Source organism: Heterodontus francisci, chromosome 8 (genome assembly GCF_036365525.1).
Source record: "Heterodontus francisci isolate sHetFra1 chromosome 8, sHetFra1.hap1, whole genome shotgun sequence".
Lineage (NCBI taxonomy): Eukaryota > Metazoa > Chordata > Chondrichthyes > Heterodontiformes > Heterodontidae > Heterodontus > Heterodontus francisci.
The window spans coordinates 15040785-15112873 of NC_090378.1; the positions used below are offsets into that span (position 1 = coordinate 15040785).

The 72089-nt window shown below is 44.8% G+C and overlaps 1 non-coding gene across 1 annotated transcript; it reads left to right on the forward strand.

The window, feature by feature from the left end:
• The first annotated feature begins 26313 nt into the window (after positions 1-26313).
• On the forward strand, positions 26314-26440 carry LOC137373294 (U6atac minor spliceosomal RNA). The gene has a single exon (XR_010975624.1). It is a non-coding gene; the product is annotated as a U6atac minor spliceosomal RNA (small nuclear RNA).
• Positions 26441-72089: the final 45649 nt, after the last annotated feature.

Genomic DNA, 72089 nt, shown 5'->3' on the forward strand with positions numbered 1-72089 from the left:
ATAAATAAACTTTGATTACAAGATGAAGGGTTGAATCTTGAATGGGAGATGCTGGGGTTGGATCAGGAATGTATTCAATCCTCTTACTGGTGCAATATTTTATTTAAACACATACAAACTGTGGACTGCATTAAATCAGATTATTATTGAGATGAGTTCTGACAAAGAGTCATTGACCTGAAATGTTAATCCTGTTTCTTTCTGCATAGATACTGCCAGACCTGCTGAGCATTTCCAGCATTTTCTGTCTTTATTGCTGTTCACACAGCTAGGTTCAGTGCTTACCTTAATAATACAATTTCAAAACTGTGGGACGTTCTCTCCACTGAAAAGAATGCAACTTAGAATGGCTTACGGTCAAGAGAAAGGAAATGAAAGGCTGAACTTAATTGGACCCAACTGTAGAATTTAATTCACTGTGTTTAATTCTTCTATTGATCACTGGCTTATAACCCTTTCTGGCAGTACAGCAACAACAACAACTTGTATTTCTATAGCACCTTTTAATTTTTTTATTTATTCATTCATGGGATGTGAGCGTCACTGGCCAGGCCAGCATTTATTGCCCATCCCTAATTGCCCTTGAGAAGGTGGTGGTGATCTGCCTTCTTGAACCGCTGCAGTCCATTTGGGGTAGGTACACCCACAGTGCTGTTAGGAAGGGAGTTCCAGGATTTTGACCCAGTGACAGTGAAGGAACGGCGATTATAGTTCCAAGTCAGGATGATGTGTGACTTGGAGGGGAACTTGCAGGTGGTGGTGTTCCCATGCATTTGCTGCCCTTGTCCTTCTAGTTGGTAGGGGACGCGGGTTTGGAAGGTGCTGTCTAAGGAGCCTTGGTGCATTGCTGCAGTGCATCTTGTAGATGGTACACACTGCCACCACTGTGCGTCGGTGGTGGAGGGAGTGAATGTTTGTAGATGGGGTGCCAATCAAGCGGGCCGCTTTGTCATGGATGGTGTTGAGCTTCTTGAGTGTTGTTGAAGCTGCACCCATCCAGGCAAGTGGAGAGTATTCCATCACACTCCTGACTTGTGCCTTTATAGATGGTGGATAGGCTTTGGGGAGTCAGGAGGTGAGTTAGTCGCCTCAGGATTCCTAGCCTCTGACCTGCTCTTGTAGCCACGGTATTTATATGGCTACTCCAGTTCAGTCTCTGGTCAATGGTAGCCCCTAGGATGTTGATAGTGGGGGATTCAGCGATGGTAATGCTGTTGAATGTCAAGAGGAGACGGTTAGATTCTCTCTTGTTTCAGATGGTCATTGCCCAGCACTTGGGTGGCACGAATGTTACTTGCCACTTATCAGCCCAAATCTGGATGTTGTCCAAGTCTTGCTGCAGCTCTACACGAACTGCTTCAGTATCTGAGGAGTCACGAATGGTGCTGAACATTGTGCAATCATCAGCGAACATCCCCGCTTCTGACGTTATGATTGAAGGAAGGTCATTGATGAAGCAGCAGAAGATGATTGGGCCGGGACGCTACCCTGATGAACTCCTGCAGTGTAGTGAAATATCCCATAGTGCTTCATAGGAGCATAATCAGGCAAAATTTGACACTGCACCATATAAGAAGATATTTGGATGGGTGACCAAAACTTGAATAAAGAAGTAGGTTTTAGGTAAAATCTGAGAAGAGGAAAGAGAGATAGAGCTTTAGGGATGGAATTCCAGAGCTCAGGGCCCAGGCAGCTGAAGGCATCTGCCAATGATGGAGCAATTTCAAAATGAGAAAGAGGCCAGAACTGGAGCAGCGCAGAAATCATGGAGGATTGTGAGGCTGGAGGAGATTACAGAGACCGGGAGGGGCAATGCCATGGAGGGATTTAAAAACAAAGATGAGAATTTTAAAATCAAGGAATTGTCGGAAAGTCAGTGAGCATTGCACATCCTCCTAACAGAAAGCCCACGTCCCATTCCACACATACTGTTACGAGATTGCTTCTATTTCTTTTGTAAAAAATGTTAAGGACTTATATTTGAATTATGGACACTGATTCATCTGGAATTTTAAAGAGATTGCTGAACTTTGTGGTTTGTTTTAAAGAAGTTTCCAGAAGTTTCCTGGTTTTGGCGAGTCAATAAGTCTTACTGGAAGGCACCTGGTTGTGGATGGTCACCCAACAGGGGTTATTTTGGGATGTGGGCATCGCTGGCTAGGACAGCATTTATTGCCCATCCCTAATTGCCCTTGAAGGTGGTGGTGAGCTGCCTTCTTGAATCGCTGCAGTCCATGTGGGGTAGGTACACCCACAGTGCTATTAGGAAGGGAGTTCCAGAATTTTGGCCCAGCGTCAGTGAAGGAATGGTGATAGATTTCCAAGGCAGGATGATGTGTGGCTTGGAGGGGAACTTGCAGGTGGTGGTGTTCCCATGCATCTACTGCCCTTATCCTAGGTGGTAGAGGTCACGGTTTTGGAAGGTGCTGTCTAGGGAGCCTTGGTGCATTGCTGCAGTGCATCTTGCAGATGGGGAGGTGTGTCTGGGAGATGTTTACAAGGAACTGACAAGCCAAGATTTATAGATGTCAGGCTTCTCAAAGGTTTCAGTTTCAATTTGAGCTGTTACAAGTCATTTGGTTTTTGCCTGCCAGAAGAAGAACGGTTCCAATCCCTCTCACTTGAAAACAAACCCTGCATATAGTGTGGCAGTTTCCTATTTCCTCCTGTATTTGAAGAAACCCTGCATGATTGATTGATTGAAGAAACCTTTGCATATCGAATGTGGGGAAACTGAAACTTTGTTGCTGAATTCCAGCTGTAAGACTTATTTGGAGTCTCTGTAGCTGTATCTCTTGGAAAGCCTACACAAACTGATCTTCAACATCGCCTGGAGAGAACTGTTCTAGGAAGATCCTAATGACAGCTGCCTATACGCATTTGGGATGTTTAACCAAAACCAAAGACATCTTTCCATACCTTCTTTTCAGCCCTAGTGGGGTTATTTTTTTCCTTCTGTTTTCTTTGTAACAGTTATAAACAAAAATCCCTTTTTATTTTTACCGGTGTGTATGTGTGTGTGAGGGCTAGGATAAATAAGGGGCATTAATATTTCAATTTGTGTGTGTTTGTTTTACTTCATGACTGGTTAAGACTTGGTTTATAATAAATTGATAATTTTGTTTATTAAAGAAATCTGGTGTGTCTTATTCTGGGAAAAATAGAGTATATGATTGACTGTATCAGTAAGTGGGAAAATTTAAATATATGTTGTGACCAATAGAGACTCAGGACCAGAATAAACAATGCACTTTTCCTGCCTCAGTCATAACCATACTCCTTCAGTCATGATCCACCAGCGCATCTGTCAGCGCGAGGGGTTATCAGCTCTGGTTGATCACATTCCTGAAGGTTCTGATTCATGACATCTCGCCTCCAACCTCCCTGCCCAGACAAAACAGCCATTTTCCCCCCCATCTCTAATATCTCCAGAATCAACAATTGAAAGTTTTTTTTTTAAATGGAAAAACATGAAACTTTTTTAATGCTTGCCAGGGCCAGCAGATTAATCATGGAGGCTTGGTAACCATTGGCTGAATCATTTGGCTGTTGAGCAATTTACTGCATCAATTTCTGTTCTTGCTATACAACTGGTTTTTACTTGTGACATTGTGCATTTAAGTAAAGCGTGGAGGTTGCAACCAACAACAATAACTTGCATTCATATAGCGCCTTTATCATAATCACACAATTTGACATGGAGCCAATCCCTGAGATATTCAGACAGAAAACCAAAAGAGGTAAGTTTTAATGAGCATCTTAAAGGAGGAAAGAGAAGGGAGGTGGATAGGTTCAGGAAGGAAATTCCAGAGCTTAGGAGCTAGGCAGCTAATGGTGGAGCGATTAAAATTGGAGATGGACAAGAGGCCAGAATTGGAGGAATGTCATGATTATCTAAACTAATAGGATGTAACAATACCTGTAATTGTGACAACATAAGAACAGCAGATTAGAGCCTCTTGTCTTTATTTTACCCACATGCCTGTTTAGCACAACTGAAGAACGAGGTCTTAACTGGAGTTAGCACAATTAGAAAAGGTCAGAATAGGACAACTGTTATTGGGATTCATGGAGGAGGATGGAACAAGGAAATGTTACCTCTGTTTCTCTCTCCACAGATGCTGCCTGACCTACTAAGCATTTCAGTGTTCCAGTGTCCACTGTATTTTGTGTCTGTGTTCCTTTTTAAATCACCAACTATCACCAGTAACCTGTCTCTCGATGCAGAACTAAACAAGCACATGGGAAAGGCTTCCTCTGCTATGTCCAGACTGGCCAAGAGAGTGTGGGGAAAATGGCGCACTGATACGGAACACAAAAGTCCAAATGTATCAAGTCTGTGTCCTCAGTACCTTGCTCTACGGCAGCGAGGCCTGGACAACGTACGTCAGCCAAGAGCGACCTCTCAATTCACTCCATCTTCGCTGCCTCCGGAGAATACTTGGCATCAGGTGGCAGGACCGTATCTCCAACACAGAAGTCCTTGAGGCGGCCAACATCCCCAGCATATACACCCTACTAAGCCAGCGGCGCCTGAGATGGCTTGGCCATGTGAGCCGCATGGAAGATGGCAGGATCCCCAAGGACACATTGTACAGCGAGCTCGTCACTGGTACCAGACCCACCGGCCGCCCATGGCTCCGCTGTAAAGACATCTGCAAACGCGACATGAAGTCCTGTGACATTGATCACAAGTCGTGGGAGTCAGTTGCCAGCGATCGTCAGAGCTGGCGGGCAACCATAAAGGCGGGGCTAAAGCGTGGCGAGTCGAAGAGACTTAGCAGTTGGCAGGAAAAAGACAGAAGCACAAGGAGAGAGCCAACTGTGTAACAGCCCTGACAACCAATTTTATCTACAGTACCTGTGGAAGAGTCTGCCACTCTGGAATTGGCCTTTATAGCCACTCCAGGCGCTGCTCCACAAACCACTGACCACCTCCAGGCGCTTCCCCATTGTCTCTCGAGACAAGGAGGCCAAAGAAGGTTCCTTTTTAAATAGGCATCACTTAGAAGTAATGCCAGTCTCCACACTGGGGACTGGATTTTGTGCTGGAGGCGGGGCTCCTGGTGACGGGCCGATAAGGCATGGAGAATCCTGCCTCTGCCATTTCGTGCAACCCCCCTCCCCTCCACCCCTGAGTGATCCTCCAGTCTTTTTAAATCAAAGTTTCAGGAGCCAGGATCCCCGTCCCTTTAAAGATGGTGATCCCGTCTCCAAGAGCTGCCAGCCAATCAAAAACACCACTGTGGGGGGGGAGGGGTAGAGCTGTTACTGGTGAGGGTCCTCCATGGGCCACAGATTGCCCACAAAGGAGGAACCCTCCCCCGCCACCAGCTCAAGCTTGCAGAGAGGGCCTCTCATGTTGCAAGGTGTCCACCCAGTGCAGCAAAGGTCCCCCTCCTCCTATTAAGTTCCCAGCGGTGGCGGGAAGAGGACTTTACTTGGCCTTTAATAATAGGCCATTTAAGGGCCTCAACTGGCCTCTGGACAGGAAGACCATCATCGGCATATCCAGCCCCCGTGAAGATTGCTTGGTGACGGGGAGGCGATGAGCTATCCGCCCCACCCCCCCACCACCCGTCGTGATACTCCATGGACACACCCGCCCCTACCCCCTGCCTCTGACCCCGCCTCAGGGGGCCACATAAATTTCCGGCCTGCGTCTAGCTGAGCTGAGATGCGAGCAGGTGTTGAATGGGCTATTAGTGAAACAGCAGACAAGCCTCTAGAGGAAAATGATTAATGAAACTTCCTCTTGAAAAACTGCCCGGGCAAATTTACAGAAGATGAACTGACTCAAGAAGCGTGATGGGAGAAAAAAAACACGAAGAAGAAAAATGAACAATGATTTATAGCTCTCCACATAGAAGAGCAAGTTAAAGTTAGGGATGTCCTCACTGAGAGAAAACAAAAAAACGGCTTGCATTTATATGGCACCTATCACAACCTCAGGATGCCCCAAAACACTTTATAAACAATTAAGTACTTCTGAAGTGTAATCACAGTTGTAATGTAGGAAATGCAGCAACCTCTTAGCACACAGCAAACTCCCCCAAACAACAATGTGAAAATGGTCAGATAATCTGCTTTTAGTGAAGCTGGTTGAGGAATAAATATTGGCCAGGACCTCAGGATGAATTTCCCTGCTTTCTTTGAAATAGTTACCATGGGATCATTTCCGTCCACCTGAGAAGGCAGACAGGGCATTGAATTTTTTTTTTTTTATTCATTCACGGGATGTGTGCGTCGCTGGCCAGGCCAGCATTTATTGCCCATCCCTAATTGCCCGTGAGAAGGTGGTGGTGAGCTGCCTTCTTGAACCGCTGCAGTCCATGTGGGGTAGGTACACCCACAGTGCTGTTAGGAAGGGAGTTCCAGGATTTTGACCCACTGACAGTGAAGGAACGGCGATATAGTTCCACGTCAGGGTGGTGTGTGACTTGGAAGGGAACTTGCAGGTGGTGGTGTTCCCATGTATTTGCTGCCCTTGTCCTTCTAGTTGGTAGAGGTCACGGGTTTGGAAGGTGCTGTCGAAGGAGCCTTGGTGCATTGCTGCAGTGCATCTTGTAGATGGTACACACTGCTGCCACTGTGCGTCGGTGGTGGAGGGAGTGAATGTTTGTAGATGGGGTGCCAATCAAGCGGGCCACTTTGTCATGGATGGTGTCGAGCTTCTTGAGTGTTGTTGGAGCTGCACCCATCCAGGCAAGTGGAGAGTATTCCATCATACTCCTGACTTGTGCCTTGTAGATTGTGGACAGGCTTTGGGGAGTCAGGAGGTGAGTTAGTCGCCTCAGGATTCCTAGCCTCTGACCTGCTCTTGCAGCCACGGTATTTATATGGCTACTGCAGTTCAGTTTTCGGTCAATGGTAGCCCCTAACATGTTGATAGTGGGGGATTCAGCGATGGTAATGCCGTTGAATGTCAAGTGGAGATGGTTAGATTCTCTTTTGTTGGAGATGGTCATTGCCTGGCACTTGTGTGGCGCAAATGTTACTTGCCACTTCTCAGCCCAAGCCTGGATATTGTCCAGGTCTTGCTGCATTTCTACACGGACTGCTTCAGCATCTGAGGAGTTGTGAATGGTGCGGAACATTGTGCAATCATCAGCGAACATCCTCACTTCTGACCTTATGATAGAAGGAAGGTCATTGATGAAGCAGCTGAAGATGGTTGGGCCTAGGACACTACCCTGAGGTACTCCTGCAGTGATGTCCTGGAGCTCAGATGATTGACCTCCAACAACCACAACCGTCTTCCTTTGTGCTAGGTATGAGTCCAGCCAGCGGAGGGTTTTCCCCCTGATTCCCATTGACCTTAGTTTTGCTAGGGCTCCTTGATGCCATACTCGGTCAAATGCTGCCTTGATGTCAAGGTCAGTCACTCGCACCTCACCTCTTGAGTTCAGCTCTTTTGTCCATGTTTGAACCGAGGCTGTAATGAGGTCAGGAGCTGAGTGGCCCTGGCAGAACCCAAACTGAGCATCACTGAGCAGGTTGTTGCTAAGCAAGTGCCGTTTGATGGCACTGTTGATGACACCTTCCATCACTTTACTGATGATTGAGAGTAGGCTAATGGGGCGGTAGTTGGCCGGGTTGGATTTGTCCTGCTTTTTGTGCACAGGACATACCTGGGCAATTTTCCACATTGCGGGGTAGATGCCAGTGTTGTAGCTGTACTGGAACAGCTTGGCTAGGGGCGCGGCAAGTTCTGGAGCACAGGTCTTCAGTACTATTGCCGGAATATTGCCAGGGCCCATAGCTTTTGCAGTATCCAGTGCCTTCAGTCGTTTCTTGATATCACGTGGAGTGAATCGAATAGGCTGAAGTTTGGCATCTGTGATGCTGGGGACTTCAGGAGGAGGCTGAGATGGATCATCAACTCAGCACTTCTGGCTGAAGATGGATGCAAATGCTTCAGCCTTATCTTTCGCACTGATGTGCTGGGCTCCCTCATCATTGAGGATGGGGATATTTGTGAAGCTACCTCCTCCAGTTAGTTGTTTAATTGTCCACCACCATTCACGGCTGGATGCGGCAGGACTGCAGAGCTTAGATCTGATCCGTTGGTTATGGGATCGCTTAGCTCTGTCTATCGCATGCTGCTTACGCAGTTTGGCATGCAAGTAGTCCTGGGTTGTAGCTTCAGCAGGTTGACACCTCATTTTGAGGTATGCCTGGTGCTGCTCCTGGCATGCCCTCCTGCACTCTTCATTGAACCAGGGTTGGTCTCCTGGCTTGATGGTAATGGTAGAGTGGGGGATATGCCGAGCCATGAGGTTACAGATTGTGGTTGAGTACAATTCTGCTGCTGCTGATGGCCCACAGCGCCTCATGGATGCCCAGTTTTGCATTGCTAGATCCGTTCGAAATCTATCCCATTCAGCACGGTGATAGTGCCACACAACACGATTGACGGTATCCTCAATGTGAAGGCGGGACTTCGTCTCCACAAGGACTGTGCGGTGGTCACTCCTACCAATACTGTCATGGACAGATGCATCCGCGGCAGGCAGATTGGTGAGGACGAGGTCGCGTATGTTCTTCCCTCGTGTTGGTTCCCCCACCACCTGCCGCAGACCCAGTCTAGCAGCCATGTCCTTTAGGACTCGGCCAGCTCATCCAAGAAATTACACCTCCAACAATGGAACATTCCCTTAGTTCTGCATTGAGGGTGTCAGCCGAGATTAAGTGTTCTAGTTTCTGCACTGACACTTGAACCTGCAACCTTCTGATATACGCCATAGTTGACAAAGAGCCCAAAGGATTGGCTCTCCCTGACAATGTGAATAAAATATGGCAAGGTCGGACTTGCATCTTTCTGCATGATCTTTCTGGCATATGTCTGCATTTTTCTTCGTGGGGAGGGTGGGAGGTTTGTATTTAATATACAGGAGAGGATTTCAGTGAGATTCCCATTCCTGTTTGCTGCAGTTGAAATGGCCGGAAGCAACACAGGTCACTCAATGGGTGGGGAAATAGGGAAAGGCAGAAAGAGAGGGGGGAAAGTTTGAGAGAAAGAGAGCTGTCATATTTTTGTAATGGAGTCAGGTGAAAAAAGGTCGATCTCTCAGAAACTGCCTGGAGTAAAAGTCAAGAAAGGTCTTCTGTGGTCTGTAGACCCTATTGCGTTGATATTGTGGTTTGGATGTTGTCTCCGTGCATAATACCACGCTCTCCTGGCCTCAATCCTCCCTCCTCCTTGTCCTCATCATCCTTCTCCTCAAACCACAGGAGCGAGGGAACCTCCAGAGGAAATCCCATTATCTCACAATGCACAGGTCCTCCTCAACTTCTCAATCAGTTTCTCAAAGTGCCTTTAAACGCTCAGAAATGGCAGCTTTAAAGTAGTGAAGTGACTCAGTCAAAATAGCATTTGCAAAATCTGTCGAGACCTTTCGTATTTTTGCTCTCTTCCCACCTGTGGACCACTGTGCAGACTTAGCACTGCCATATTTACAGTGCTGGAGATCTTCCCAGGCAGATGACTGGCAGAAATATAGTTCAGAGGTTAACAGAAGCCCTGTCTGGTGGTTTAAGTGGATATTGAAGATTCAGTGGCAGCATTCCAGGAAGATGTCTTAGTGAAAATTCCTTCCTCAACCATCACTAGCAAATGTAGATTAATTGGTCATTCATTTCAGTAGCCCAGACTGATGAGATGAAAGTTTCTTGTATGACAGTCTGTTATAATAGTCCTATTTGGAAAAAGTTTGGCCAGTTTCTGATTCTCCGTGGAGTAAGCCCGAAGCACAAACCTGTCACTAGTTCAGCATAAAATGGTATTACATTTGCCAACTCCTTCAATAAGACCACCATGGTTTGAGAAATAGAAAAATGTCACACTGATAAGCCGGAGTTGCTCTTCTGAGATTGGGACTGGGGTAGAGTAGAGGGAGCTTGACCCTACATCGAATTTTGCTTTATGTGACCTGGGAGTGCTCAATGTTGACACTGGATGCCTGAAATGGAAAAGTCTTCCTTTTTCTCAGCACTGACAACTTGCACGAAAAGTCATAAACAAATGAATTGAGGCTGGTGCAATCTATACTCTTCTTGTTACTAATTCATAGATTAGAAGGCTGATTCCATAATTGGACATTCCCAATGAGGAATGGTTGTCACCATGAGTGCTTTTTGTCATTGGGATTGTCACATCAGTGGGAAATCAGATGCACAGGGACCAAAGACACCTGTAGTCATGCCATGTATCACATACAGTAGCTTGCCTACATGACATAATGCTTGACATCTCCTAAGAACGTAGTAATCTAGGAGGGTGTTGGAGACACAGGGTGTTGGCGGCACAGTGGCGCAGTGGTTAGCACCGCAGCCTCACAGCTCCAGCGACCCGGGTTCAATTCTGGGTACTACCTGTGTGGAGTTTGCAAGTTCTCCCTGTGTCTGCGTGGGTTTCCTCCGGGTGCTCCGGTTTCCTCCCACATGCCAAAGACTTGCTGGTTGATAGGTTAATTGGCCTTTATAAATTGCCCCTAGTATAGGTAGGTGGTAGGGAAATATAGGGACAGGTGGGGATGTGGTAGTAATGTGGAATTAGTGTAGGATTAGTATAAAATGGGTGGTTGATGGTCGGCACAGACTCGGTGGGCCGAAGGGCCTGTTTCAGTGCTGTATCTCTAAACTAAACTAAACATTGTAATTATGCTATGATCACATTACTTGCCCACTTAAAAATATGGGGATTGAACTAGTTCTGCCATATTAGTGACAAATGTTCCCATCCATTTGCAGGGAATGCCTCGATCGATTGTTTTAATGAAAACATTAGTCCAAGGGTTAACATATTCAGCGGATGAAGGAGCTTCATGTTTACACGTCCGTTACTACTATTGCATAATGCCATTTTGTCCTCATGCATCTTTTACTTGTTTTTTTTTATTTAATGACTTGCCTGGAGCAGAATCTACAGTTCTTACCTCGAAGGGTGAGCTGTAATACTGAAATCATGATTGAAATCTGTGTAGAGTTATGTGTACCAAAATAAGTAAAAAAGAATGTTTCAGATATCTCCCAATTTAAACAACCAAACAGGCACATCACAATTTATGAGACAAATGAGAATTCTTGGTATTTACATTATTACCAGTATAAACCTCAGTGTGAAGGGCCCAATTCTCAAGTACTGCAGGTTCTATAACATAATCGAAGTTTGAAATCTGAAATTTGAGCCCAATAATTCTTCAGGCATGGGTGTAAGCTGTGGCTCAGGGGTAGCTCTCTTACCTCAGGGTCAGAAGGTTGTGGGATCATCTGGAGACTTGAGCACTAAATCTAGGCTAACAGTTCATTGCAGTGCTGAGGGAGGGCTGCACTATCAGAGGTGCTGTCTTTTGGATGAGACATTAAACCAAGGCCCCATCTCCCCTCTCCAATAGACCTAAAAGTTCCCATTGCACTAGTTCAAAGAACAGCACGGATGTTCTCCCTGGTGTCCTGGTCAATACTTATTCCTCCACCAACATCACTAAAAACAGATTCTGGCCTCTTGTGCATCCCTGATTTTCATTGCTCCACGATTGGCAGTCGTGCCTAAGGGCCTAAATTTTGGAATTCTCTCCATAAACTTTTCCTCCTCTCTATTCTTTTAGGACATTCTTTAAAACCATCCTCTTTGACTAAGCTTTTGATCACCTGTCTTAATATCTTCTTATGAGGCTCAGTGTCAAATTTCGTTTGATTACGCAGCTGTTAAGTGCCTTGGGATATTTTACGATGTTAAAGGTAAGCTGTTGTTGAGTAAAGATGGATGGTGGAGAAGCCTGCATTTTACAACAGAATAGATGCAAAATAGATTTATCTAAGGAAGTTGAATGTGAAAAGCAGGAGGCAAAATAATACTTAGGGCTTGCTTTCAATTTCACTAAGAAAAGTGGGCAATTGTTGATATGTGCAAGAGCTCTGGGTGGTTCTGGATAGGACTAGAACCAGGATCCATGCGCTAATTTTGCCTTTGGCACAGTTTCACTAGGTTGACCTCTGCTCTCCAAGTCTGCATTACACTGTGTCCCCCACTCCCTTCAATCAACCATTGGCGGGATCCTTCAGCTGTCATGGCCCATGACTCTGGGACTCTTTTCCGTAACCCCTTGGCCTTGCTATATCTCTTCCCACCTTCACAAGCCTCCTGAAGTCTTAACTCTTGCACCTTTCCTTCACCCACCTCCCCTAACTCCTGCTCAATGTTTTGTCCCTTCATTTACATAGCACTGTGGAACATTTCACTTGCGACGTCAAAAGCAGTGAATCACTGAATGTTCTCATTCAAACCCCAGTAGGTGGTATCTTACATAAACTGGTGCTCTACATTGAAACATGTCTCTCAGGTTATTGCTGTTGTTCAGCGGAGCATTTTGTTGCACATGTTGTCCTTACACAGTAATAGCAAACTAAACAGAACGTGTGAGCCTGCAACTTGACTGGGCTGCATTCTATGGAAGGTTTTTTAGATAACACTTTCCTATGGATGACTCTTGGTCCATGCAACGTCCTGGTTTCAATTGTCTGAGGGGGTTCAGAGAGCAAGTCTCCAGAATATTGTTTCTCTTCTTTGACCTGAGTTGTTCTTTTGGGTTTTTTTTGTGCCTATCCCGGGAGATTATGTGGCTGGGGGAAGGCATAGGAAGTATCTGGTCATGATGCTTCAGACATCGTGAGCATGGGCCAAGCTTGATGGACCAGCTGGCCTTTTCCAGCCTGTCATTGTCGTATGTTCGTAATATACTGACCTTCAGCAGCCAGCTTTGAAAGCCCATGTTTCCTCTATCTTGTTGCCAGGTGAAAGTGAATCTGCGCTGCCAGATTTGGGTAGCTCAGGGAACAAGAAGAATAATTTTTACCACAATCTTAGCACCTGCCCCTGGCCTAGCAAGCTGCTAGAAATGCTGAAGTAGTGGCTGTGCCACATTAAAGGATATTTAGAATACTCCCCACCCACCACACCCTGACCCTCCGCCCCGAGGTCAATATGCAATCATGTTGCATGTGCATTATGACCACTCATGATCACTCTACAATTTGCATTGTAATTTTGTGATCATTTCAAAGAAAATCCAGCAATGTTTTACAGTGGTAAAAATTGGGTTGAGCTAACTAAGACCCAATGTGTAGTATAAAGAGGATGTCTGTATAGGAAAAAATAAAGACTTGCATTCATATAACACCTTTCACAATCAAATGATTTCCCAAAGAGCTTGCAACCAATGAAGTACTTTTGAAGTGTAGACACTGTTATAATGTAGAGAAATGTGGCGATCAATTTGCACACAGCAAGCTTCCAAGAAACAGAAATGGGATAATGTTCTTGTAGTGATGTTGGTTTTTTTATTTATTTTTTTTAAATTTACATTGTAATGTCCCGTTTCTCATTTACATGCTGTCCCTCAACAACATCATCCAAAAAAACTGTCAGTTTCTGATTGGACATTGGCGACACCCTACTCTATCTCATCACCACCTCTCTTGACCCCTCCACTGTCTCTAAATTATCAGGCTGCTTGTTCAACAACAACTACTGAATGAACAGGAAGTTTTTTCAACTAAATATTGGGAAGACCAAAGCTGTTGTCTTTGGTCCCTACCACAAACTCCATCCCTCTCCTTGGCAACAATCTGAAGCTGAACCAGCCTGTTTGCAACCTTGGTGTCATACTTGACCCCAAAATGAGCTTTCAACCACCTATCCATGCCATCACTAAGACCACCTATTTCCTTCTCCATAACATCACCTGACTTCACCCCGCCTCAGCTCATCTGTTGCTGAAACCCTCATCCAGGCCTTTGTTACCTCTCGACCTGACTATTCCAATGCACTCTCAGCTGGCCTCCCATGTTGTACCCTCTGTAAACTTGAAGTCATTCAAAACTCTGCTGCCCATGTCCTAACTCGTACCAAGACCTGTTGGCCTGTCAACCTTGTGGTCACTGGGCTACACTGCCTCCAGGTTAAGCAACACCTTGATTTTAAAATTCTCCTCCTCATCTTCAAGTCTTTACATGGCCTCACCCCTCCCTATCTCTGTAATCTCCTCCAGTCTCACAACCTTTCGAGATCACTGTGCTCCTCCCATTCTGGCCCCTTGAGCATCCCTGATTCAAATGCTCCTCCATTAGCAGCAGTTCCCTCAGCTGCCCAGGCCTGAAGCCCTGGAATTCCCTCCCTAATCTTCTCCTTGTTTCTACCTCCATTACCTCCTTTAAGATGCTACTTCAAATCTACCTCTTTAACCAAGTTTTTGGTCATCTGCCCGAATATCTCCTTAAGTGGTTTGGTATCAAATTTTGTTTGGTAACGCTCCTGTGAAGCACCTTGGGTATTTCCCTATGTTAAAAGTGCTATATAAATACAAGTTGTTGTTGTTGTTGTTGTGGGATAAATATTGGCCAGGACACCAGGGAGAACTCCATTGCTCTCCTTCAAAGTGGATTCTTATACATCCACCTGAGAGGGCAGCCATTAGTTAAAGATTTCACTTGCACAGATGGTACATGATGCAAAGTGAAAACTTTAACTAATGTCTGCCCTCTTTACCAATATGATAGTCTTCCCTCATAGCTTGTTCAGCTGCACCTTACACATTCAACCAAAACCAGATTGCTGGAGACTGGGTGTGAACTCGTGTGTTTACTCATGCTGTGATGCTATGTCTTGCTCTATTGCATTTGATCCATGGTTTCCTCGCCTTGCCCAAAGAATAGTGGTTATAGCTTGATTATCCTGCAATGATTCCATATTTTAGGGATCTGGTGCACATTATCATAGAAAGACATGGATTAATCGAAGCCAGCCAGCATGGATTTGTTAAGGGACAGTCGTATCTGACTAACTTGATTGAATTTTTCGAGGAGGTAACAAGGAGGGTCGATGAGGGTAGTGCATTTGATGTAGTCTATATGAATTTTAGCAAGGCTATTGATAAAGGTCCACTGAGCACACTGGTCACGAAAGTAAAAGCCCACGGGAATCCAAGGTAAAGTGGCAAGTTGGATTCAAAATTGGCTCAGAGGCAGGAAGCAAAAGTCGATTGGATGTTTTTGCGATTGGAAGGCTGTTTCCAATGGGGTTCTGCAGGGCTCAGTACTAAGTCCCTTGCTTTTTGTGGTATATACCAATGATTTGGACTTGAATGTAGCATATAAGAAGTTTGCAGACAATACAAAAATTGGCCATGTGGTTGTTAATAAAGAAGATAGCTGCAGACTGCAGGAAGATATCAATGGACTTGTCAGGTAGGCGGAACGGTGGCAAATGGAGTTCAATCTGGAGAAGTGTGAGGTAATGCATTTGAGGAAGGCTAACAAGGAAGGGAATGCACAATAATTGAAGGATACTGAGAAGTGTAGACACGCTAAGCCAGATTCTGGAGCCTGTTTAAAACAACTCGAGCGAAAACTTTCCCCACTATGCTGAGCAGGGAGATTCCACGGTAGTTGTTGCAGTCACTGCAGTCACCCTTGTTCTTATAGAGGGTGATGCTATTGGCATCGCGCATGTCCTGTGGTATTGCTCCCTCATCCCAGCACAGGCAAAGCAGTTCATGGAGCACTGAGTGTATAGCAGGCTTGGCACTCTTGATTATTTCAGGGGTAATACCGTCCTTCCCAGGAGCTTTTCCACTGGCTAGAGAATCAATGGCATCACTGAGTTCCGATTTTGTTGGCTGTTCGTCCAGCTCATCCATGACTAGCAGAGACTGGGCTGCATTGAGGGCGGTCTCAGTGATAACATTTTCCCTGGAGTATAGTTCTAGGTAGTGCTCCACCCAGTGGTCCATTTGCTTGCGTTGGTCAGTGATCGTGTCCCCTGATTTAGACTTGAGGGGGGCGATCTTCTTGATGGTTGGCCCAAAAGCTCTCTTAATGCCATCATACATTCCTCTAATGTTTCCTCTGAGTGTGGCTTTTGAGCAGAGAGATCCACCATGGACATGCTTTTCTCCCTTCACCAGCTACAGGAGAAATGCCGCGAACAACAGATGCCCCTCGACGTTGCTTTCATAGATCTCACCAAAGCCTTTGACCTCGTCAGCAGACGTGGTCCCTTCAGACTACTAGAAAAGATCGGATGTCCACCAAAGATACTAAGTATCATCACCTCATTCCATGACAATATGAAAAGCACAATTCAGCATAGCGGTGCCTCATCAGACCCCTTTCCTATCCTGACTGGCGTGAAACAGGGCTGTGTTCTCGCACCTACACTGTTTGGGATCTTCTTCTCCCTGCTGTTCTCACATGCGTTCAAGTCTTCAGAAGAAGGAATTTTCCTCCAAACAAGATCAGATGGCAGGTTGTTCAACCTTGCCCGTCTAAGAGCGAAGACCAAAGTACGGAAGGTCCTCATCAGGGAACTCCTCTTTGCTGACGATGCTGCATTAACATCCCACACAGAAAAGTGTCTGCAGAGACTCATCGACAGGATTGCAGCTGCCTGCAACGAATTTTGCCTAACCATCAGCCTCAAGAAAATGAACATCCTGGGACAGGACGTCAGAAATTCGCCATCCATCAATATCGGCGACCACGCTCTGGAAGTGGTTCAAGAGTTCACCTACCTAGGCTCAACTATCACCAGTAACCTGTCTCTCAATGCAGAAATCAACAAGCGCATAGGAAAGGCGTCCGCTGCTCTGTCCAGACTGGTCAAGAGAATGTGGGAAAATGGCGCACTGACACGGATCACAAAAGTCTGAGTACCTCAGACCTTACTCTACGGCAGCAAGGCCTGGACAACGTATGTCAGCCAAGAGTGACGTCTCAATTCATTCCATCTTCGCTGCCTCCGGAGAATCCTTGGCATCAGGTGGCAGGACCGTATCGCCAACACAGAAGTCCTCGAGGCGGCCAACATCCCCAGCATATACACCTTACTGAGCCAGCAGCGCTTGAGATGGCTTGGCCATGTGAGCCGCATGGAAGATGGCAGGATCCCCAAGGACACATTGTACAGCGAGCTCGTCACTGGTATCAGACCCACCGGCCGTCCATGGCTCCGCTTTAAAGTCGTCTGCAAATGCGACATGAAGTCCTGTGACATTGACCACAAGTCGTGGGAGTCAGTTGCCAGTGATCGCCAGAGCTGGCGGACAGCCATAAAGGCGGGGCTAAAGAGTGGCGGGTCGAAGAGACTTAGCTGTTGGCAGGAAAAAAGACAGAAGCCAACTGTGTAACAGCCCCAACAACCAATTTTATCTGCAGCGCCTGTGGAAGAGTCTGTCACTCTAGAATTGGCCTTTATAACCACTCCAGGTGCTGCTTCACAAACCACTGACCTCCTCTAGGCACTTACCCATTGTCTCTCGAGACAAGGAGGCCAAAGAAGAAGACTGAGAAGTGTAGCAAAACAGAGGAACCTTGGAGTGCATGTCCACAGATCCCTGAAGGTGGCTGGACAGGTAGGTAGGGTGGTCAAGAAGGCATATGGGATACTTGCCTTTATTAGTCGGAAAGTTATGTTGGAACTGTATAAAACACTGGTTAGGCCACAGCTGAAGTACTGCGTGCAGTTCTGTTCACCATACTATAGGAAATATGTGATTACGCTGGAGAGAGTACAGAGGAAATTTACAAGGATGTTTCCTGGACTGCAGAATTTTAGTTATGAGGAAAGATTGGATAGACTGGGGTTGTTTTTCTTTGGAACAGAGGAGGCTGAGGGGAGACCTAATTGAAGTGTATAAAATCTTGAAAAGTCGAGATAGAGTGGATAGGAAGGCCCTATTCTGCTTTGTTGAGGGGTCCATAAGCAGGGGGCATAGATTTAGGGTAAGAGGTAGGAGGTTTAGAGGGGGTTCCAGAGGAACTTTTTTCACCCAGAGGGTGGTGGGGATCTGGAACTCACTGCTTGGAATGGTGGCAGAAACCCTCATAACATTGAAAAAGTACTTGGATTTGCACTTGAAGTGCCATAACTGATGAAACTATGCTCCAAGAGTTGAAAAGTGGGATTAGGCTGAAATCATAGGATCAAGCAGCACATACGGAGGCCAATCAGCCCATTGCGTCTGTGCCGGTTCTTTGAAATAGCTATCCAATTAGTCACACTCCCCCTGCTCTTTCATCATAGCTTTGCAACTATTTCCTTTTCAAGAATATATCCCAATCTCTGTTTAAAATTTATGAAAGAGTCTCTTTCCACCACCCCTTCAGACAACACATTCCAGATAATAACAACTTGCTGCATTCCAAAAAATTTTCCTCTCCCTTCAGTTCTTTTGCCAATTATCTGAAATCTATGTCCTCTGGTTTCCGACCTGCCTGCCTATGGAAACAGTTTTCCCTTATTTCTTCTAAACCCTTCATAATTTTGGACACCTCTATTAAATCTCCCCTTAACCTTCTGTGCTCTAAGGAGAACAAACTCCCTCGTCTCTGAATACAACTGAGTCCCTGATCCCTGAAACCAATCTAGTAAATCTCCTCTGCACCTTCTCCAAGGTCTTGACATCCTTCCTATAGTGTTATTGAGCTGGAAAGCAGGGGTTGGAGGGGGTTTCAGCCAATTGGAGGACAGGCCTTATCAATCCCTCCATGGCTATGCAAAACCACCTGCATGTGGTCATTTTGTGCTCTCAGCAAGGGGGAATCTCAGGTGCATACCAGCAATGAATGTAATATCTGCATCTTGATAAGGCAGGAAGTAAGCCATTCACATCTATCCAGAGAGGCCAATGTCTATGAGAGTTGTTGTAGACAGAGTGTCTGTTGTGATAGTCTGGTCCACCACCTTAATGATATGTCCTGACATGCCTGTGTTTTTGTGTCCCTGTTCAGTTAAAGCTGTCTTTATTTTTAGAAAGTCCAATATGAATCCCAGCGATGATGTCTTCAGTCAGAATTCTTCTCCCTTCATTCCAATGTCCTCCGCACTCCATGTTCCTACCACCATTTGTCAAACTCTGCACACAAAATCACCAAATCCCAGTTTACATCTGCAACAAGCACACTTTGCAATTTGATCAAATGTTACAAGCTGAATAAAAACATTGCAGAAAAATACATTCCCCTTACAAGGGGAGCAACCCCACTCCTGCTGGAGCCGGATGAGCTTCCATCTCCATTTCACTGCTGGGTTTCCCGAGCTCTGGGAAACCCGGTCGGCAGCTGCTCAATTTAATGCAGGCTTGCAACTGCACGTGGAAGCCTGATTTAAATATGCTAAGAGACAGGAAACAGGCACGACATGCAACCCGCTGCCGTACTCTTATAAGGAGGGGTTGGGGACATGTTCCCAAAATTAGTTTTTAATTCCTCCACACTGCCCAAGTCTGTCTCACCCATCCTGGGGGAGTGGGGGTGGGGAGGGGGTGTTAATAGTGACCCCAGATAGTTTTGTACCATTGTGACGCTGCTATTTCCTTTCTCAGATTCCTTGAAATAAATAATCATTCACATAATACATCTATAGAATCCATTTCTGGTGACTAATCAGCCAGGTTTGTTTCCATTGACATGTTGGTAACCCATGATTCACGATGTGTCACGGTGTTGGGTGCTGTCATCACGTACCTACACGATCATCACCTTCCCCACACACTCTGAGATGACAGGGAGTAAAACTGACTTGCTGGATGAATGTGTCCCTTATCCGGTAGATCAATAATTGTCATTGTGACCACATCGGGTCATTTATCAGCAGAGTTTTATGCAGTTCACTTTCTCGACTTGTAACAGTAGGCAAGGAGCAAAACGCTGCTTCATCTCATTCCCATGCATCTAGCTGCCAAGAACTTTAATGAGGTGCCCTGTGTTACAAGGGCTCATTTCTCATATATGTTGGCACGAATAAGGTTGAGCTTTGATATCCTTTGATATAGAAGCTTGAATTTCAAAATGCCCCCTCTCAGGATGGAATCGCACTTTGCGATATTAGCACACGCTGGGTTCACATCTCCCATTAAAATAGCAGTCAAAGGAATTACATACAGACCATTTAAAAAGGCGATTAACAGTTATGGAGATGTTAATAGCTCTGCTTTTTTGTTTTTTTTCCCCAGGGAAGATACAGGAAGAAATTTTAAACTGCACTGCATGAGACTCATGCTGTAAAAGCAGGTCGCACAGCTCCATGGCTGGGTATATTTGTTTTGTGGATCGAGGGTTTTGGTAGAGAGACAGGGAGAAGCTGTTTCCACTGGTAGGAGGGTCAGTAACCAGAGGACACCGATTGAAGATAATTGGTGCATGGTAAATACATCCCCAGCTTGTGATTTCCCAGCTGTTAAAATTAATGGTAGGCAAAATCATAGGCTGGTGCTGCACAATTACACGATATGTGCTTCTGGTATGTACCACATACTGAAGTGGAAAATCCTGCCAGATGTATCCAAGTAGGCCCTTTGAATGAGACCACCCTTCAGATAAGTTGGTATACCAAGGACCTGTCTACCTGGTGCATTGGAGAAATGGGAGGGCTGGTATTCTGGAAAAATAAGGTTAAGTAGGATGGAATGGCTTTTCACCATCAGTTGGATGTTGCAACTGGTGGACAGTTAGATGAGTTAGGATGGGCAAAATGGCCAGCTACAACCATTTCCCTTGTGTTCTTGTGGTGTTGACACTATGGGCTGAATTTTATCAGCCCTCCAACGTCAGGGGTTGTGGAAGGGGGCGAGGGGGCCAGGAAAATTCTTCCGGTAGAGGCCTGCCTCAACCCCCGACGCTGAGAAGGCCCTGCTGCATTTTACCAGCAGTGGCGAGGCTTCAGTGAGGCCTCCCCCGCTGCACAGCAGCGGAGCCTTCATTTATAAAATTAATTCAAATAAATGTTAATGAACTTACCTGGACTGGGCAGCCATTCCACGCTGATATTCCGGCCAGTGGTCTGAATTCCTGCGCCTTCGGATCCTCGTTTGGGGATCCGAGGCGAGACTCTGGTGGGGAAGGGGGAGAAGTGTAATTTTCAGGTTGGGAGGTGGGGGGAGCGGAGAAAACTGATCCCATTGGCTGAGGGGATGGTGGGAAGAGGTTGAAGGGCAAAGACCATAAAGTTTAGGGGTGAAAGGTCAGGACCGGCTAAAATGTTTTTTGGGGGGAAAGGGAAATAAATTTATTGGTTGCTGATTGGTGGAGGAGGGGGGGTGGAAGAGGGGCTTTGATGTGTACTTTACATTTTTATTTAAATTAAAGATAGTGTTCCCTTTACACATTCAAATCAGCTGTCAGGGCTTGAAGCCCTTTAAAAATGGCGCTGGCACCAGCGCGGTGGCGCCGGATGCCGTTGCCGGGGACAGAGCGGCCACCCCCTCTACATCATTGGGACCGGCTGTCCTGCCCCTCTATTTAAATTAGCCCCATGCGCGATATAGCAGGGGCTTAGCGACGGCCGATCCGCGGGGGCAGACCGCCAACTTCAAGGCGTGCCACCGTGATTTGTGGCGCACTCATTAAAATTCAAGCCTATGTGGGGGTCATTTTATGAGAACATTAAAACATAAGAAATAGGAGTAGGAGTAGGCCATTCGGCCCCTTGAGCCTGCTGCGCCATTCAATAAAACCGTGGCTGAACCTCTACATCACCTCCACTTTCCCACCCGATCCCCACATCCTTTGATTCCCTTAGCATTTGAAAATCTTATTGATCTCTCTCATGAATTCACTCTGGGGTAAAGAATTCCAGAATTTCTGAGCGAAGACATTTCGCCTCATCTTAGTGCTAAATGGCCAACCCCTTATCCTGAAGTTATGACCCCTCGTCCTGGACTCTCCTGCCAGGTGATGCAGCCTCCCAGCATCTACCCTATCAAGCTCGGGAGCAGTGGCCACTGCCGGGACTTCACCCAGCCATCGTAAGAAGATGAAGGACGGCCCCAGAAAAAAGGTAAGTTTTTAGGGCTTGCTGTGGACAATCGGTCGGGCCCCGGCAAGGCAAGGGGGGGTGGGGTCAGTTGGGGGGGTGGGGGGAGGGGTGGGAGGAGTGTTGTGCGTTGGGGCGGTTGGGACTTCAGGGGCACCCTCCGTGGGGTACAGGGTTCCCGATCAGGAGGGCCCCCCACCAACCCGCAAGACGTCCACCAGATTTCACCAGGTGGGTGTTCTGAGGCTTTTGCCATCTGGCTGCCAGCCAAGGGTAAAATACCCACGGTGGCAGGCGGAGGCCCTTAAGTGTCAATTAATTGGCCACTTAAGGGCCTTGATTGGCCTAGGACGGGCAGGCCATTTCTCACTGCCGCCGCCCCATGTAAAATTGCAGAAATCCCTCTCAATATTAAGCTACCCCCCTCCCCACCACCAGCCCACTCGTTTGGGGTGGGGGTGTAAAATTCCAGCCTTGAGCTCATACGGCTGGCTGACAATTCAATGCTGTACTAAGGGGGTGCTGCATTGTCAGAGAAACAGAGTTAACATTTCAGGTCAGTGACTCTTCATCATCCCTCTATTCCTTGTTCGGTACATTATATCAAACATTTCTCACTCCTTAGTGAATCCTGCTTTCTGTCTTAATTTAACTTTACACTCATTTTCATTTTACTTTCTTGCCCTACTTTTCAGTAATGATCTGGGTTAACTTTTTCAATATATAATTTCTATATGATTAGCTTAACTCCTGTAATCTGTTCTGATGAAAGGCCACAGACCCGGAACGTTAACTCTGTTTTTCTCTCCACAGATGCTGCCAGGCCTGCTGAGGATTTCCAGTGTTTCTTGTTTTTTTTTCAGATTTCCAGCATCTGCAATATTTTGCTTTTCTTTTTGTTTTCCTGTAATCCTTTTTTACAGGTCCTCCTGAACATGAGGGCTGAATAGGAAAAGCAACATAGGCCGGAATGTTTCATTGGGCAAGAGGTCCTGCCCACCAGCCAAAAAGTCAGGAGCCCACCTTCACTGGGCCTGGGGAGCCACTCTCTGATTTAATGCTCCCCAGGCCTTTAATTGGCCTTAGATTGGGACTTCGACCTCTCTGAGGCAGGAAGTCATGCCTCATGGAGCTGCCGACCAATCAGCGGGCTGGCAGTTTTCAGTCCCAGCAGAGCTACCACTGAACAAAGAACAAAGAACAAAGAACCGTACAGCACAACATAGAACATAGAACAGTACAGCACAGTACAGGCCCTTCGACCCACGATGTTGTGCCGAACCTTTAAACTACATGCCACAGCATGTAGAGGGACGACGGCCCTGGAAACAAAGGTCAGCGTGCCCAGTGAAGCCCCAAAAAAATCAGCTGGTCGCCGGCAAGGAAAGGAGAGCGGTTGCGTGGGGGTGGGGAGAGAGCTTTATTTCAGTGGGGGCGGTTGGGGATTTGGGGGGGCCCTCCATGGGGCGCAGGGTGCCTGAACAGGATGCCTCCCACCAGCCTGCAAGTTTTACCAGCTGGCTTTCTGGAGGCCTTTACTGCCTGTCCAATTGGCCACTTAAGGGCCTTGATTGGCCTGGGGCGAGTGGGCCGTTTCTTGCCACCGCTGCCCCTCATAAAATTGCAGTGGGGGTGGGAAGGCATCAGGAACTGCACCCCCCGCCCCCCACTCAATTTTACAACCCCCCCCCCCCTCCCCCGCCACCAGCCTACTCCTTTGGTGGCGAGTGGGGGATAAAATTCCGGCCATAGGCCTGGTTAAGTGTGATTGACAAAAGATAAGACTGAGGCTCTGGAGAATTTTTCACAGCTTTTGTTACTGGTAATGATTTACACCATTAATAGGAACATCTTGTGTTTTTGCAGCACTCACCAAGTGTGTGGACATTTCAACTTGTCCTACAAGACAATGAGCAGAGAGTAGACACTGAGAAGGAGAGGGAAAGGGAAAAGAGGGGACTGAAGTAAAAGCACATCATGAAGAGTCTTGATGAAGCTTTTGATGGCTAGGAGGCAGGTGGAAGTGCTGGTGGACAATGATCCCAGAGGATTTGTGCAAAGTGGCTGAATGAGCAGCAAGGGACAAGAGGAAGGATGGTAGACAGGAGTGCAGGGCGTACATAGGCATGTACAGCTAAAACTGATGACTAGGATAGGTTGGGCAAGAGCATGGAAGGATTTGAAGGGGAGAACTGAGGATCTTAGCGTAGGTTCACTGCAGTCTTTGGAGAGGGACAGGATCAGGGAATCACAGAATCCTTACAGTGCAGAAGGAGGCTATTCGGCTCATCACGTCGCACTGGCTCTCCAAAAGAGCAATTCCCTCAGTTCCATTCCCCTGTGGGGGTCCAAACCCAGGGTGGGTGGGGTGGGGTAATCCATGACCCTGAGGCTGTGGTCCAATTGCAAGGAGGGGTGGTTCCAGTGGCAGGGCGTGCGGGGTCTGATGGTGGGGCATGAGCGTCTGATGGCAGAGAAGCAGGTAAATTTGGTGGGCTGGGAGAAAGTACTCCTGGCTCCTCCTGGCCTGCAAGCAGTGCTTTGAAGGCACTGACATTTCTCCAAAGCTATCCTCACCTCCCCTGAGGTGTTACGTTTCCTGAGGCCTGGGAAATGTGGCTGACCAAGATTAAACCTGAAAGACAGTTTAAAAATGAATCTCCCAGCCTCATTATAATACTTAAAGGGCCTGTCCAGACCCTGACCTGATTGCATTAAGCCTAGAAGTGGACGGCTTGGAGGTGGGTTTTGAGATTTTTAAAATTTTTACATCTCACCCTGCCCTAAACGCTCCATTTTTGGGGTGGGGTTAAAATTCAACCCAAAGTTTCAGTGCCATGAGTTTCTCTGTGATATTGAGAGCAATGATTCTGCTGTCTCTGATTACATAGGCATTTCCTCTGTGGTCTGATCTAGGCAACACAGGAAAAATACATCAGTCAGTGAAATTTGAAAAAAAAAATCATTCTGAAGGCATTAGCTGAATAATAAAAGAAAAACATTACCTAAAAAGTAAGATAAAATTTAAAAGTACATTCACAGTTCTTCCTTTCTGTCCATTTAAAACTTTAACCTGCAACTTTTCTTTAATGGCAGATTAAAATGAAAGATATAACCTGAATATATATGTTTATATTTACACAGTGGCGCAGTGGTTAGCACCGCAGCCTCACAGCTCCAGTGACCTGGGTTCAATTCTGGGTACCGCCTGTGTGGAGTTTGCAAGTTCTCCCTGTGTCTGCGTGGGTTTCCTCCGGGTGCTCCGGTTTCCTCCCACATGCCAAAAGACTTGCAGGGTGATAGGTTAATTGGCCATTATAAATTGCCCCTAGTATAGGTAGGTGGTAGGGAAATATAGGGACAGGTTGGGATGTGGTAGGAATATGGGATTAGTGTAGGATTAGTATAAATGGGTGGTTGATGGTCGGCACAGACTCGGTGGGCCGAAGGGCCTGTTTCAGTGCTGTATCTCTAAACTAAATATATATATATATAAAACTCCTTTCATAACCTCAGGATGTTTCATGTTTCAACCCCACTTTTCATCCCTCGTGCTAATATGCCTGATTTCCTCCTTTTAAAGCACTTCTAGAATTCTCGAAAGTTTACGGCACAAAAAGCGTCCACTTGGCCCGTCATGTCTGTGCCAGCCGAGAAACGAGCCATCCATTCTAATCTCACTTTCCAGCATTTGGTCTGTAGCCCTGTAGGTTATGGCTCTTGAGATGCATATCCAGACACCTTCTAAATACCTATATCTTTGGCAACATTTTTAATCACTATTCCTATTATCTCATAATGTGGTTCAGTATCAAATTTTGTCTGAAATTTTACCTGAGAAGTGCTTTGGGACAAAAGTTAAAGATGGAATACAAGTGCAAGTAATTGCTGTTTGGTTGTTAAGATTCCATGATACCTTCCTTATGAAAGGCACCCCATGTTTTAGCCCTTCAAGGAAGCCTAGTAAATACAAGCTCATTGTTCTCCAAACCTAAGTTATTGTCTCAGGTCCTTTCCATTCTTTGAAGACCGCAGCATACTGTGAAGCTGATACATAAAGCAATATTCCAAGTTTTGACTCATTATGATTCTGTATTGTTTCTCATGCTTGTCGATCTCATATTTCTTTTTTCTTCTGAAAATAGTTGCCAATATCTTAGCCAATAAGTTGACAGGGCTTGGGTCAACATTAATTACGGATCAAACAAACTTTATTCTCACTATGTGAAGAGAAAAACAGAGTCAACATTTCAGGTCGATGAAATTTTAATTTTGATCAAAGGTCACACAGACCTGAAATGTTAACTCTGTTTTTCTCTCCTGTTACGACCAGTTGAGAAAGAGGTCTAGGGTTCCCTTTTCGCCTTCACCTGGTCTTACCGTAACAGAGTTTAATTTTAAACACACTGTGTTCTAAACTCCCCCTTGGTGAATCCTTGTTCACCGCTTTTCGAATATAAGGCAAAGAAACCAGCACAAATAGGTTTTCTTAGGTTTAAAGTGTGTTGTATGAAAAGAGAGAAGGTTAGCACTCCCCTTGATAAGGATGGAAGAGGTCCTAATGGCCTTATAACACACAAATGGTTAAGGCATTGCCATCTACTCAGTGGAATCTAACCATGTTTTTTGGGCAGCACAGTGGTGCAGTGGTTAGCACCACGGCCTCCCAGCTCCAGGGACCCGGGTTCAGTTCTGGGTACTGCCTGTGCGGAGTTTGCAAGTTCTCCCTGCGACCATGTGGGTTTTTGCCGGGTGCTCCGGTTTCCTCCCACAGCCAAAGACTTGCAGTTTGATAGGTAAATTGGCCCTTGTAAATTGCCCCTAGTGTAGGTAGGTGGTAGGGAATAGGCTGCGTTTGCTGACAACGCTACCACTAGATGGCACTGCAGTTGGCGCAAATGCAGCATGTGCCACTAAAACGTTACAGTCTGTGACTTCAGGCAGATGCCAGGACTAAAAGTGGCGCTGCTCAAATAATCACACGAAGGCAACCTAACCTTAACACATGGCAGCACACAATGGCGGGAGGGAGAGAACGAGCGAGTGGGCCGGGGACGGGGGGGGGGAGCGGAGGCGGGGGGGGAGTGGAGCCGGCCGGGGACGGAGTGGAGTGGCCAGAGAGAGCAGCGAGGGGGAGTGGGGGGAGCGGAGCTTGACGCATGGGTGAATATCCGTTGGCATTGCATTGCTGTACGCGTAAAGCGCATGCGCAGAGGCCGACCAGGCGCATTGATGTCATCATGGGCGCATGCGCTAACCAGTTCTGGCAAGTCGGAACGCAGCACACGCGCAGAGAGCAGGAGCCCGTCTGCGCATGTGCGCACCTTGGCGCAGCCTGATGAGTTCAGTGGCTGGCTGCGTTGTCAGGAATCACTTTGTTCATTAAAAGGGTCGAGTGAAAATGTAAGCTATAGAAAAAAACGTGCATTTCTCATTCATTCCCATTCATTCATAAATCCTAAAACTTATTAAAATCGCCCCCTTTTTGGCATCCCAATAAAAATGTGGTTCTTTTTTGGGGAAGTTTCTCTTCTGTTTTCCCATTTCTATGGTTGCCTAGGGTCTTTGTTCCTGCTGAGGTCATTTTTTTTTCAGTAGAGTCACTAGTGGGCGAGTCTATCCTGAACTCTCCATCAGTGCTTTGCTGAGTCATGCAAAAGCTTTTGAATTTGGGGGGATGGATGGTTTTCTTTTTTCTGTCTGTGGGGGAGGATTCTTTGCTAATCTCTCCTTTGTCCTCTGGGACACTCCTGCCTGCAGATAATTGTGCAGACTTTACTGCACTCCCCGGTGGCACTTTGACTAGGTGAGGCATCACCCTCACAGATTTTCTGCCCCCTACATGTCTTTCTTTGTCTCCGCAGGTTTCTGTAACTGCTGTTAGCAACTCTGGTGAGGTGTTACTAGTGTCTGTATTTACATAGGAGGATGTGGGGTCTAACTTTTCACATTTTTTGGGGTTGGCTGACGGGACAGTAGAGGTTTTCATCTGGGATTCCTCCCAGACTTCCTTTATCCTGCCCTCTTGATCACTTTTTCCCCTTCTCTTTCTAAACTTTTCCAGCCTTGTGCCTGCCTGTCCCCTTTTGTTCTCGGCGGGAGTCCCTTATAGATCACCATCCCTCTGCTCGAGGGTCCTCCTAACACTGGTACAGGGCTTAGGGGCGCATGTTTCACTGTAGGTTGGGGTTTCCCCTCAACCTGGCACATGTGGCAACTCCTGCAGTACTCCACCACATCTTTGTGGAGTTTTGGCCAGTCAAACTGCTGTCTTATGTATACCGGCATGTACAGCCACTATAGTCTCGTGGGCCCTTCTTAATATTTCTGCCCGGTATCTCTGTGGCATCACTAACTGGTGAACTACTGTCCATTTCTTGCTGTCAGGTCTGTGAGGAGAACTCCATTTCCTCATCAGTACCTCATTCTTTAAATAGTAGCAATCAGGGACTCCCTCTGTTTCACTTTCAGACTGGGCAGCCTGTGCTAACTCTCTCAATACTGGGTCGGCTCACTGAGCCTCACCTGGGGAAAATCCATTTAATTCATTCCCTGGGTCTGCTAACTTTCCAAAGAAGGTTTCAGACAGACAGACCTGCTCATCTGCCTGCAGTGCCAATGCAGTCTCCTCTGGGGGAGCTGGTTTTATCATGGCTTGATCCACTACACATTCAGGGTAACTGCAGGGGTCCGTCTCCTGCCACTGCCCTGTCTCTCCAATCTCCTGCGGTCTGCCTTTCACTACTGGGGGGACTACCACCTTCATCCCCGCCAGATCACTACCTAGGAGCAGGTCAACCTCATCCACAGGCAAACTAGGGACAATCCCTACGGTCACTGGTCCCGAAACTAGGTCACACTCCAGGTGCACCCGGTGTACAGGTAGAGGCATACACTGCCCTCCAATACCATTCCCCACCATTCTGATGTTCACAGCACTCTCTGGGGGAAAGGTGAGACCTTTTCCCAGTAAAAGGGATCTAGTGGCCCCTGTGTCCCTGTGGATTACTATGGGCTTGCTTGCCGCACTTGAGGGGTATGAGGGGTAACTTTTCCTTCAAACACAAAACCCTGATAACCCTCAGGAATCCTACTATATTTTCCTGCACTTGCAGCCATAAGCTTCCTGGGTCTCACTCTTACTGCAGTTAAAGCCACAGCTTGTTCTGCTGTGCTTTCCATCAGGTTCCCACATTCACTGAGCATGTGGGCCCTGATTAACCCTATAGGTTTTCCCTTTAGTTTCCAGCAGCCAGCTTTTAAATGCCCTGCTTTACTACAATGGAAGCACACAAGTCTCCTGGTCTTGCTCCTGCTCATGGCACCTTCCTTCTTGGCTAGAGGAGAACCGCCTGTGTCTCCTGCTTTTCTTTCTCTCTCAGGACTGCTTGAGCTCCTGTCCCCTTCCCACTCTTTGTCCTTTTCAGATTTATGCAGGTGATGAGGAAAGGTTCTCCCCGGAAAACCGACTTATAAATTAAAGCAAACTGATTGGCCAGAACGGCCGCTTGCCAGGTCCTCTGGACCCACTGCTCCTCTACATGGGTCTTTATGGAGAGTGGGAGAGAGTATTTAAATTCCTCTAACAGAATTACTTCTGAGATTCTCATAGCTGAACTATACTTTAAGAGCCCTCAACCACTGGTCAAAAACCAGCTGCTTACTTCTTTCAAACTCCAGATAAGTTTGACGGACCCCATTTTACTTTTATTTGCAGTTATTTTTTTTTCTTTTTCCTTTTTATTTTTGTGTTTATTTTATTTTATTTCATCTTAGTTTATTCAGTTTGCTTACCCACCGTTTTTTTTATCATGTTTGTACTTGCGGCTTTTCAATTTTCAGTCCATTAACGCCCTATCTGTACTAATGCTTTGTCTTTCAACACACCATTGACACATTATTTGCCTTTGCTCCATGACCTACTGGTCAGCTATTCTGTGACCTTGTCCTATTTACTCTTTCTCCTTTGGTATCTCTTGCCCCACCCCCACTTTACTTGCTTATAACCTTTTACATTTCTAATATTTGCTAGTTCTGAAGAAGGGTCACTGACCTGAAATGTTAACTCTGCTTCTCTCTCCACAGATGATGCCAGACCTGCTGAGTATTTCCAGCATTTCTTGTTTTTATTCCAGATAAGTTTGATTAGCTTGCTTCTTGAGGGTTCTAAACTTTTGGCGATAGGCTTCGGGTACTAATCCATATGCCCTGAGGATAGCACTTTTTGTTAGTTCATAATTTGATGAATTTTCATCTAGCAACAGGGAATAAACCTTATGGGCTTTTCCAGTTAGCTTGCTTTGTAGTAAAAGAGGCTAGGTCTCAGCTGGACATTTTAGCTGCCTTGCCAGTTCAGACAAAAAAAAATTTCTACATCCTCCTCATTGAATCTTGGAATTAGGTGAGCGAGTTTCAACAATTCAGTACTCAGCCCTGAATTATGCTCCTCCATATTGGCCATGCTTTCACTGTGGTTACTCTGTTGACCCCTAGTGAACTCAAGCCACTTCAGCTCACTTTCTTCACATTCCTTGCGGAATATTCTTTCTCACCCTCTCCTGCCTTTCATTTTCTTCACGTTCCTTCTGGAAGGCTCTTTCTTTCTCCATCTCCTGCCTCTATCGCTCTTTTTCCTCTCTCTTTCTTTCTCCTGTAATTCAAGTTTCCTCAGTTCCATTTGTATCTTTGCTAGCAATACCCTGTCGGAGTCTGCTTCTAACCCTGTTTCTGCTTCTTCAGATTCAAGGGAAAAATGGTTAGCCACTAGTCTTAGGAATTCAGACTTCCTAGCCTTGCCACGTACAGTGATCCCACAATGCTTTTCCTCAACTCCTCCATAGACAGTGCTTTTAACTTATCCCAAGTTACTTCACCCTGGCTTGGGGAGCTTCTAGCTTCAGTTACAGACATGTTAGTATTTGAGGACTCACAACCACAAGAAAACCTGTATTGATCTTGCTCTTTTTTGATTGGGAACAATTTGGCTTCCCACTTCCAATTTCTCTCATTTGTCTGTGGGTCAAATCCGGACGCTAGCAGCCAAATATGTGTTATGACTGGGTGAGAAAGTTGTCCAGTGGTCCTTCTCAGCCTTCACCTGGTCTTACTGGAACTGGGTTTAATTTTAAACACACTGTGTTTTTAGCTCCCCCTTGGTGAATCCTTGTTCTCCGCTTTTGAATTATAAGGCAAAGAAACCAGCACAAACAGGATTTCTTAGGTTTAAAGAAGAAAACTTGACATTTATTAAACTTGAACTTAAACTCTAATTCAGTTGATGCCTACGGATACACGACGTGTCTATGTTAGCATGCATATGCGATACGCACAAGCAAATAGAGACAGAAAAAAGCAGAAGAAAAATAAAGTGGAAAGGTTTGAGGCAATATCTGAAGAGCTTTTGTTACAGATCTTCGAGTTCACTGTAGAGTCCTTGATTGTAGGTAGATCTTGCTTTTCATTGGGGACCAGTATTCTTAGAGTCGAGTCGTACAGCATAGAAACAGGCCCTTCGGCCCACCGCGTCCATGCCGACCATAATGCCTATCTATAATATTCCCACCTGCCTGCATTAATTCCATATCCCTCTACGCCTTGCTCATTCAAGTACCTGTCCAGATGCCTCTTAAATGTTGCTACTGTTCCTGCCTCCACCACCTCCTCAGGCAGCTCATTCCAGATACCCACTATTCCCTGTGTGAAGGATTTACCCCTTTGGTCCCCTTTAAACCTCCTCCCTCTCACCTTAAATCTACGCCCTCTAGTTTTAGTCACCCCTACCATGGGAAACAGACTCTGGCTATCTACCCTATCTATGCCTCTCATAATTTTATATACCTCTATCATATCCCCTCTCAGCCTCCTTCGCTCCAGGGAAAACAGACCCAGCCTATCCAATCTCTCTTTATAACTCAAGCCCTCCAAACCAGGCAACATCCTTGTGAATCTTTCCTGCACCCTCTCCAGCTTAATCACATCTTTCCTGTAGTGCGGCGACCAGAACTGCACACAGTACTCCAAATGCGGCCTAACCAACGTTATGTACAACTGTAACATCCCAACTCTTGTACTCAATGCCTCGGCCGATGAAGGCAAGCATGCCATATATCTTCTTCTCCGCCCTGTCTAGCTGTGTTGCCACTTTCAGGGAACTATGTACTTGCACCCCAAGGTCTCTCTGCTCAATAACACTCCCCAGAGCCCTGCCATTCACTGTATATGTCCTGCCCTGGTTTAACTTCCCAAAATGCATCACTTCACACTTGTCTGCATTAAATTCCATTTGCCGATCCCTTGCCCACTTTCCCAGTTTATCTATATCCTGTTGTAACCTTAGACAACCTTCTTCACTGTCCAATGTACCACCAATTTTGGTGTCATCTGCAAACTTACTAATCATGCCCCCTACATTCACATCCAAGTTATCAATATATATGACAAACAACAGAGCGCCCAGCACTGATCCCTGCAGCACACCACTGGTCACCAGCCTCCCAATCTGAAAAACAACCCTCCACTACCACCCTCTGCCTCCAATTTTGTATCCAATTTGCTAGCTCATCCTGGATCCCATGTGTTCAAACCTTCTGGACCAGCCTACCACGCGGGACCTTGTCAAAGGCCTTGCTAAAGTCCTTTAGTGCTTCAGAAAACTATCCTGGACACACTTAACAAATTCTTCCCCATCTGATCCCTTAGCACTAAAGCAGTCCCAGTCAATATTAGGGAAGTTAAAATAACCTACTATTACAACCCTATAATTCCTACACCTATCTGTGATTTCCCTACATATATGCATCTCCAATTCCCTCTGACTATTGGGGGGCTTCTTAAACCTTGTTCACTGTAGGAGATTTTTCTCTCTTGGGGTTCATGTGTGTTCAGTGGATTCAGAGGCTTGTGAGAAAGAGATGGGAGTGGACAGGAGAGATCTTCTCAGTCCAGGAGCAAACAGACACTCTCCATTCAAACTGTTTGTACAATTCAGGGAAAACCCAGGTTGCCAAGCAGGTTAGTCATGTGACTAACTGGTCTGACCACATCTTGGATTGTATCACATTAGCAGTCTCTGGAATACACCTCTTACACACAATCCCTGGTGATCAAGGTCCATCGTGGGTTGAATGTCAGGGAATGGTCATTTGTCCTTCCAATCACCATCTGTTAATGTGCAAATGTCTTTTCCAGCCACGGCTGATCTGTTTAACAAGTCCTTTCTTTACTCCAGTAACAGTTTAAAATCAATGTTCATGACAAAATTAATGTGCCTCAACCTTGGCAAGTGGGGGCCTAGTATGACACTCCACAAATGCTGCCTGAACTGCTGAGTATTTCCAGTTTTTTTCTGTTTTTGTTTCAGATTTCCAGCAATGTTTTGCTTCTGTATTAGTGTTCATTCTCACAGTGCTGGTCTGAGGAGGGTGGAGAATGTAATTCATGTTATCTCTGCCTTCAGGCAGGTTGCCTCTCTGGTCTCCCTTGACATTGGGGAATTACTTTTTTGAGCCACTCTGCGAAATGAATTTGGAGGCCAATTTCTTTAACGGAATTACTTTCCTACACAATCCCCAGTGAGCTTTGGTTTACACCAGCAGAATTACATTGAATAGCAAAGGAATACCTGTCAGCATTGTCTTTCTTGGTCACCACTTGCTCACCAGCAACCACTGTACCTTTGTACAGGCCCCTGCATTGTGGCCTGTAGTGTGTCCCTGATTTTCTTCACTGTCTCTCTCTCCTCTCTTGAGATGCCCCTTATAAACCTACCTCTCTAACCAAACTTTTGGTCACCTATCCTAACATCTTATATGGCTCAGTGGCAACTTTTGTCAGCTTACATTCCTGGGAAGCACTTGGGATGTATTACTGCATTAAAAGTGCTATATAAATGCAAGTTGTTGTTAATGATCAACACAAATTGTCTCCATATTATGTTAATAGACTGACACATCATTCCTCAGATATGCCTTTCACCTATCAGTTTTTTTCATTACAAAAATACACGGAACATCATTGTTATCTCCTGGAAGTCATTTTCCTTCAGGGTTCAGAGAAGAACTTTTTTTTATCCTCTATAGGTATTTATATAGTTTTTGTTTTTTAATTTGATGTTTTACCTCTTCCTGAATATTTGATCTTGTGTGGAGAGAGGGAGGATTGGGAGGTCAGGATGCTCAGTTGCAATTGACTGGGACATGCTCGATGGTCTTTTTGCCTCTGTCAGTTTGGTTTGATATAAATTTAACCTTGTCAAGGTCAACCGAAGCTTCTAGTGCTGTGAAATGGTCTTTTCATGAGGGATTAAAGTATTTGCATTTACAGAGTATCCTTATACTTTCTTATGTCAGTGGTAATTATCCATAAAATGTTTCTGAGCTCTGATATAATCCGCTATTTGTTCTCTATTATCAACCAATTATAAGAAGAATAAATGCAATCACAAGAGCATGAGGTATCTTTGAACGCAGAAGGTATTCTGATGAAGGGTCACTGACCTGAAACGTTAACTCTGTTTCTCACTCCACAGATGCTGCCAGACCTGTTGAGGATTTCCAGCATTTTCAGTTTTTATTTCAGATTTCCAGCATCTGCAGTATTTTGCTTTTGTAGGATATTCACCCCAGTTGATCTCCCCCCTTCCAGAATGCCAATTCCACTCTCTTCCCGTTGCAGTATAGGATAGCTTCTTTAAAATGTTTCTAGTTTCTTAGGCTCAGTCACCCTTCCTGATAACATTGCTGTCCATGCAAAATCAAACTGCCTGATGGTGGTCTTAAGGTTGCCATGTCAGCTGTGGCTCAATGGGTAGCACTGGCGTTTCTGAGTCATAGAATAGTTACAGCACAGATGGAGGCCATTCAGCCCATCAAGCCCATTCCAACTCTCTGCAAGAACAATTTAGCTAGCCCCACTCTCCTACCCGCAGCCCTGCAAATTTTTTCGCTTCAGATGCTTATCAAATTCTTCTTGGAAAGTCACAACTGAATCTGCCACCACCACAATCTCAGGCAATGCATTCCAGATCCTAACCACACACTGCGTAAAAAAGTTTTTCCTCTTGTTGTCTTTGGTTCCTTTGCCAATCACTTTAAATTAAGTGTCCCCTGGTTCTTGACCCTTCCACAAATGGGAACAGTTTCTCTCTTTCTATTCTGTCTGGACCCCTCACGATTTTGAACACCTCGATCAAATTTCCTCTCAACTTTCTCTTCTGTAAGGAGAAGAATCCCAGCATCAATGTTCCCTCTAACTTCTGTTTGCTGTGTGCAGCGGGTTTGTGGAACTGCATGGTCCGTTGAGATTGATGCGTGGCTGCACAGACGTATCTGAAAGAAAGCATTGCTTGTGTGCGGCCTGTTTGTTCCCTGCATGGCACATTTCCAGCTGCTGCCCAGCTTCTCCAGTCTATCCACGTAACTGAAGTCCCTCATCTCTGGTACCATTCTCATGAGTCTTTTCTGAACCCTCTCCAATATCTTCGTATCCATCCTAAAGTGTGGTGCCAAAATTGGACACAATACTCCTGTTGAGGCTGAACCAGTGTTTTTTAAGGGGTCATCTTGACTTCCTTGCTTTTGTTTTATGCCTCTATTTATAAAACAACAAGATTGTAGGTTCAAGTTCCACTCCACAGACTTGAGTACAAAATTGTGGCTGATGCTCCTAAAATAAAATAGATGACCTGATCATTTATTTCATTGCTATTTGTAGGAGCTTGCTGTGCAAAACTTAGCTTCTGTGTCTCCTATGTTTCAACAATAGTTTTGCTGCATTGACTGTAGTGCATGAGACTGTGACAGGTGCTTTAATCAACGCAAGTCGTTCTTTGCTTTTCACAAGGAAGATTTTCCTTTACGTTGTGTGAATTATTTTTCTTCTAATTCTGTCCTTTGATACCTGGATGACTTTTAGCAATCTTGCAAGGTAAAATCATCGATCCTGCACTCCCGAAGGGGGAGTCATACTTGGAGAGATCGGGGTTACAACATTGAAAGCGCAATTGTCTTTCCTTTCCTCCAACTTGCACATCAAGGACACATTTCCGGACTTAGGAATGTCTGGTCTAAAGATACAAAGCAAACTGCAGAAATAAATCCAGAATCTGGCTTTGCTACAGAATAGTACATGTTATCCATTAAGGCAGCACTGATCGCAAATGAAGGAATAGGTTAACTCTCAAGAAAATTGTTTTTTTTTAGAGAAAGCTTAGTTTCGCAGCTGACTTCGGTATGATAGTATGTGTAGATGCCCCTAGTGTGTGGATTTCAAATGTAATTAACATATGGGACAGAAAATTACCTCCACTACTGGCTGCTGACAAGACCATAGCCATCCGAGTGCTTTGCCAGCTATAATTGGTGAATACTGGGAACTCCATTACAAATTGAACTGCATAGTGACATAAGATAAAAAAGTTGTGCAATTAATAAGGCCATAAGTGCCATTATGGAAAGTGACTACAAAATCAAGGCTGTAACATACTAAGTTACAAATTATAATTACAATACTTGTCACAGCAGCGCTTCTGATATGTCTTCCTTTTTCCTCAACTGAGGATTCCCCATCCACTGTGCTTGACAGGGCCATGTCCGGCCCATTTCCTGCATTTCTGCCCTCATCCCTTCCCCTCCCTCCCACAACCACAACAAGGTTCGCCTTGTCCTCGCTTTCCACCCCACCAGCCTCCACATCCAAAGGATCATTCTCCGTCATTTCTGACACCTCCAGGGTGATGCCACAACTAAACGCATCTTCCCCTCTCTTCCCCTGTCAGCATTCCAAAGGGATCGTTCCTTCCACGGCACCCTGGTCCACTCTTCCATTACCTCTGACACCTCATCCCCTTCCCACAGCACCATTCCATGCAATCACAGGAAGTGTAATACCTGCCTTTTTACCTCCTCTCTCCTCACTATCCAAGGCCCCAAACAATACACTGGGGAGACCAAACACAGATTGCGGAACACCTACACTCAGTCCGAAAACATGACCCCAAGCTTTCTGTGGCTTGCCATTTCAACACCACCACACCACCCACCCCCCCCCCCCCACCACCCACAGTTCTCATGCCTACATCTCTGTCCTGGGCTTTCTGCAATGTCCTAGTGAACATCTACACAAGCTCGAGGAACAGAACTCATTTACCGATTAGGCACGTTACAGCCTTCTGGACTGAACATTGAGTTCAATAATTTCAGAGCATGACTGGCCCATTTTTTATTTTTGTTTTTATTTTAGTTTGTTTCATCATTCATTTTTCACTGTGCCTGCCCACTTTTTTCATGTATGTGCTTTTGGCTAGGGCTATTCATTATTCTGTCATATAACACTCTGCACTAATGCTTTGTCTTTCACCACACCATTAGCACACTCTTTGCCTTTGTCTTTGCCCTAGGACCTCCTTGTCAGTTAATCTCTCTGACCCTCTGTCCTATCAACACTTCCCCTTTTGTTTTCTTTTTCCCCCACCCCCGCTTTATTTGCTTAAAACCTATTACACTTCTAACCTTTGCCAGTTCTGATGGAAGGTCACTGACCTGAAACGTTAACTCTGCTTCTCTCTCCACAGATGCTGCCAGACCTGCAGAGTATTTCCAGCATCTTTTCTTTGTATTTCATGCAGAATGCTGCATGTGAGAGCTGACAGTACGTTATGTCGATTTAAGATCGATGAGCCTGAGTAGAATTGGCAGGGCGAGTGCTTGATTAGATTAACTTAATCCATAGGATTACACTGAAAATGAATTGTGCGTCAAGGCATAGAGAACAGGAAGGGCCCAGTTTTTCATCCCAATCGTCAGGACATTGTAATTTAATATCAGGTTCTCATCGCCAAAAACACCCCCTGCTCTTGTCCTACCCTGCTCTAACGTTATGCTTCCTCCTGCACTTTTCAGGCCCCAAAGTGACCTTTTGTCAGTCATGGCTCAGTGGTAGCACTCTGGCTCTGAGTCAGAGCATCATGGGTTCAATTCCAACTGCAGAGATTTGAGCAAACAATCTAGGCTGACACTTCAGTGCAGTACTAAACAGGGAGTTCTGCATTGTCGGCGGTGCCGTCTTTTGAATAAAACTTTAAACCGAGGTCCCGTCTGCTCTCTCGGGTGGATATAAAAGATCCCATGGCACTATTTGAGAGAAGATTTCTATATAAGTACAAGTCTTTCTTTCAATAACAATGATTTTGTGGGACTCCATTCCTACATTGAGCTATCCTGGACTAGGAAACAGGTTGTGGAGTCAACGCTATAGTAATATAGCCTTAGTTTCCATCTGTAGTCCCACCTAGCAAAGCTCTAGGGGTATTTCCCAGTTTCTTCCTTCCCAACTTGTGAGATTCTGAGTTGATTTGTACTGGGCTACTGCTAACTAAGCAATGACAACTCCTTGCATTGATGTGATACCTTTTAATGTCGAAAATGTTCCAAAGATTTTTACTTGGCAATTGGGAATTCCTTAAATAGGGCATCTCTTAGATCCACCTGATAGGGAACACAATTGCAAAATAAGGGGGAAGCCACTTAAGTCAGAGATGAAGAGAAATTTCTTTACTCAGAGGGTTGTGAATCTTTAGAATTCTCTAACCCAGAGGGCTGTGGAAGCTCAGTCATTGAGTATGTTTGAAGCAGAGATTGACAGATTTCTAAATACCAATGACATAAAGGGATATGAGGATAGTGTGGGAAAAAGGCATTGAAGTGGATGATCAGCCATGATCGTATTGAATGGTGGGGCAGTCTTGATGGGCTGAATGGCCTACTCTTGCTCCTATGTTCCTATGAACAGGGCCTCAGTTTAACATCTCCTCTAAAAGACAGCACCTCTGACAGTGCAGCACTCTCTCAGCACTGCACTGGATATGTCAGCCCAGACTTTGTGCTAAAGTCTCTAGAATGGGACTTTAATCCACAAACTTATGTTTTAGAGGCATAAGTGCTACCAATGAGCCACAGCTGATACTGTTAAATAGAGAATTGTGAGCCCCTATGCCCATCCCTCTCAGATTAAGAGGTGGTGAAAACCATCCAGGGTTCCCAAGCCTGATTATTCCCCAATGACCTCAGCAGGAAAGGTGCTGAATGTAGGAGGAGGGGGGCAACATGAGGCTCAGCTATGATGGTTCTTCCTGGAGATGAGGTGTTATTGACTAGAAATGACTCAGTCAAGAGCAACTAACTCAACCAACTCAGGATCAAACCTGGAACTATCTTCGCTTGCACGACTCAGCAAAATTCTCTGAGTTTGTATTGCATTCCTTTATTGTAAGCTTCACTAAGTGACAACCTCTTCCTATAATTTGTTCTCAGGATGTGGGCAATGATGGCAATAGCGATGTTTATTGCCCATCTTTAGGTGCCCAGAGAAAGTGGTGGTGGGCCTTCCCTCTGTTATCGTGGTGCTTTCACGATGATGCTGGATGGAAATTTCAGTATTGTGACCCAATGGCGATGAAAGAATGGCAATATATGTCCAAGCCAGGAAGGTGTGGGACTTGCAGGAGAACTTGAAAGTGATGGTGCTCCCATGATGTTGCTGCTCCTTCCATTCGAGGTGGTTGCACACATGGGGAAGAAAGGCCCCGTCAGAGTAAATCGGTGAGTCATTGCAGCCATGGTGCACCCATGGCAGTTGATGGGAGGGAATACTGAGGCCAGCACCAAGTCATGAATCAAGCAGACTATTGTATCCTGGATGGTGTTGAGCTTCTTGAGCTTTATTGCAGCTGGACCCAGCCAGACGAGCAGAGTATTTCATCACACTCCTGACAGACTGTGAGAGACGTTATCACAGATTCAGATCAAGTTCCTCTCTCTTCTGTTTCGTAGGATGCGCCATCTGTTGTTAAAATAACAGCAAGCGGTTTGTTATGAGCGAGTTAAGTAGCTATACAGTAACATCACTTACTAATCTCAGGGCTGTGTTGTTCATATTTATTTGTATGCATAATGTTACGACACCATATTAACACTTCTCCCTTAAGGAAGGAAACAAGTGTTGGTGAGTCATTGACCACAGCAAGTTGCTTTTCCTCCTAAGACCTAATTGACCTTATCTTTCACTGACTTCCTCACAGGCATGATGACTGACACATCCTGTACAACAAAAGCATCTACTAGCCAGAAAAGGTACCTTGTTCAAGAATCCAGTGCCCGAGATATACAAACTCATTAGCATTCTACATGTCTCTCTTGCAGTGAAGACTCCAAGAACTGTATGCATAATACTATTGTTACATTTGCATGTAAATTTAGGGCATGATCCCAGTTGGAGAGCACATATGAGAAGTTGACTAAATCCTCAGAGGATTGGCACTGATGATTCAGACCATGAATAGGTATACGATGTCTGTTCCTGCAACCGGTATATTGCTGTTGAGCAAGCAGCTGTAGGGACTATGAGAGAGCATTCATTTCCCACTAAATGATTCCTTCCTTCTCTGTAGAGTTTAGCAGGAGTTACAATTAATTATTAATTTTGTTTTGTTGCAGTTTAGTTGGGCCCGACATATTCAGGTGAAGGTTTCCTTTGTCTTGCTATTTACAGCAGATTTCCAATTGTGTCCTTTATAACAGCCAAAATCTCTGTCTTTTTTTCTTGCAAGATGTTATATTAGATCCAAATTTGAATCTAGGATTTGCATAATAAGATTTTGAGACAAGGACCAGATTTCGATGTAAAATAAAAGCATTTAAAATGAAATAATGGACTGAGAGGCACTGGCGGAAATCAGTAACTAAAATGTCCTAGGGAGTATGGTTAATAGATGGAAGTGAGTGTAATATTGAAGGGGAAGGGTATTCAGAACAATTAGGTGGATAGGATCACTATGTTTCACCTGAGAGGTTTATTTAGTCCAGACAGTGTTGCTAAGAAAGAGATGAGTTTCAAAGAAAGAAAGACTTGTATTTATAAAGTACCTTTCACATCCTCAGGATGTCCTAAAGCACTTTACAGCCATTGAAGTACATTTTAGGTGCAGTAATTGTTGCAATCTAGGGAATGTAGCAGCTAGTTTTTGCACAGCAAGCTCCAACAGTACTCAGTTTAGCATCTCATCTGAAAGACAGTACTTACCAACAGTGCAACACTCCCTCAGTACAGAAGCCTCAGCCTGGATTATGTGTTTAAGTCTCCGGAGTGGGATTGAACCCAGAACCTTCATGATACCAAAAGTGCTATCACTGAGCCACAGCTGAGAATAAGGTCCAGAGCATTTGGGATTTGCTGCAGGCCAAAATTGTATGGTGGTGCTGGAATGACGAGTGGGAATAGGAAGGTGAGAACTGATGGAGAACTTACACCAATCGAACACAATCTGAGCATGAGAAGGGTGCAGAAGAGATTTACCAGAATGGTTGCACGGATGAGGGATTTTAGCTACAAGGTTAGTTTGGAGAAGCTGGGGTTTTCTCCTTGGACCAAAGGTGATTGAGGGGAGACTTGAAAGAGGTGTACAATATTCTGACAGGTTTGGATAGGGTAGACAAAGAAAAGCTATTCCTATTAGCAGATGGTACAAGGATTAGGAGACACAGATTTAAGAATTTGAGCAGGAGATGCGAGGAAGACCTTTTTTTTTAAGCAACAAGTGGTATTAGCCTGGAACCCGCTGCCTACCAGGGTGCTGGAAGCAGAGATGATGAATTGTTTCAAAAGGACATTGGATGGGCACTTGAGGGACTGATTGGATTGCTCTGCAAAGAGCCAGCATGGACTCGAAGGGCCGAATGGCCTCCTTCTGTGCAGTTATGATTCTGTGACTCTGAGCCTGTCATTGTGGGTGCATTGGTGCTTCCTGACAGTGAAGCTGGCAGTCTATAGGACATGATTTGTGTGAGTGACAGTAAGTTAGAAGGCAAGAGGAGCAATTCAATTGGCTACAGATCTTCATCCTTAAAATCATTAATCCAGTAGCATAATCACTACGCTATCATGAGTTCCAGTGGTATGGTGGTTTTGTTACTGGACTAGTAATCCAACGGCTTGGACTAATATTCCAGTCGAGCTTGAGTACAAATCCTCCCATGGTTTGTGAATTTCAATTCACTCAAATCAGGAAATAAATTTTTTAAAAATGTTCATGATGGAGTTAGATTGTTGTAACAACCCTTCTGGTTCTTTAAGAGGTTTGGCAGGTCGACATAGAGAACTTGTTTCCGTTTGTAAGGAAGACCAAAACTAACTGCCATAAATATACGGAAGTCTTTGATAAATCCAATAGGGAATTCAGGAGAAACATCTTTACCCAGAGAGTGATGAGAATGTGAAACTTGCTACCACAAGGAGTAGTGGAGGCAAGTAGCATAGATGCATTTAAAGGGAAGTTAGATAAGTGCATGAGCGTGAAAGGAATAGAAGGATTTGCTGACAGAGTGAGATGAAGAGGAGTGGGAGGAGTCTTGTGTGGATTATAAACTCCAGTGTAAACTCATTTGGACCCGAATGGTCTCCTTCTGCACTGTACATTCTATGTAATTAATGCCCTTTAGGGAAGGAAGCCTCAATTCTTACCTGGATCGGCCGATATGACTCCAGTCCCACAAGAATATGGTGGACTCTAAACTGCCTAGCAAGTTTCTCAGTTACACGAACCTGCTACCTGTGTTTCAAGAAGAAGGCCCACTACCACCGTCTCAGGGTAATTAGGACGTCCAATAAATGCCAACCTTGCCAGTGTCGCCCACAAACTGGGAAAGAATTTTTAAAAAGTCAAGATCTCAGAAGAGATCTAACAGAGGTATTTAACAAGACAGCGAAAGTAAATCCAGAATAAACTTTCAGATGCAACAGGAATGGAGAGGAAGAGAAGACAGGGCTGTGAAGGAAAGGTTTAAGTCAAGCATAAGGGAGTATTTCCTTATGACGACTGTGATCGACAGCTGCAATAGGTTACTTGGAATGGAGTTTGAGGCCAGGGCACTGGATTGTTTTAGAAATGAGCCAGAGGCAGCGATGGGGAGATGGTCGAGTCGGTGTTCTGGAAGTTTGTGATCAAAGGAGCCAAACAGCCTTATTCACTGGACACTAACAATGATGTCACGAAGTGTTGTAATCAAGACCATGATTTGCCATTTTGATGGAAAATAGAGCAAACTGCAGAGTTCCCCCAAAACAGCAGTAAATATCCCATAATATTCCACAACAGGGAAAACAAATGCGAGTTTTCAGCCGCAGTGAGGTAAATGGACAATCACTGCGTATGGTTTCTCCGATCAACACTGGCAGTGGGGCCAGTATCTCACCGCGTTCAATACCTCGGAACAAGGCCCATTGTTGTTGTTGCTGTTGCCGTCGTCGTCGTCTGTCAACATAAAGTAATGAGCCTAATGACAAAATATAGGGAATGACATAATGCAAGGCTTAAAATATAGGAAAACAAATCCCAGAATCACACGTAATCAAGCAAAATCTAGCCTGTTCAGTCATAGTAAGCCAGTAGCCCTGTGTATTGCCAAACCAAGACAATAAAACTGAAGTCTGGATTTGAATGATGCACGACAAAAGGAGGCCATTCGGCCTATCATACCTGTGCTGGCTCTTTTGAAAGAACTATTCAATTCATTCTGCTCCCTACCGTTGCTCTTTTTAACATGCCATTGTTACCTCTAGACTTGACTATTCCAACGCACTCCTGTCTGACCTTCCATATTCTACCTTCTGAAAACTTAAGGTCATCTAAAACTCTGCTGCTTGTATCATAACTTATGCCAAGTCCCACTGCCCTATCACCCCTGTGCTCGCTGGCCTACATTGGCTCCGGGTTGAAGAATGCTTTGATTTTAATATTATCATCTTTGTTTTAGAACATAGAACATAGAACAGTACAGCACAGTACAGGCCTGTCGGCCCACGATGTTGTGCTGAACCTTTAACCTACTCTAAGATCAAACTAACTACCTACCCTTCATTCTACTATCATCCATGTACCTATCCAACAGTCGCTTAAATGCCCCTAATGTATCTGCTTCTACTACCACCGCTGGCAGCGCATTCCAAGCACCCACCACCCTCTGTGTAAAGAACCTACCTCTAACATCTCCCCGAAACTTTCCTCCAATCACCTTAAAATTATGCCCCCTGGTGATAGCCCTTTCCACCCTGGGAAAAAGTCTCTGACTAGCCACTCTATCTATGCCTCTCATCATCTTGTACCCCTCTATCAAGTCACCCCTCATCCTTCTTCGCTCCAATGAGAAAAGCCCAAGCTCCCTCAATCTTTCTTCGTAGGACATGCCCTCCAGTCCAGGCAGCATCCTGGTAAATCTCCTCTGCACCCTCTCTAAAGCTTCCACATCCTTCCTATAATGAGGCGACCAGAACTGAACACAATATTCCAAGTGTGGTCGAACCAGGGCCTGATAGAGCTGCAGCATAACCTTGCGGCTCTTAAACTCAATCCCCCTGTTAATGAAAGCCAACACACCATTTTCAGATCACTCTATGGCCTCGTCCCTCCCTATCTCTGTAATCTCCTCCAGATCCACAACCCTCCAAGATATCTGTGCTTCACAAATTCTGGCCTCTTGAGCATCCCTGATTTTAATCACTCTACCATTGTTGGCTGTTGCTTCTGATACCTCGGCCCTAATCTCTGGAATTCTCTCCCGACACCTCTCAGCTTCTCCACCTCACTTTTCTCCTTTCAGACACTCCTTAAAACTTACCTCTTTGACCATCTGCCCTAACATCTCCTTATGTGGCTCGGTGTCAAATTTTCCTTTATATTGCTCCTGTGACACGCCTTGGGATGTTGCATTGCAGACCGTAACATACGCTGCTTCAAAAGAAATTCTCCTTATCTTCCCAACCAACCGCCCACCCCACTGCAACCCCCAACCCTGGTCTTTGTGTCCAAAGTTTAGCACAAATGCAACCGGTAGGAGAGGATAAAGTGGGGCGGGGGGGGGGGGGGGGGGGGGGCTACTCCCTGTACGCTGGAATCCTAGCTCGCATCACCACTAACAGTACTCAGTTAAATCTTCATCATCGGGTACTTCACAGAATGAACTAAGGAAGTAACACAGATGAAAAAGAAAAGCGTACACTTATATCACACCTTTCACAACTTCAAAATGTCCCAAACAGCTTTACTGCCAATGAAGTACTTTTTTTTTAAGTCTAGTCACTGTTGTAATGTAGGAAATGCAGCAGCCAATTTGCACATAACAAGCTCTCACAAATAACAATGTGATAATGACCAGATCATCTGTGTTTTTTTAGTGATGTTGATTGAGGGATGATTATTGGCTAGGACAGCAGGGATAACTCCTCTGCTTTCTTCGCAATAAAGGGGCTGATTGGGTATTGTAGAACATGGGAAGTACCTGTGTGCAGATAGGATCTTACTACGAATGAGGAATCCCCACCAGCTTGTCAACGATGATGGAAAGCTTTGGGTGCTTATCTAGCTATACTACGAATTGAAAAAAAATCAGAGACAATTCCCTTATCAGATTCCTGTTTCCCCGTTGAATCTAACACAGTCCTTAATCAGTGAATGAGGAAAGACACTGAAGTACCATTGCATGTCAGCTCTAATCCTGATTTGGACAGATTGATGGCCGTTAACCTCATCCCTGGGGAAAGATGCAGATGAACTCAATACAAATGGCTGCTCTCTCCCCATCTTGCTTCGAAAAATGAGAAAACATGTGCACAGAAATCTCATAAGATGTTAAGTTATCGACCGGCGTCGTCATCACCTCGGGTGGATATCTCAGCTTCAACAAGATCGACAGTACATCAGTTCCCTCTGAGGGAATGAGAGGAGTAAGGAAGTTGTGATAAAAAAAGAGTAAAGACTAGCACTTATATAACACTTTTCACAACCACTTCTCAAAGCACTTAACAGCTACTTTTGAAATGTGAGCACTATTATAATGTAGGAGACACAGCAGCTAATTTGCACACAGCAAGCTCCCAGAAACAGCAATGTGATAATGACCAAACAATCTGTTTTTTGTGATGTCAACTGAGGGAAAAATATTAGCCTGGACAGCCGGGATAACTCCCAAGCTCTTCTTCAAAATAGTGCCATGGGATCTTTTACATCCACCTGAGAGGGCAGGCAGGGGCTCTGTTTAACATCTCATCTGACAGATAGCAACTCCAACAGCACAACTCCCTCTGTACTGTGCTGGAGTGCCTGCCTTGATGTTTGTGCTCAAGTCTTGGAATGGGGCTTGAACCCAAAACCCTGTGATTCAGAGGCGACTGAGCCATAGGTGCCACATTAAACTGATATAAATCCCTGGTCAGCACCAGGATTGCCAAAGCTGCAGCTGTCATGTCAATGTTGAGAGGACGAGCGTGCACCAACAGCAAACTAACCGAAAATACAAAGCTCCATGTTTACCAGGCTTGTGTTCTGAGCACCCTCCTTTATAGTAGTAAAGCATGGACAACTTTTTTTTTATTCGTTTCATGGGATGTGGGCATCGCTGGCCAGGCCAACATTTATTGCCCATCCCTTATTGCCCATGAGAAGGTGGTGGTGAGCTGCCTTCTTGAACCGCTGCAGTCCGTCTGGGGTAGGTGCACCCACAGTGCTGTTAGGAAGGGAGTTCCAGGATTTTAACCCAGCAACAGTGAAGGAACGGCGACTTAGTTCCAAGTCAGGATGGTGTGTGGCTTGGAGGGGAACTTGCAGATGGTGGTGTTCCTATACATCTGCTGTCCTTGTCCTTCTAGATGGTAGAGGTCACGGGTTTGGAAGGTGCTGTCTGAGTAGCCTTGCTGTGTTGCTGCCGTGCATCTTGTAGATGGTACACACTGCTGCCACTGTGTGTCAATGGTGGAGGCAGTGAATGTTTGTGTACAGGGTGCTTTGTCCTGGATGGTTTTAAGCTTCCTGAGTGCTGTTAGAGCTGCACCCATCCAGGCAAGTGGAGAGTATTCCATTAAAATTCCTGACTTGTGCCTTGTAGATGGTGGACAGGTTTTGGGGAGTCAGGAGGTGAGTTACTCGCCTCAGGATTCCTAGCCTCTGACCTGCTCTTGTAGCCGCGGTATTTAAATGGCTGCTCCAGTTCAGTTTCAAGGATGTCTGCAAGCGTGACCTCAAATTGACCGGGATCGGAGTCGATGCATGGGACGTCCTTGCCGCTGATGGCAGTTTCTGGAGAATGGCAGTCAGGAAAGGCGTGGAAAAAGCAGAGGACCAAAGAAATGACCAGATGGTGGAAAAGAGAGCCGGGCAGAAGGAAAAAACATCCATCAACCTCAGGCCAATGATTTTTATCTGTGCCAACCACTCACGAGTCAACCTCTACAGCCACAAGCGACAATGTTCAACTCAGAAGTGACATACAGCCCGAGTGCAGTCCATCATCTTCCGAGGCGGACGGATGCCTTCTAAAATCCTGGTTAACGCTGGTTTTCAGGAGCTGCAGATCTGAGGTTTGTGACCTACAAACTATAGGCAACTGTCACTGCTCATCCAAATTTGTTGTATAGAACCATTTGCAACTCTTAGGTTTTCATAAACAACATCTTGGTCTTGTGTAGCAGCTTTAATGCAGCAAAACTGAAGTAACAGTGGAGGTGAGTGGGACCAATTGGATAGTTTTTACAAAAGAGCCAGCACAGACACGAAAGGCCAAATGGTGCCCTTCTGTGCTGTATAGTTCCACGAAAGTAGGCCAAGGTGCTTCTCAAAAAGGAAACCAGATTGGTATAAGGCTCAGGCCAGAGGGGTGATTGAGGAGAGAATTGGCCAGGCAGAGTGATTTAGGCAAGGAATTTCAGAGCACTGGGGCAAGTGGATTGAGGTCAGCGCCACTGATGGTGGAAAACGCGGGATGGTGGTTTGCACGGAAGCAGGGGTCAGTGGTACCTAAAGGCACATAGGATATCAGAGGAAGAGTTTTCTGCTGCACCCCCATAATGTCACGGCATCAGCAGCTCCAAGGAAATAGCTGGTGAAAAATGTAAGTGAATGCAGATGCCATTTTGTGAACAGCAAGTTCCTACAGCACAGCAATGAGATGGATGGTCAGTTAATCTGGTTTTTAACTGGCTGAGGAGGAAATGTTGGCCATGATACCAGGAGCATGCTCTGCGCTTCCATGAATGGTGTCATGAGATTCCTAATCTTCTGAAAATTTGACAGTGCAGACAAGGTATTAGTTTGACATTCCATTCAAAGAACAGCACCCCCAGCAAGAAACTCATATGCACTAGCTACACAAATGTTGTGGCTACTAGAGCAGGACAGAAGCTGACATTTTGCGGAGAACTGCTCACCTCGTGACTCAAAGACATCTCCACACGGCAAAGTCAGGTGCTCGGCACCATCCAGGACAAAGCAGCCCACTCGATCCGTAATCAACCACTACCTTAAAAATTCACTTCCTCCACCACCAGTGCACAATGGCTGCAGTGTGCACCATCTCCAAGATGCACTGCAGCAACTCACCAAGACTCCTTCAACAGCACCGTCCAAACCCGCAACCTCCACCACCTGGAGGGACAAGGGCAGCGGACACATGGAAATACCATAACGTGCAAGCACCCCTCTACGTCACACAACATCCTGATTTTGAAATATATTGCTGTTCCTTCATCACCTTTGGGCCAAATTCCTGGAACTCCCTCCATAACAGCACTGTACATCCACATGGACTGCTGTGGTTCAAGAAGACGGCTCACCACCACCTTCTCAAGGGCAATTAGGGATGGGTAATAAATGCTGGCATAGCCAGCAATGCTCACATCCCAACAATTTTTGTTTTAAATTCTGTTGCAAATGGCAGTGAGCAATTTTACAGATTCCAATAGCGACTACACATCAAAAGTACTTCATTGGCTTTGAAGCACTTTGGGGTATCCTGAGATTATGGAAGGTGCTGTATAAATGTTAATTCTTTTTAAGGCCTCCTATAAAATGATGAACCAGAGCATCTCATATAACATCTGATCACATCCACCTTTCTACTTTGCTAAAATCCTAAGATATAAAGATAGCAGGGGGGAATATTTAATTCACTCAGCTGCAACAGGAAAATGTCATCTGGTTCAGGTGCCTCATTATCATTCAACACAGCAATATTACACCATTAGTGATAATTATTAAAGGATAATTAAGGATTCCAAGTTTAGAACATTATTTTATACGGAGACTAGCTCACCTGGAATTGTTATGATTTGTGTACGCCATGAGCTATATTCAACTGAATGCAAGTTAGGTTGTTATGAGCTAGATCATTTGCTTTGCTTTTCGAAATCCAACTCCTGGAATGAGAACTCAAATCCAGTTAGCATGATAAGAAAAAAAAAGCAATCCAAGCTCCAGATTTTAACTCTGGTCATGTTTTGAGCGGCTGCAGCAATGTGAGTTGAAAGCTCAACCACTACTCCAGAAATGAGGCCCAGGTTATTTTAACTCCCAGGCCTTATTTAAATTGCACAAGCCAACCTTCGCCCCCTCATTCATTCTGCGCAGGAAGTGGCTCAAAATTGTGCGACCTGGGGGAGGCCAAATGACACAAGGTAGGTAAAAGCATCAGCTTCAGGGCCCTCGCCAGCAGAGGCTGAAATTTCATTGTAATGGTCACAAAGGAATGACTAAGAGAGGAAAACAACTTGCCTGTTTAGGGCCCTTCTAGCCCTGGAGCCCGCTTCCTGCAGTCTCCACTTGGCAAGAGAGCCAGATCAGCTTCCTCTGGCCACCAGTTAAAATTGCAGTCAGGTCCCAATGACAACACTGGGATCCAACATGTATCTATAAAGAAGGATCCCAATGGCTTTGGGCGGTTATCCTTGCTGCCTGCTCAGTGGAATAAGATAAAATCCTAAATCCTGTGATTCTGTACCAGTGTTAAATCTATTGTAACCGATAAATAAAAAACATGGCTTGTATTGAAAGGAACGTTACCTGTTCAGTATATGTTTTAGAGGGACAAGTGGCGCAGTGGTTAGCACCGCAGTCTCACAGCTCCAGGGACCCGGGTTCGATTCTGGGTACTGCCTGTGCGGAGTTTGCAAGTTGTCCCTGTGACCATGTGGGTTTTCGCCGGGTGCTCCGGTTTCCTCCCACCGCCAAAGACTGAAAGGTGATAGGTAAATTGGCCGTTGTAAATTGCCCCTAGTGTAGGTGGGGGATATGGGATTACTGTAGGGTTAGTATAAATGGGTCGTTCTTGGTCGGCGCAGACTCGGTGGGCTGAAGGGCCTGTTTCAGTGCTGTATCTCTAAATATAAATATAAAGTTGTATTTAGCCACACAAGATTGAGTTAAATTAAACCTAATCCTAACTCTCACTGGCTGTAAATAAACTGCACCCACGGAGCAAACAATGTGTATATAGGAAGTCATGCTTTGATGTGGACGAAAATCAACTCTACTACCATAACTCCAGCTGGGGGGTAATAAAAACTACCAAAAAAAGAGATTAATGGCAAGTAAAACAGGACGAAAGCACTGGAAAGCTTATTTCAAACAGAAGTGGCAGGCACCTGTGAACCAAAAAAGCTCAAGAAATAAGAATACGAACACAGGAGGGGACAACTCCCCTCCTGCCCACATCCCCGAATCTAACCCTCATTGACTGTAAATAACTTCAAGACATATTGAGGTTGTGAAAGGCATGAAATAAATGTGAGTCCTTTCATTCTCCGGATATTACTTGTGTCCTTGGGAGGCAGCGTCTCTTCTGTAGTCTGTGGAATCGAAAAGATTATTTTATTTTGATCTAACATTCTTTTATACAAAGCAAGAGGGGCCAATACATGCAAGGGTTGTATAAGAATAAAGAGGAGGCTTTCATTTTCTCATGCTTAACCCTGTCACTGCACAGCGTGACAACCTCGGCATGACAACCTCGCTTCTTCTGAAGTGTGAACTTTATTGAACTGTTGATGCAGAAATGTATGCTAAACAGGCAGCACTACTTCAAATGTTAATCATGTATATTTTTTTTCATCAGTTACAATAGAATTAACACTGATAAACCCTCACACATTTCACAACCTCTACTTCAGCATGTATTAACAGTAGATCCTCAATGATAGCATCTCGCCTAGTCCTTCAAACAATGTCATTGAGAAAATCTGCTTCTTTCTGGATTTGTTAATCATGAGGATTTTTGCTGTTGAATTTCAAAGGAAGAAAAAGACCTGCATTTATAAAGCTCCTTTCACAACCTTGGAATGTCCCAAAGTGCTTTACAGCCAATGAAGTACTTCTGAAGTGTAGAACTTGTAACGTGGTAAAAGTAGCAACCAGTTTGCACACAGCAAGCTCTCACAAACAGCAATGTGATAATGACAAGATAATCTCTTTTAGTGATATTGATTGAGGGATAAATATTGGCTGGAAAACTGGGGAGAACTCTCCTCCTCTTCTTCAAACTCATACCTTTGACATCCACCTGAGAAAGCAGACAAGGCCTTGGTTTAACATCTCATCCAAAAGATAGGACCTCTAACAGTGCAGTTAGTAACCCCTTAGTACTGCACTGGAGTTTCAGCCTAAAGTTTTGTGCTCTAGTTTCATAGAGTGGGACTTTAACCTACAATCTTCTGACTTAGAGGCAAGAGTGCACCACCTCAGCCATGCTGACACTCCATATTTTCATTACAATGTAGAGGAGACACATGGAAGAGGAAGACATTGGGGAGACCAAATGCAGATTGGGTGACCACTTTGCGGAACACCTCTTTTCAGTCCACAAGCATGACCCCAAGTTTCTGGTTGCTTGCCATTTTAATTCACCACCTTGCTCTCATGCACTCCCAGTTTCTCCATCTCCATTGCATCTGTTCTGATGATGCAACTTTCCACAGCAGCGCTTCTGGTATGTCTTCCTTTTTCCTCAACTGAGAATCCCACCCCACTGTGGTTGTTAGGGCCCTCAACCATGTCCAACCCATTTCCCAGACCTCTGCCTCACTCCTTCCCCTTCCTTCCAGAACCACAACAGGGTTCTGCTTGTCCTCACTTTCAACCCCACCAGCCTCCTCATCCAATGGATCATCCTCCACCATTTCCACCATCTCCAGCGTGATGCCACTACCAAACACATCTCCCTTTCCCTCCTCTGTCAGCATTCCAAAGGGATCGTTCCCTCCGTGACACTCTAGTCCACTCCTCCATCAACCCTGACATCTCATCCCCTTCCCACTGCACCTGCCCATGCAATTGCAGGATGTAAGAGCTGCCCTTTTACCTCCTCATCATCATCCAAAGCCCCAAACACTCCTTCCAGGTGTAGCAGCGATTGACTTGTACGTCTTTCAATTTAGTATTCTGTATTCGCTGCTCACAATGTGATCTCCTCTATATTGGGGAGACCAAATGTACTTTGGGTGATTGCTTTGTAGAACACCTCCACTCAATCTGCAAGCATGATCCCGAACTTTACAGTTGCTTGCCATTTTAATTCACCACCTTGCTCTTACACCCACATTTCTGTCCTTGGCCTGCTGCAGTGTTCCAGTGAATCTTAAAGCAAGCTCCAGGAACAGCATCTCATCTTCCAATTAGACACTTGTTACGATCGCGTAAGGACGGGTCGAAAGGTTCCCCTCTTGTCCCTCTCCTCCTTTGATCGCAACAGGAATTATTTCTTTGAACAGTGAGGGTGTTTCCCAATTCAGTGAGTGTTTAACCTTTTACATGCTTGGATCATAAAGAACCAATCGGACAGGTTTTCTTGAGTTTAAACAAGAAAGAGGTTAGTTTATTGTACTTAAAATCAAAACCTGATCTCAGCAAAAATAATAAGCTACATTCCAACTTTCACACACACACACACACACACACACATGAGAATCACACACACACAAATAGGTTACAAAGTGATGAAGAATAGATTGGTTGGATTAGAGTCCAGAACAAATAAAAATAATATATAGTCTGTGGAGTCTGGTAATTCAGTTGTGTTACAGCTGAATTCATGGTCCTGAAGTTTCTGGCTGGTGGAGGTGGCCACCTGGTTCAGGGTTTTCTTGGAAACAGTGATGTAGCTGGCTTTCTCCCCAGAGTCTCTGTCTGTAGCAAGACTTGGATGTTTTGTAGTCGACAGACAGGGTTTGAAACTTACAGTATTACCTGGAGCGAGAGAGACAACCCCCACTGGGGTTTTGCATGATTAGCACTCAATACTTGTCTGATGTGTTCAGAAGAAACTCCAAGTTTTCACACAGATGGACAGACTGTCATATGATTATCTCAGTATATACTCTTTTCCACTTTAATGAGATCCAAGTCTAAGAATTTCAATCGCTCTCGGGTCTTATTGTTTCAGTGATCACCTCCTAGAGGTTCGTCTCCACTAGGGTTAATGTTCCAAGATAGCTTTGAATGTCTTGCTAACGAAGGCAATACCAGATAATTCATTCAACTGCTCGTCATTGTTCTGGATGAGGGCTTGTTCAGACATGCATCTCCATCTTGAAACCTTGGAATGTGAGGTATTTCAATGGAAATTGTGGTGGCCATCTTAGCTGCTGTCTTTTTAAGAGTTGAATTTAGGATTCCAGCTGTCCTTTTAAAAGTTTAATGTTGGTTCCCAATTGATGAATTAAAAATCATCATTCAGCATAGCAGGTTTTCATGGCACAGTCTACAGCCTTCTGGACTCAACATTGAATTCAACAATTTCAGACCATGATCCAGTTTTAAACTTGTTTTTCATGCCTTTGCTTTTGGACAGAGCAGTTCATTATTCTGCCATTAACACTCTCTCTAGAAAAATGCTTTGTCTTTTACTATAACTATTATCACTCCCTATGCCTTTTATTCTTTCACTAAAACCTATTACATTTCTAGCCTTTGCCAGTTCTGATGAAAGATCATCGACCTGAAACTTTAACTCTGCTTCTCTCTCCACAGAGCTGCCAGACCTGCTGAGTATTTCCAGCACTTTCTGTTTTTATTTCAAATTTCCAGCATCCACGGTATTTGCTTTTAATATATTGAATTCATCAATTTCGGACCATGAGCCCCACTTTGTTTTTTTTCACCTTGTGCCAGTCTTAAATTGTTTTTCATGTTTTTGTTTTTGGACAGAGCTGTTCATTATTCTTCCATTAACACTCTCTCTGGACAAATACTTTGTCTTTTACTATAACTATTACCACTCCCTTTGCCTTTTGTTCCATGATATTTCGGTCATTTAATCACTCCCAACTCTGCCCTATCAGAGACCTTCCCTTTTGTTCTTCCTCCCCCTCCCTGCTTTCAATGACATAAAACCCATTACATTTCTACCTTCCTTTGGTTCTGAAGAAGTCATATCTGACTCAAAACATCAACTGTTTCTTTGTCCACAGATGTAGTCAGAGTTGCTGAGTATGTGCAGCATTTTCTGTTTTTATTTCAAATTTCCAGCCAGTATTTTACTTTTCTATTATTGCACTAATTTAATACTTGTCTAAAATGAACCAAAAATGGATATTCACAACCTCCCAATCCAAGCTTTGTTGAGTTAGTACTCATACTAATTTATTGCTATAGCTGCGGAGGATTATTTTGTGCTTTTTAAGAAGTGTTTTCCTACAAGCCTCTTTATATTGTAATATTAAAGCACCACATTTTTGCTTCAGTGAAGGATGTAATGCATGAGTAATGCCACTGGGATCTGTGTTGTTTGTCTAAAATGGGAAAATTGATTGTGAAAGGATTGTTATTCTACCAGCTAAAAGGATCCTAATCACTCAATTCTAGGCAATTGTTCCCGTCTGTAGAAATGTAAACATTGAGGAGCCACAGTCTGAGGCGTAGATCAGGCCAATGTCTAGTCAATTACTTTGTAGTGTTTCGATACATACACACACACACACATGGGCTGGATTTTACAGACCCCCCACCCCCCACTGACGTCGGGGTGCATGGTGGGGGCGGACCGGAAAATGCCTCTGGGAGAGGGCCGCCACACACCCCGATACTGGGAGGGCCTGGCCCGATATTGCTGGTGCAGTGAGCTCACGTGGTAGCCCCCCTGCCACTCAATGAAAGGGCCCCATTAACATATCTAAATAAATGGAAATGAATGCATTGATCATACTTACACCACTGCCTTCTGTTCAGCTGCAATCTTCCTGCCGCTGGCCGGCAATCCTCCGCCTTTGGATCCCTGTCCGGGGAAATCAGGCGGAACACATGTGGGGAGTGGGGAGGAGGTAAGTTTCTCAGTGCAGTGTGGGGTGGGAATGGGGTCAAAGTAACATCATTGGTGTAGGGGATGGTGGGAAGGGTTTTAGGTTAAAGTTTATGCACTTTGGAGTGGGGTGGGGGGGAAGGTCAGGTGGACAAGCTAAGTGTTTTTGGGGGTAGATGGCAAGTAATTAATTTAATTGTTATTGGTGGGTGGGAGAGGGGAAAAATAAATGTATTAAATTTTTTTTCATTCACTTTAGCTTTAAATATTTAAATTTAAACGACATTGCCGGGGACGGCAGCCTGCTCCCTCCACGTGATTGGGCGGGGGTGGCACTCTCCGGCTATTTAAATGAGCCGCCACGCTTAGGATTGCGACATTTTTCGCAGCACAATTGTAAAATTCAAACCGCATATACACAAACACACACACACACCAGAGAGAATTCCTGCCCAAAACTATACAAGCCCATTTTATTTTCTTCTGCATATGTTTAAATTATCAAAATTAATTCAACAAGGATGGACCTGCCTTAGAGGGGGTGCAACAAAAGTTCACTGGATTGATTCCTGGAACCAAAGCATTGTCCTATGAGGAGAGGTTGAGTAGAACGAGTCCATGTTCACTGGAGTTTAGAAGAATGTGACATGATCTCATTGAAAACATATAAAATTCACATAGGAATTGACAGGGTAGATGCTGAGAGGCTGTTTTCCCTGGCTGGAGAGTATAGAACTAGGGGGCATAGTCTCAAGGATTGGCCATTTAGGTGAGGAGAAATTTCTTCACTCAGAGGGTTGTGAATCTACCCCAGAGGGCTGTGGATGCTCAGTCATTGAGTATGTTTAAGAATGAGATTGATAGATTTTTGGACACTAAGGGAATCAAGCGATATGGGGATAGGGCAGGAAAGTGGAGTCAATGCAGAAGATCAGCCATGGTCTTTTTCATAAGTAGAGCAATCTCACTTGGAAGTATAGCTTACTCCTGTTCCTATTTCTTATTCTTTTATGTTCTTAACAAGGCAGAATGAGAATGAAAAGGAAAACAGACATTAGGATAAGTGTAATGGTTATGATACCTGACTAGTAGTCCAAGACCTGGACCAATAATCTAGAGAATGTGAGTTCACAATCCCACCATAGCAGGTTCTAATGAAAGGTCATTGACCTGAAATGTTAACTCTCTTTCTCTGTCCACAGACGCTGCCAGACCTGTTGAATATTTCCAGCACTTATTTTTGTTTCAGATTCCCAGCATCTGCAGTATTTTGCTTTTGCATGGCAATCTGAAAATGTGAATTTGGTTTACAAAAACTGGAAATAAAAAGCTGGCAACGTTAAAAGTAACCCTGAACCTGTCGGATTGTTGTAGAATTGCTCTACTGTCTTCTTGGGAAGAAAACCTGCTGTCCTTACTGTATAGGTCACTCCAGTCCCAGACCAATGTGGCTGACTCATAAATGTCGTCTGAAGTGACCTAGCAAGGCACTCGGTTGTATTAAAGTGCTAATGCTGAGTAACTGGGGATGAACAAGAAAGGCCTTGCCGTCAACACCCACGTCCCGAGAATGAATTAAAAATGGATATTTTCTGAATTTTGCAGAAGGACAATATTTGCAAAAAACCTTACACAAGTTTAAATGCAGGACAAATGCCAGCTTGGCCCGGTTTCTGGGACTCTCGCCTCTGCATCAGTTGCAGGGTTAAGCCTTTCTTCAGCGCAATCTAGACTGATACTCCAGCAGAGGACAATTGGGTGCTGCAATGTCAAAGATGCTGTCCTTCGGATGAGATGTTAAGTCGAGCACTTGTCCATTGTTCAGGTGATGAGCCGGGAGCTCGTCATTCAAAACTTGTTCCTCAGTCAGCATCACCAAAAACAAATGTAAAAAACAGTCATTTATCTCACTCTGGAATCTTGCTGCACTCAAAATGGCTGCAGTGTTAACCTTCTTAACAACAGTTATGGTAAGTGGTTATAGAGCTGGAAGAGGTCTCAGAGATCGAAAGGTGAGAGGCAATGGAGGGATCTGAAAACAAGGATGAGAATTTTAAATCTGAGGCATTGTCAGTCCTGGAGTCACTATCGGTCAGTCGGCCCAAAGGGTGATAGGTGAACAAGACATGTTGCGAGTTAGGATACAGGTAGCAGAGTTTTTGGATGATCTGAAGTTTATAGATGATGCAAGGTGAGAGGACAGCTGGGAGAAAATTGACAGAGCTTAACAAGGAACTTCTGCTCAGACACATGCACAGTAAAGAACGTCATTTCCAGATTACACAGCCCATGTGATCCACGCAGGGAGCAAGGGGACAATATCAGAATCATGTACGAATGGTAGACAGTCCTCGCAACAAAATAATAGACCAAGAATGAAAAAAATCCATTCCATGTCTTACTGGCAGCTGAGGTAAATTCCATTGACCCAGGGGAGCTTCCTGGCACTCTTGTACATTTATTGATGTGCTAATATTGTAAGTAAGATCTTCCAGATGTTAACAAAACAGCTCACATTTAATAGGCAAAAACGAAGGCCAACTATCTGATGCAAGATCTCGACCCAGAACCTCAAACAACTGGGCCGATTTCTCAAGCAGGCGCTGAGGGTTTCACTCACTATCTGAGCATATCGACGAGTTGTGAACATACTGCCCTCCATTTTCTGACCATTAAAACCAAATAATTGCCATTGGACACACAATTTCCTGGCAAGGAAATTTCTTAAAGGATTTGATTAGATAGAGAGAAATTATTTCTTCTGGTGGGGAGTGCCCAGAACAAGGTGACAAAAACATTAAAAGTAGAGTTAGGCCATTCAGGGGGAGAGGTCAGGAAGAATTTCATTGCTCAAAGCACAGTGGAAAATAAGAATTCTCTCCCCCAATCAGCTGTTGAGGCTGGAGGTCAATTGAAAATTTCAAAACTGAGATTAATAGATGTATTAAGGGTGATCGAACCAAGGCAGGCAAATGGAGTTAAGGTACAGATTGACCATGATCAAATTGAGTGATGGAAGGGGCTCAAGCAGCTGAACGTCCTACTCTTGTTCTAGATTCCCTAGGTGCTGCTGACCAGCTATGAACCCTCGGAGGGTACTGGATAAGTGCGTGGGAGGGGGGGCAGTTGTGGTGGTGCTGCTGGTTGTAGCATGAATGTTGAAAATTATTTTCTCTTTTCCCATCTTCTCTGCACTTCCTACAATATTTAGTTCTTAACATTTCTTTTGGCGTATAGCAATGTAAGTCAATTCCAGTGCTACAAATTTATTACAGCAGAACTATTAAAACAGCAGAATTTGCATATCTTACTCTGTCAAACTTTGAATCCCAGCACTGATCAGTCCCTTAGTTGTTAATGTTTGCTTGTGACAATTAAGGATGATTGCTGAATTACAAATATTTGAAACTTTGCTGAATTGTTTTGCAAAAATTAATACAACTTGCGACAGCAGAAATTTTAATATATGTATTGCAAGGAAATCAAGACTTAATTACCCCAGGGACTTTGGTCTTTAAAGAAGCTTCAATAGAAATAAGTTCAGGTGGTGAACCTTTGGCATTCCTTCTCGAAATGCAATGTATAGTGTGTGCTAAATCCCTGAGGATTTGGTAATGGAACAGCAACATAATTGCACAAACAATAAAGAAAGGAAAGGCTTTGCATTTACATAATGACATATCTTGGAGATGTCCCAAAGTGCTTCACATACAATGAGATACATTTCAAATGGAGTGACTGCAATTGTGTCAGCAAATGAGGCCACTGTAGTGTGCACAGTAAGATGCCACAAACAGCATGCAATCTATATTTGAGGGCAGAAGAGCAGAAAATACTCAGCAGGCCTTGTAGCATCTGTGGAGAGTTAACATTTCAGTTCAATGACCCTTCATCAGAACTGTTTCTCTCTCCACAGATGTTGCCAGACCTGCTGAGTATTTCCAGCATTTTCTGTTTTTATTTCTGATTTTCAACATCCGTAGTACTTCTAACTTTGAGGGAATTGGCTGGAAAATAACCGTTGACCAGGAAGCTAATCTTCTACGGTTAATGCTGTGAGATCTCTAGCATTTGCCAGAACCAGCAAAGAAGACCTCAGTTTTACACTTTCTCTGAAGAAGACAATACAACTTTACCTGAGCACCTCACTTCAGCATCAACCTAGATTATACACTAACATCCTAGAGTGGAGCTGAACCTGCAACCTTCTGACGCAGAGGCAAGAGGGTTACATTCGGAACAATCTTGGACTTTTCTCAACAACAACTTACATTTACATAGCACCTTTAATGTAGTAAACCTCTTAAAGCACTACACAGGAGCACAATCAGACAAAATTTGACACCAAGCCACATAAGGAGATGTTAGGACAGGTGAAAAATAGCCTGGTCAAAGAGATAGTGTCTTAAAGGAGGAGAGAGAGTTAGAGAAGTGGACAGGTTTAGGGAAGGAATTCCAGAGTTCAGGGCCTAGGCAGCTGAAGGCATTGCTGCCAATGGTGGAGCAATTAGATAAGGAGAGCGTAAGGGGCCGAAATTAGAGGGACACAGAGAGCTAGGAGAGTTGTAGGGCTGGAGGAAGTCACTGGGATAGGGAGGGTCGAGGCAATGGGGGCATTTGAAAACAAGGATGAGAATTTTAAAATCAAAGCATTGCAGAACCGGAAGCCAATATAAGTCAACGAGCACAGGGGTTATGGATGAATGGGACTTGGTGCGAGTTAGGAAACGGGCAGTAGAATTTTGGATAAGCTCTAGTTTACCAAGGGTGGAAGATGAGCCAGGAGAACGGTGGGATATATCTGAGTCTGAATCCAACTAGGGCTTGGATATTTGTCTTGCCTGTAAACTTTTTTACATTATAATTAATGTACTTTTAATTGTGCTGCCAAAACTAATGGGGGAACATTCACACAAATTGGGCAAAAGGTAATCTATTGTTAAATTAACCATTAGCTAATATGCCTTGGGTATCCCAGAGGAGCTTATAATTTTCTTTAAACATCATAATGAATGCGCTGTTTACAATATTGTCTAAAATCTATTCAAAACAAATAAAATTGTTATTCATAAGCTGCCAGCAAGTGATCTTTTAGCTTTGTCCTGAAATGAGCCTTGCATTTTGACAAATATCGTTCTACTGAGTATCAAAGGGGACTAGGGATTTATCTATATGTGCCGATTGTTGTGAATTCTGAAAAAGATTGTTTGATGATAGAATGTTATTGATGTGTATTATTTTTCTATACACTTTTGATGAGATGGTTCAAAAACTATACAGTCCCTGTTTATTCTTTTATCACTCTAAATTAATGTGTAAACCATCCAAGCTCTAGTACATAGGAGGTTCAAGGAAGTCTTGCATAACAAAAAAAAAGCTTTATTGAGAAATACTAAAGCACCTCTTGTGGCACTACTCAGTACAATATAACTGCACAGATAATAAAGGAAAGAATGCTTTGCATTTATATAATGACTTATCTTGGAGGTATCCTGAAGGGTCTCCGGTACAATGAAATGCTTTTTAAGTGCTGTGACTGCGGTTATGTCGGCAAGTGAGGCAACCATTTTGTGCACAGTAAGAGGCCATAAACAGCCCTGAGATTGTCAGTCTGTGCTTGAGGGTGTTGGCCGAGGAAGCAATGCTATTTAAGACAGCAGGAGAACTATGGAATTATATGAGTAAAACTTGCGTGGGATAGGCTGATCAGTCACCATAACTCTGGTGGGAGATTCATGGAAACACCGGAGCAATAGCTTAACAAAAGGGTTTTTGCGGGTCTTGCACCAAAGTTACACCCATCGCCCTCCGACAGAAATTCAAACTCTGTGATGTTTGATAAGATCACAAGCATTATATTGTGGGATGTGGAAGGTCCCAAAGTGCTTTCCAGCCAGTGAAGTACTTTTGAAGTGTCATCACTGTTGCAACATAGGGAACACAGCAGCAAATATGTGCATAGCAAGATTCCACAAATAGCAATGTGATAATAACCAGAGATTTTTTTATGGTATTGATTGAGAGATAAATATTGGCTAGGATACCAGGGAGAACTCCCCAGCTCTTCTTCAAATGGAAAGATCTAATTGTTGTAAGGAGGCACATCCTGAGATAGATTCTTATAAGATGGCCTTAAAGGCCTCTTGAGCCTTGATCTCACATCCCGTCTCATATCTCACCTGAAAGATGGCACCTCCAACAATGCAGCATTCCTTCTATGCTGCTATCGACTGTACCCAAAGACTGACCACTCCAGATGGGATAAGTAATGCAATATTGTGAGTTCTTTACTGAATACTGACAGAGCAGCTAGTACATCGAAATGTTCACTATACAGGTATTTCTTCAAGACTGCTAAACATTCAGAATCACGTGGTGTGTTACATCATAGCTCTTACATGACTAACATGGTCTTGCAGCCACACCTCTTAAAGGTGCACACACGCAACACCCTCAGTGCCTTCTGACTCACAGGTGATGATGCTACCACAGATGTGAATTTCATCTGCCATTCAGTCAACGGTTTGGACCCTGGATCCTATTCCCCCTGGGTCTGCTCTCCCTCTCCAGATGATGACCTTCATCATCATTACTCCCTTTCTTTGAGATGCTAACAGAGTCTTGGAGCAAATGGGAGAATATTGGATCATCAGGAAGGAAGATGTGTTGACAGTCCACTCGAAAGCCAAGAGACAATAGATTTGCATCAAGGAAAATGTTTTTTGTGCATTTTTTCATGCAGAAGGTCAGCACTGATGTCCCATTTTTTTTTTAATGGGAAAAGGAAGAAATTATTCCTCAACCATCCTGAGTTTGAATGGGAAGGGAAAAAGACCTGCTCCCTCATCTTCTCTCTACTTCAAGTCCCTTAGACAATGCTCCTCCGCCTCTGTGCAAATTCACTTTGTTTTTCAACACAACATCAAGCCTAATTCAGGAGACCACTGGACTGTGAAGCAAAGTCTCTAGTGGCAGTCCGTGCAGTGCGGCAGGTGATCGATGATTTCAGGATATGAAGCCATTCAGCATATCAAGGATGCCTTACCCGATATTTCTGGACAAGACAGGCAAATATAAAAAGAAAAGACAGTCAGGTCTTTCAAATTGCTGAATAGGACTGCAATGTTACCGAGCAATACTGGACAGAGCCAGCATTTCAGTGCAGTGAAGTATCAATGAATAGCACCTAATAGCACCAATTGATTTTGAATAGAGTTAAGCAGCATCAATTACAATAGCTGAATAAGCATTTGATTAGCACTGAAAAGCAGGCCATCCCATCGGTCTCTTTAGTATCACTGCCAGCTCAACTGCATAAATTACAAATGAAGAAAAAAATGACAGTACAAATACACTCGAGAGCCAAGCAGAAAATTGCATTCCAAACAACGTTGTGCAGCTATTTTATAGGGGTTGGCATTGGCCCGCGAACACAGCAAAGAATTATGGGTGTAAAGTGTCAGCCTTGGGTAGCACTCCTCTGTCTCTGAATCGGAAGATTATGAGTTCAAGTCCACACATCAGAGACTTAAGCACAAATCTAGGCTGATTTTCCACTGTCAGCACTGAGGGAGTGCTGCACTGTCAGAGGTGCCGTCTTTAGAATGAGATGTTAAGCTGAGATCCTGCTTGTCCTTTCAGTTGGGCACAAAAGCTCCCTTGGCACTATTTCAAAGAAAAGAAGGGGAGTCCTCCTTTGTTCCCTGGCTGCTACCTCAATCCGCATCACTATAAAAGCATATTGCTGTTTGTGGAATCTTCCCGTGTATGTGAATCAGCTGTTGCATTTCCTGCATTACTTCAAAGAGTACCTCATTGATTGTAAAGTTCTTTGGGATGTGCTGATGTTGTGAAAGTTGCTATATAATGCAAGTTTTTCTTTTTTGGGTACCCAATAGAGATTGCAGGAAGATTTCCTTCTCAGGGCAGATGTTCTGCTGGGCCACAAGGGCGCCATTGGTTCAGTGGGGCAGGACTACCTACCCCCCCCATGCCTGCGCTTCTTACCTCAGCCGATTTCTTGTTGTCAGAGTCACTGGAATATCTGCCACTGCCGGATTGAGGATTGTAGCAAAAACATATTCTTGACTTACCCACCTTGCCCTTAAAAATTTAACTTCTGCCTCCATAGCAACCGTGGACACCAGGATTCTATTGGGTACCTAGAACCTTGCAATGGAAGATAGGAACAGGAGAAGACCATTCAGCCTGTCAAGCCTGTTCCATCATTCAATGCGATCATGGATGATCTGCAACCTAAGTCCATATAACCACCTTTGCCCCATATCCCTTAATATATGTGACTAACAAAAAACTATCAATCACAGTTTTAAAATTAACAATTGATCTAGCATCAATTGCCATTTGCTGAAGAGAGTTCCAAATGTTACCGCCCATTGTGTGTAGGAGTGTTTCCTAATTTCTCTTCTTAATGGTCTTGCTCTAATTTTTAGACCATGCTCCCTAGTCATAGACTCCCCAGATGGTGGAAATACTTTTTCCCGATCTACCCTGTCTGTTCCCCTTAATATCTTGAAAACTTTGGCCAATTCACCCCTTAACTTTCTAAAATCCAGGGAATATAATCCTAGGTTGTTTAATGTCTCCTCATTGCTTAATCCTTGGAGTCTCGGAGTCTTTCTCGTAAATTTACACTATACTCCCTCCCAGGCCATCTTTCCTAAGTTTCTAAGTTTAAAGTTTCTATGATGCACATGACAGGCCATATGCTGGATGGCATATTCCCATAATTTGCATCTAATTACAACTTGTCCATCCATGTTTGCCTGGACATATTGTATATCTGATTTAGATAGTGAGGAACTCTGGAGATCTTCCCTCTACAGCTTCCAACCTCATAGTCCCACAACCCCGGACAGCCCGCTTCTACCTCCTTCCCAAAATCCACAAACAGGACTGTCCCGGCAGACCCATTGTGTCAGCCTGCTCCTGCCCCACTGAACTTATTTCTTCCTATCTGGACTCTATCTTTTCTCCGCTGGTCCAGTCTCTTCCCACCTACATCCGTGACTCTTCTGACGCCCTACGTCATTTTGACAATTTCCAGTTTCCTGGTCCCAACCGCCTCCTCTTCACTATGGACGTCCAATCGCTCTACACCTCCATTCCCCACCAGGATGGTTTGAGGGCTCTCCGCTTCTTCCTGGAACAGAGGCCCAACCAGTCCCCATCCACCACCACCCTCCTCCGCCTGGCTGCACTTGTTCTCACATTGAACAACTTCTCCTTCAACTCCATGCACTTCCTTCAAGTAAAAGGTGTCGCTATGGGTACCCGCATGGGTCCTAGTTATGCCTGTCTTTTTGTGGGATATGTCGAGCATTCTTTGTTCCAGTCCTACTCAGGCCCCCTCCCCCAACTCTTTTTCCGGTACATTGATGACTGTATCGGTGCCGTTTTCTGCTCCCGCCCCGAACTGGAAAACTTTATCAACTTTGCTTCCAATTTCCACCCTTCTCTCGCCTTTACATGGTCCATCTCTGACACTTCCCTTCCCTTGCTCGACTTCTCTGTCTCCATCTCTGGGGATAGGTTGTCCACTAATATCCATTATAAGCCCAGCGACTCCCACAGCTACCTTGACTACACTTCTTCACACCCTACCTCCTGTAAGGACTCCATTCCATTCTCCCAGTTTCTCCGTCTCCGACGCATCTGCTCTGATGATGCTACCTTCCATGACGGTGCTTCTGATATGACCTCCTTTTTCCTCAACTGAGGATTTCCCCCCACTGTGGTTGACAGGGCCCTTAACCGTGTCCGACCCATTCCCCGCACCTCTACCCTCACCCCTTCCCCTCCCTCCCAGAACCGTGACAGGGTTCCCCTTGTCCTCACTTTTCACCCCACCAGCCTCCATATCCAAAGGATCATCCTCCGCCATTTCCGCCACCTCCAGCGTGATGCCACTACCAGTCGCATCTTCCCCTCCCTTCCCCTGTCAGCATTCCGAAGGGATCGTTCCCTCCGCGACACCCTGGTCCACTCCTCCATTACCCCCACCACCTCGTCCCCATCCCAGGGCACCTTCCCCTGCAATCGCAGGAGGTGTAATACCTGCCCATTTACCTCCTCTCTCCTCACTATCCCAGGCCCCAAACACTCCTTTCAGGTGAAGCAGCGATTTACTTGTACTTCTTTCAATGTAGTATACTGTATTCGCTGCTCACAGTGTGGTCTCCTCTACATTGGGGAGACCAAGCACAGACTGGGTGACCGCTTTGCGGAACATCTCCGCTCAGTCCGCAAGCAGGACCCTGAGCTTCCGGTTGCTTGCCATTTCAACACTCCCCCCTGCTCTCATGCTCACATCTCTGTTCTGGGATTGCTGCAGTGTTCCAGTGAACATCAACGCAAGCTTGAGGAACAGCATCTCATTTACCGATTAGGCACACTAATTCAATAATTTCAGAGCATGACAGCCCCCCATTTTACTTTCACTTTTAGTTATTTTTTCTTCCTTTTTTTTTCCCATTCTTTTTTTACATATTTACAATCTTTTTTTTGCATTTATTTCATTTCATCTTAGTTTGTTCAGTTTGCTTACTCACTGTTTTTTTCAGGTTTGCACTTGCTGCTGTTCAATATTCAGTGTATTTAACCTAATCTGTACTAATGCTTTGTCTTTCAACACACCATTAACATATTGTTTGCCTTTGCTCCGTGACCTTTTGGTCAGCTATGTGGCCTGGTCCAATCTAGACCTCCTTTGTTATCTCTTGCCCCACCCCCACCTCACTTGCTTATAACCTGTGACTTTTCCAATATTTGTCAGTTCCGAGGAAGGGTCACTGACCCAAAACGTTAACTCTGCTTCTCTTTCCACAGATGCTGCCAGACCTGCTGAGTGGTTCCAGCATTTCTTGTTTTTACAACAGGTCCCTGTTTGATTTTCCTCTTCCACTTTCGAGGTTACCTGAGTTTACTGCATGACAGATGAGGAAATTTGATCTTTTTCTTTATACATTCTACTCCCATTAATACAAAAATTTTGCACTGACAATTGTCCGGTAATTTAAATGAAACACTGTAAATGACAAAGAAAAGTAGGCATTTAGTGCTCAAGAAATTGAATTATCAGATACAGAGAATCGGACAACTTTGAATTAAGAGCAATTTGCTGTACTTGGTTTATTTTTAGTCACTTTACTTTGCATCATCATCACACAAACCTATCTGACTGACCAGATCTTTGCTCTCCCACCTTGCATTCTCGAACATTCTATTCATCTCTTTACCTTTTACAGAGGTAAAGCGCGCTGAGATGATAAGGGGAGCAGGATGTCGATCAGTAATTGTTTATGATTTCACTACAAATAACCAACAGACGACTGTCTCCATTGTGGGCAAGTCACTTTGAGAAAGGTTTTTATATTATTAGCTATCTACTTCTTGGAAGCTGACTACCTATAAGGTCCGTCTTATGATTGAGTACCTGGATCAGGTACATATTGGAAACCTCAAGGGAAATCAACAAGAAAGTAGCAACTATGTGGATTAATATTTTAAAAGCTCAATAAATTCATAGGCTGGACCTAAGGAGTGGAGGATAGACTATAAAATCTTATAAGTAATTATAGACCCAGAAGTCTACCAAAGATCTTTGGGGATTGTAGGAGAAAAGCACTGGAGAGTTTTCACAGGATTCTGTCAGTGTTCATCCAAAGAGAGGAAAGGCTATAAGGAGTGGTTTACTTGAGTTTAGAGGCAATTGGTTATGACTTGGGAGCTGACTGCAATACTTTGAGCAGATAACATAATTATCACGTCACCTGTTTTCGGAAAGGCTCACCACATTATGTGCCAATCAGACATTTAACTGGGGATCAGGGCTCCTTCCCCACAGGGCTGAAAGTCCTGTCCGCCAGCCAATCAGAGGCCAGCAGCACTTTTACTGAGCAGTGCCACTGGGAAGGTGGTGGCTGCTGCCAGTAATGCACCCATCCAAGACCCAGGATCATCGACAAGTGAGTGATGATGGGAAGGGTTTTGGAGTAGATGTTGCAGGGGGAGGACGGTGTGGGGGGTCAGCAGCAGGCCCCTCTTTCCCAATGCCAAGTTCCTTGATCAGGCACTGAGTGCCTATGAACGAGGGACACCCCCCCAAGAGCCGGCAAGCAACCCCGCATTGGTTTGCTCATCATGCTCCACGCATGGCGACAGGCCGGCCCGCCACTGGGCTAATACCAGTGGTGACGGGAAGAGGACCTTAAGTGGGCATTAGTTTCCCACTTAGAGGTCTCAATTGGCAGTGGGGCCGCAAGGCCTCAGGCCTTTCTGCCATGGGCTTAATCAGGGTGGAGGCGGGAAGGTGGCGGGATCCCCACCTGCTACCGTCCCGCCAAATTAAATGCGCTCCATGCCTCCAAACCCGCCAAGAGGGAGAGCATAAAATCCAGCCAGGAGGTATTAATGAAGTAATTGAGTGTGACTGGTATAGAAAAAGTTAATATGGAATACTACTTTGAATTAAACTATGGCAGTAGGTTAAGGGAGCACAGGTTCCAACCAACAAAATGTAAATTTAAGATTGATGTCAGGAAGTCCCTATTCCACACAGAGTGAAAGCAGAATGGACTTTCAGATAGGCTAGTTGTTTTGAAAATCCTCATTTAAGAAACAATTAGTTGGGGCACAATAGGTTTTCTGGTTCTGTGAACTGGGATGGATTTCATGGCCTTCCACATCTTGAGTTCTTTAATTGACATTTTATATTTTTACATGTGAGATGTAAATAAAAATGCACAAAAAGCCTACTTTGAGAATTCAGTCATGGTGCATTCAGTTCATGCATTGGTTTTGACAGATCATACAGTGAAATGGTGAGCTGGCTTATTTACACCGGTTTACAAAATTGTCAATTGACAGGGAAACCCCAGCTGTTCAATAGTAGAATGTGTTCTTATGGGAATCATTATGCAACTGGAGCCCATATCCTCCTGTCATAATAGGGTTAAAAGTTCACTGGCACCCATTTTCGAGCGCGAGGGTTGCAAGTCGCGATCCATCTGCACCCCTTTCTGTTTAGGCGGGCAACACGCTAACTTTATGCTGTCTCCTCATTTTCATGATTTCAGCATGCAGCCCAGTGTGACCCACAGTGCTGGCTGGCTGCATGCTCCACAGGGGGCTTAGCAGCATGCAAGGCTAGCACATGTTCCAGCTAGCCTTCAGCTCTTAAAGGCAGTCTGTCTCTCTCAAATGGAAACTGCACTGAATCAAAGGAGGCCACTGCTGACTCTCACTGCGGCAAAGCAGAAAAGGCAAATGGAGCATGAGAACTGAGCGAGGGCACGGGGGATCACAAAAGCAGCACTAGAGGCCTTTTCCATGGAAGTGGACAGAAGGAGAGAAGCCCTGTTTCCACAGGGATCGAGGAGACCCTCAAGACAAACCCTCCAAAGGGAATAGGAGCAAGTGGCCTGGGAGATCAATGCAGAAGATCTGGCCCCAAGGACCTGGCCGCAGTACTGGAAGAAGTTTAATGACCTCATGCGGGTGATCAAGGTCAGTGAATGCATCTTCAGAGGACATCTCATACCCAACACACCACCAACCTCTCACGCTGCTCGATGCACCAAGCCCCCTTCACTCACCCATCAGCAGTGCCTCGCATTCAGGAGACTACGCCTAACTCCACCTCACCCTCAGATACCTTCCAAAGATGCCAGCCAACCTTATACCCACCACTCACTGCCTCTGCCTAACTCCAGCTATTCAGCTGTGGGAGGCACATCACCCAAACACAGTGCAACACAATCATTGACATTCTGCCTTCTCTCTTGCAAGATAAGGTTGCCCACAATAGGCGGGAGCAAAGCTGAAATGGCAAGGGACAGGCAGATCTTCATGCAGAGAGCCGGATGGAGGAGATGGTGCTGAGCATTACGGGGTCAGCTGCGACAGAGCCTATAACATCCGGAATCACTGAGAGCATTCTGGATGATAGTATGTTGCTGCCTTATGTCCCTTCTTAACTGCCACCTCACCCTTATCCTGCTGTATGGCATGACCGTGCAAGCTGCAGATGGTGTGACTATGTTACTCTCATTTCACTTCCCCTCTCCTTCAAGCAAATTACTGAGGAATAACGAGCTTTTTCTCTTGTTTTGGAAAATGTAAAGCAATGTTCATTGGAAGAGGAAACACATGAATGAAACACAAATGAAAGTATCCATTAGCAAGGGTGGAAAAGGAAAAGGACTGGGTGTGATTATCAATCATTGACTGAAAGCGTGCAGTCAATGAGAAGGTATTTCCAAACAACTGGTGACCAATGACTGAAATGCATCTCAAGACATTCAAAAGAAGTTACCTTTACCCTGTATAACTTAAGGTGCTTTTACAACTTGCACTTATTTTAATTTGGATTGCAAAATTCCACGAAGCTGCCATTTATGTGGCATTTATTATCACATTTAGATGGTAACAGACTAGAAAAGATTGTAGAGCTGCAAAATACAAGGTTCTTATCTATTTCAGTACACAAATTCAGTTATCAATCATACAAACATTTCTAGGTCAGAGGGAATAGTCAGGGAACCTTTTCCTCTGACACTCAATAGATGCAAAGTTACAACGATTTTGATGCAGTTTGCACTGCTGAATCAGAATCCCAGAAGCAGACTCATAAACCTTGCTTTTTGTGAGTCTGTGACCAAACTAAGGGATATAGCAGTGTTAGGAGCTTTGAGAGTTGACATTTATAAGCCAGTCTACCAGGGTCGGAATTAAATCAGCACCGATAAAATTTGGTTTGGTCGGCTGAGCGTCTAACACACATGGAAATCTCTCACCTTGTTTAAAAAACTCCAATCCAAGCTACTGAGAGAAAGGTACACAGGTAGGGTTTCTTTGTCTGTTCGAGAATGCACAGCCTCTCTCTCCATTGGGACACCGCACTGACGTGTGCCCGGAACGTTTACGGTGCAGGTCAGCAGAGGAGAGGGTGATACCTTTGAGTATATGTGGGAGTATTGCTGGATTTAACTATAGCCACATTGGTTGGCAGTTCAGAGCATTGTCAGCTTCCCACTGCTTGCTCAGCTGAACCTACGCTACCAGTTAGGGCATTGGCTTGTAGGATTATCTAAAGTTTACTGGAAGAATCGCAGGCCCTAGTGTAAGGTCTATGACTAGTATACCAAGCTCCTTCCATGACAAAAATTACAAAATGTGACAACGTGCAATGATTGACTAAAGTACAAAGAGATGTGACTACATAGCCATTCACTAGCATCAAGGCTGAGTGGATCGGGAATCATGGAGATAATTTAGGTTTGCATCTTGCCCTGCTCCTCAGTGTGAGTGTGTTGATAGTGAGTCAAAATTTATTCCTCAATTGAGTTTCTGGCAGACATGATTTTCAATTTGGGCTTGATTTATTCGCCCAGCGCTCCCACCCAAAGCAGGCAGAAGTCTTTTAAAACATTTAAATGGTGATCCTAAGACGCATCTAGATCCAGGAGGCAATTTTGATCTTCCACTGAGGACTGCTGAGGCCTGGCTATGAAAAATGGATCAGGTCTCCCACCAAGGTCATCGATTTATGTGATATTTGAAAACAAGCCCTACTCCCTCCCTTTCCCTTTCTATCTGTCTTACTGTACTGTTGACCTACGTTGGTTCCTGGTCCAGCAATACCTCAATTTTAAAATTCTTATCCTTGTGTTCAAATTCGTCCATTGCCTCACCCCTCCCTATCTCGGTAACCTCCTCTAGAACCACAGCCCTCCAAGAATTCTGCCTTCCTTCAATTCTGGCCTCTTGAGCATTCCTGGTTTCTTTCTCCCCATCATTGGTGGCTGTGCCTTCAGCTGCCTGGGTCCTAAACGCTGGAATTACCTCCTATAACCTCGCTGCCTCTCTATGTCCTCCTTTAAGATGCTCCTTCAAACCAATAGCTTTGACCAAACTTTTGGTCACCTGTCCTAATGTCCTTACATGGGTCAGTGTCAGTTATTGTTGAATGATGCTCCAGAGAAGGGCCTTGGGATGTTCTACTACATTAAATGCAAGTTGTTGCAACCAGTTGCAGCAGTCAGTGTGTAGTATAGTATTTCTCATTATCCGCAGCACCCAGTATGACCTACATATGAGCATACAAATTAGGAGTAGGAGTAGGCCACTCGGCCCCTCAAGCCTGCTCCGCCATTCAATAAGATCATGGCTGAACTGATTGTAACCTCAACTCTACGTTCCTGCCTGCCCCCAATAACCTTTCACCCCCTTGCTTATCAAGAATCTATCTACTTCTGTCTTAAAAACATTCCTTTTGAGGAAGAGAGTTCCAAAGACTCAAGTCCCACTGAGGGAAAACATTTCTCCTCATCTCTGTCTTAAATTGGCAAACACTTATTTTTAAACATTGACCCGTAGTTCTAGATTCCCCCATAAGGGGAAACATCCTTTCCAAATCCACCCTATCAAGACCCCTCAGGATCTTATAGGTTTCAATCAAGTGCCTCTTATTCTTCTAAACCCCAGCAGATACAAGCCTAGCCTGTCCAACCTTTCCTCATAAGACAGCCTGCCCATTCTAGGTATTAGTCTAGTAAACCTTCTCTAAACTGCTTCCAATGCATTTACATCCTTCCTTAAATAAGGAGACGAATACAGTACACAGTACTCCCAATGTGATCTCACCAATGCCCAGTATAGCTGAAGCATAACTTCTCTACATTGCATTCAATTCTCCTCGCAATAAATGTTAACATTCTATTAGCTTTCGTAATTACGTGCTGTACCTGCATACTAACGTTTTGAGATTCATGCGCTAGGACACCCAGATCACTCTGCATCTCAGAGCTTTGCAATCTCTCACCATTTAGATAATATGCTTCTTTTTTATTCTTCCTGCCAAAATAGACAATTTCACATTTTCCCACATTATACTCCATTTGCCAGATCTGTTTGTCTGGTCCCAGGCTATGGTGGTGTTACCCAATGCACGAGGCTGCTTTCCAAGATGCCTCTGTTCCACTTTTTCTGTCCTCAGAAGAACATTCACCATAAGGGCGGCACAGTGGCGCAGTGGTTAGTCCAGCAGCCTCACAGCTCCAGCGACCCGGGTTCAGTTCTGGGCACTGCCTGTGCGGAGTTTGCAAGTTCTCCCTGTGACCGCGTGGGTTTTCGCCAGGTGCTTCGGTTTCCTCCCA